Source organism: Podarcis vaucheri, assembly GCF_965113315.1.
Source record: "Podarcis vaucheri genome assembly, chromosome: 1".
NCBI lineage: Eukaryota > Metazoa > Chordata > Lepidosauria > Squamata > Lacertidae > Podarcis > Podarcis vaucheri.
Genome location: NC_138759.1, coordinates 58,083,437 through 58,155,290, shown reverse-complemented (window position 1 = coordinate 58,155,290; position 71,854 = coordinate 58,083,437). Strand labels below are relative to the sequence as shown.

The following is a 71,854-nucleotide window of genomic DNA, read 5'->3' as shown; positions in this document are numbered from 1 at the left end:
CACAGCCAGATGCGGCCAGCCTCTGAACTGAGCTGAATCACAGAGCGAAATCACTGAGCGAAATCACTGAGCGAAATCACTGGGCAGAACCAATTCAGAGCTGACTGTTCTGGCTGGAGCACTGTGTTCCATCCATCGCCCTTCACGCCGGCATCGGAATCATGGCTTCACTTGTGCCTCTACCGCCGTTTGCGTCAGCATCTGAATCATGGGACTCCTACCTCGCTCGGTTCGACTGCTACCTCCAAGCCAACGAGCTGACAGCAGTATCAAAGGATCGGAAGCGGGGCCTATTCCTCAGCCTCTGTGGGCCTGAGGTGTTTGAGACGGCCCGAGCATTGGTTGCGCCTGAAGCAGTCCAGGAAACACCATGGGACACGATCCAAGAGAAGCTCCGCAGCCACTACGCACCAAAGCTGTCCAAGATTGCTGCCCGCCATGCGTTCTACCACCGGAACCAGGCAGAGGGGGAGTCAATCAACAACTACACCACCGCCCTGCGACAGGCTGCAATGCACTGTGAGTTCCGAGACTTAGACGATGCCCTGATGGATCGAATCGTCTGCGGGGTCCGGGACATCCATCTGCAACGGCGTCTCCTAGCCAAGCCAGACCTCACGCTACAGAAAGCCATTGAGGAGGCTGTGGCCTCAGAAGCTGCTGAACGCTCCGCTCAGGAGATCCGCAAGTCCAGCAGCCCGCGTCTTGCTAGGGAGCCAGTTCCGGTGCATCATGAAGAGGCCAGCAGTGATGAGGCATCCTCCAGTGAAGACGATGATGTGCACCAGACAAAGCGGGAGCGCAGGAAGTTCCAACAGAACTCCAAGGGCCAACCGGAATGTGCTGGCTGCGGAGGCAACCATTCCCGTGCCAAGTGTCGATTCAGAGACGCCATCTGTAGGAAGTGTTCCAGAAGGGGCCACATCGCTAAGGTCTGCCGATCGGCTCCGTCTGACACCCCCCCTTCATCGACTCGCAAGTCCAAGTCTTCACTCCAGTCTGCCAAGGAAAGTTGTTTCGCTCTCACCAACTGCCGCTGCCCGTCTGGAACCACGATTGGCCAAACCGACTCGTCGACGCGACGCAAGCTGAACGTCACGGTGCTCATTGAAGGAGCTCCATGTGACATGGAGATCGACACCGGGTCTGCCCTGTCCATCGTGTCATGGAGCACCCTCAAAAGACTGGTACCCAGAGTGTCCAAAAGGCAACTCGACTCTCACCGCGTACACTTGAGAGACTACCAGGGAAACGACATTCCCGTGGTAGGCGTTGGCCGGTTCCGGATCGCCTTCAAGGATTTTTCGGGCCTGCTCCGGTTGGTGGTGGTCGAAGGTCAGCGGCCAAGCCTCCTAGGGCTAGACTGGTTTGATGCCCTCGGCCTGGAAATCACCGGCATCAACTGCATCTCTGACGCAGAGATTGAGGGTCTGGTCAAAGACTTTGCCGAGGTTTTTGACGGCACCTTGGGACAATATACAGGTACGCCCATCTCCTTTAGCCTTGATCCACAAGTCGCCCCCATCAAGCTAAAGCCACGCCGGGTTCTCTTTGCTCTCAAGGCTAAGGTGGACGAACAACTGGACAAACTGATCGCCCAAGGAGTTTTGGAGCCGGTTGACCATGCAAAGTGGGAAACCCCTATCGTCACGCCGGTCAAGCCAGATGGGTCGGTGAGAATCTGCGCTGACTACAAGTGCACGATTAACAAGGCACTTCAGCAGCACGCTTATCCGGTTCCTGTTGTCCACCACCTGCTGCATTCCCTGGGTGAGGGTAAGGTCTTCGCTAAGCTGGACCTTGCCCAAGCCTATCAACAACTGCCTGTCGATGATGCCACTGCTGAGGCCCAGACGATCGTCACCCACCGGGGGGCATTCCGTTGCCGCTGGTTGCAGTTCGGGGTGAGTGTGGCTCCTGGCATCTTCCAAAGCCTTATGGAGCGTCTCCTGCAAGGGCTTCCGGGCGTGGTACCATATTTTGATGACGTCTTGGTGTCTGCAGACTCACACCAGCAGCTGTTCGAGCGCCTCCGTGCCGTGCTGACCAGGTTCCAGGAGGCCGGGCTCAAGGTAAAGAGGGAGAAGTGCCAGATTGCCGTTTCACAGGTAGAGTTCCTGGGCTATCTTATCGATGCCTCCGGCCTTCATCCAACCACATCCAAGATCCGCGCTATCCAGCAGGCCCCCACCCCAAAAGACAAAACGGAGTTGCAGGCATTCCTGGGGCTGCTGAACTTTTATAACATGTTCCTGCCCCACAAAGCCACAGTGGCTGAGCCTCTTCACCGACTCCTTAGCACTAAGACGCCTTGGGCCTGGGGTCATCGGGAGACGGCGGCCTTCAACGCGGTCAAGGCTCTCCTTTCTTCAGACAGTGTGCTGGTACAGTACAGTGAATCCAGGCCGCTGGTCCTTGCCTGCGACGCCTCACCTTTTGGCATCGGTGCTGTCCTTAGTCACCGTTTTCCAGATGGAAGAGAAGCACCGCTCGCCTACTTTTCCAGGACACTATCTCCGACGGAACGGAATTACAGCCAGCTCGACAAGGAGGCATTGGCACTTGTGGCTGGAGTGAAGAGGTTCCACGAATACCTCTATGGCAGGACTTTTAACCTCATCACTGACCACAAGCCACTCCTGGGCCTCCTCGCCGGTGATCGTCCAACTCCACCGGTCCTCTCACCACGCATGCTGCGATGGACTGTTTTCCTGGCTGCCTACCACTACCGGCTCATCCATCGCCCAGGGAAATCGATGGGCCATGCCGACGCCCTCAGCCGTTGCCCTCTTCCAGTATTTGTGGAAGACCCGGCTCCAGCTTCATCGCTCCTTCTGATTGAGGATCTTCCGACAGCGCCTGTATCGGCTGCCACTGTGGCCTCCGCGTCTGCCCAGGATCGCACCATCAGCCGGGTGCTCAACTGGGTGTGGAGGGGGTGGCCACAAGGGCCTTTTGCATCGGAGTTCCAGCCCTTCGCAACCAGACAACATGAACTCTCAGCTTATCGCGGCTGTCTGCTGTGGGGAGACCGCGTCGTGATTCCCCAGGGACTCCGTCAGCGCGTCCTGGAGGCTCTGCACGTTGGCCACCCGGGAATTGTCAAAATGAAGGCGTTGGCTCGGTGTTACGTCTGGTGGCCTAATATGGACGATGCCATCACTGCCTGGGTGTCCGCCTGCCAAGCGTGCCAAGAGTCGAGGCCTGCACCACCGGCAGCTAAGGGACACACCTGGGAGACGCCAAAGACACCCTGGTCGAGGGTGCACATCGATCTGGCTGGCCCCTTTCACGGCCGGACCTTTATGGTAGTGGTGGACGCCTATTCCAAATGGCTGGAGGTCGCCCTGATGCCCTCCACCACTACCGAAGCTGTCATCCGGGTGCTGCGAGGCCTGTTTGCAACGCATGGGTGTCCTGATGTCCTGGTCTCAGACAACGGACCGCAGTTCATGTCAGGCACGTTTGAGCGGTATCTTTTGGGACTGGGCATCCGCCATGCCCTAACGGCACCTTTTCATCCATCCAGCAACGGGCAAGCAGAAAGAATGGTGCGCTCGACAAAAGAGGCACTGGCGCGCCTGGACCGGGGAGACTGGCATGAGCGGGTCGCCGAATACTTGTTCGTGCAACACATCACCCCTCATGCGGCCACAGGGAGGAGCCCTGCTGAACTGCTTATGGGCCGCCGCCTCAGGTCACCGCTCGACCGGCTATACCCAGACTTTGCCGTGGCTGAACCCCCAGGCTGTGCCAACGCACCACGGTCATTTGTCCCAGGAAACCAGGTCTTTGCCCGGAACTATGTGGGGGACATCCCTTGGGTGCCAGCCACAGTAGTGGGAGTCACTGGACCTCGCTCATACCAGGTGGCACTCGAAGACGGACGCTTGTGGCGACGGCACATAGACCAGCTTAGGCGCAGGGTTGGGAACTTGGACACTACCGAGGTGCCCCCAACTGCGCTTGCGGCTCCGGAAGAGACACGTACAGATGGCGAGGCCCCACCTACACCTCCCTCGCAAACTGCCAGCGTGGAGCCGAACCAAGCCGTTTCAGAACAGACTCAGACCACTCCACTTGCGGAGGCTCCACCCACAGCAGCGGATCCAGGGGAGTTGGTTCCAACGCCACCTAGGGTCGCACCACAGCCTCAGCGAGAACTGTGTGGCCCTCCGGACTTGGCTACCAGTCCCCGGCGGTCTGGCAGAGTTTCCAAGCGCCCAACTTATTTAAAGGACTATGTTGTTGGACAGGTATCACTGTTGGTCTAAGTAGGGGAAATGTAACCGATATGCTTTTGTGCCTAATTGAACCATTACGCGTAGTGCTGTATATAAGGAAACCATTACGATTGTAACTAACGCCTTATCTCGGTGGGGAGGGGTGTTATGTAGTGTAGTTTCACCCTGGGCCAACAGGGGGATACTGTATATAGTTTCCACTCAGGTCTGTAGATAGTTTTCACTCAGGTCCGCGTCCGTTATTTTAGGCGGGAACTCTGAGCTGTTATGGTTACAATGTTGACAGCCGACTGACTATAAATACAGGCCGGCTGAGCTGTTCGCTGTCAGTTTATTTCCAGCTTACCAGAATAAAAGAGCTACTTGAAGAAATCGCTGTGCCGGCTGCTATGTCAACCCACAACTTAACACTATTTATCTACTTGCACCCGGGGGTGCTTTCGAACTGCTAGGTTGGCAGGCGCTGGGACCGAGCAGCGGGAGCGCACCCCGCCGCGGGGATTCGAACCGCCGACCTTTCGATCGGCAAGCCCTAGGCGCTGAGGCTTTAACCCACAGCGCCACCCGCGTCCCTTTTTAGGAACAATAGTTTAGTCCTAATACTGTTGATTTTAATTATTATATATCATTTTAAATAATATTTTGCTTGTAAGCCATCCAGAGGATATTTATTGAAGACACCTCTCTCTCTCTCTCTCTCTCTCTCTCTCTCTCTCTCTCTCTCTCTCTCTCTCTCTCATTGTTATTTAAGGTGCCTCAAGAATGGAATAGACAGAGAAACAGCAATTCTATAAGCTGATAATGCCATCTTGTGGCACTTCCCTTGAAAAACACTGTAAATAATTGGTAAAGTTTAACATGAGAATAAATTGTAAAGGTGAGGGGAAAAGCATTACTAATCAATACAAATTTCTCTCTGGTAGAACTTGGATATGGAAGATAAATTAGAGAGGAAGATAAGGGACATTGCACATTTATAATATTATTAATAGGGCTGCACTCCTGCTTGCTTCTCATGCCAATTCCCTACACATTAACCCCCTCGAGCTTCTCCTTCCTATCTCAAGCAACAACTAAGTTCACTTTTTACCTTCCCAGCCCCACTTCTGAAGCCCCTTCCCTGTTGTATTTTGCACCACTGCTTTGCACTCATTTTCACTTTCACGTCCATGCCTCCTCCTCCTTTTGTAAAACTACCATTGCGCACAAACTACCCCCATGGTAAACTTTTGCATCTTCCTCCTCTCCTGCATTGCAACTACTAAGCACCCTTGCCACCTTCCATCCAATTAGGAAGCCACTTTCCCCTCCTATTCTGATTTTATCATCATCATCAATTAAATTTGTATACCACTCTATGCCTGCAGGTCTCAGACACTTCATGACATAAAATCACAATATAAAGAAATAAAAACAAGAACAACCCAATAATCCTTCCATTCTCCCCAACACATTTTAAAAGGGCATCGGATGTCATTCAGCCATAGGCTTGGATCAAGAGGAATGTCTTTGTCTAGGGCCTAAAAGTGTATAATGAAGATGGCAGGTGAACCTCCCTGGGGAGAGCATTCCACAAATAAGGAGCCACTACAGAATAGTCCCGTCCCCATGTTGCTACCCTCTAGACCTCTCATGGAGGAAGCACACAAAGAAGGGCCTTATTTGATGACCTCAGGGTCCGGGTAGCTTCATATGGAGAGAGGTGGTCCTTGAGGTATTGAGGTCCTGAGCCGTTTAAGATTTTATATGTCAAAACCAGCACTTTGAATTGGGACCAGAAACTAATTGGTAGCCAGTGCAGTCAGACCACTATTGATGTAATATGCTCAAACCATTTTGCCCTGGTGAACAACCTGCACTAGCTGAAACTTCTGAAGAGTCTTCAGAGGTAGGTAACGCATTGCTGTAATCTAACCCTGAGGTTAGCAGAGCATAGACAACCGTAATTATTAATCTATCCCTGTTCAGATAAGGGTGCAGCTGGGCCACCAGCCGAAGCTAATGGAAGGCATTCTGTGCCACTGAGACCATCTGAACCTCAAGTGTCAGCAAAGGATCCAGGAGTATCCCCAAGCTATGGACCTACTTCTTCAGAGAAAGTGTAACCCCATCAAGAGCGGGCAACCACCCAGCCATCTGGTCTAGGGAACCAGCCACTCAGTCTTATCTGGATTGAGATTCAGTTTATTTGCTCTCACCCGGTCTATTATCGAGGCAAAACATCGGTTCAGCACTTCCACTGCCTTACCTGCAGATGTAAATGAGAAGTAGAGCTGAGTGTCATCAGCATATTGCTAACAACGTACTCCAAATCTCCAGATAACCTCACTCAGTGGTTCCGTGTAGATGTTGACCAGCACAGAGGCCCTGTGGAACCCCACACTGGGGCTGAAAAACATCCCCCAAGCAACACCTTCTGGAAACAACCATATAAGTAGGACTGGAACCACCACAAAATGGTGCCACCCATCCCTAACTTGGACAGTCACTCCTGAAGGATACCATGGTCCATCAAAAGCCACTGTGAGGTTGAGGAGAATTAGGAGGGACACATTTCCCCTCTCTCCCAACAAAGGTCATTATACAGGGTAACCAAAGCAGTTTCAGTGCCAAAACTGGGCTTAAACTTTTTAACATCTACATGAAGCCGCTGGGAGAGATCATCAGGGGGTTTGGACTGGGTGTCCATCAATATGCAGATGATACCCAGCTCTACCTCTCTTTCAAATCAGAACCAGTGAAGGCGGTGAAGGTCCTATGCGAGTGCCTGGAGGCGGTTGGAGGATGGATGGAAGCTAATGGATTGAGGTTGAATCATGACAAGACAGAAGTACTGTTCTTGGGGGACGGGGTGGGCAGGTGTTGAGGACTCCCTGGTCCTGAATGGGGTAACTGTGCCCCTGAAGGACCAGGTGCGCAGCCTGGGAGTCATTTTGGACTCACAGCTGTCCATGGTGGCGCAGGTCAATTCTGCCTACCAGCTCCAAATGGTATGCAGGCTGAGAACCTACCTGCCCGTGGACAGTCTCGCCAGAGTAGTGCATGCTCTAACAATCTCCCACTTGGACTACTGCAATGCGCTCTACGTGGGGCTACCTTTGAAGGTGATCCAAAAACTACAACTAATCCAGAATGTGGCAGCTAGACTGGTGACTGGGGGCGGTTGCCAAGACCACATAACACTGGCCTTGAAAGACCTACATTGGCTCCCAGTACGTTTCCGAGCACAATTCAAAGTGTTGATGTTGACCTTTAAAACCCTGAACGGCCTCGGCCCAGTATACCTGAAGGAGCGTCTCCACCCCCATCGTTCTGCCCGGACGCTGAGGTCCAGCACCGAGGGCCTTCTGGCAGTTTCCTCACTGTGAGAAGCAAAGCTACAGGGAACCAGGCAGAGGGCCTTCTCGGTAGTAGCACCCACCCTGGGGAATGCCCTCCCACCAGATGTCAAAGAGAAGAACAACTACCAGACTTTTAGAAGACATCTGAAGGCAGCCCTGTTTAGGAAAGTTTTTAATGTGTGACATATTAATGTATTTTTAATCTTTGTTGGAAGCCACCTAGAGTGGCTGGGGAAACCCAGCCAGATGGGTGGGGTACAAATAAATAACAACAACAACAACAACAATTAAACCCCAATTGAAATAGATCTAGAAAATCACTTTCCTCCAAGAGCGCCTGGATCTGGTCTGCAACCACCTGTTCCAATATGCTTGGCAGCAGCTTGGCTGCAGCAGTTGTGGAAGGAAGCATACAAGGTGCCTTCCAACCATCTTAAGGGCTCCACTCAGGATTTATATAGGGTTTATTCCTTAGCCTTTTTTGCTTTTAACTGCTCAATTCATTGGAGCCTGCTTATGCATGCAGGGCAAGTTCCTATCTCACTAAGGGTTTGAGACCCATTGGCTACCCTCACCTGGTTTAGCTGGTCAGTCAAAGCTGTTGCTGGGGTGTGGCTGCTGTCATATGCTGACAGCTTCTAGGAGCCACAGATGAGAGCCGAGTGCAGGGTGGGAACCAAAGGTGGACAAACTACCCCAGAAGGAACACAACATGTTCCCTACCAAAGGTACTCCTCTTCCCTTAACACCTCACACATCCCAAAGAAATAGGTAGCCCATATATTAAGAGAAGAGTTGTATACCCCAGTTGATGAGCCCTAGATAGGTCTTTGGCAGCTTCATTTTGGATCAATACTTTGAAAGGCAGGCCCACATAGAATGCACTGCAGAAGACCAGCTTACAGGTATGAGGGACTGGTGTCAGGTCCAACTCCTCTTAGAAAGGTTGCAACTAGCAGACCAGACACACCAGAACAAGCAAACTTTATTCTCTGACTTGCAAAATGGAATGCAATTTCATTCGGCTTTCTATATATCCAGACTATAATTCTGAGATTTTCACACTGAGCAGCAATTTACAAGCGCACTACTACATACTGAGAGCTCCACACTAAGCAGATGGTTGGCATGATCACCTTTAGAAACACTGATTACCAACTGGTGTGAAGCTGGTGTGGGGTTGCTTGGAATCATTCCTACAAGAAGTGATTGGTGAGTTGTCAGAGCTGGCAGGACAAACCATCTGTTTGGTGCTGAACTCAGCCCAATCTAGCAAAATAAGCTACGTGTACAGGCCTAGAGCTGGAACTCTTTCCCTGTATATCATGACTTGCAGAAGATCTGATCAGGAAGTGGGATCTGTGTTTCCTGTATGAAGATCCTTTTTGGGTTTGGGTCACCTCTTATTAAGTCTAATCCACAGGGACAGGAAAGTGGATTAAAAAAAAATAATATTGCTGGAAAGCAACAGATCTTGTAATAATAATAATAATAATAATAATAATAATAATAATAATAATAATAATTTATTATTTATAACCCGCCCATCTGGCTAAGTTTCCCCAGCCACTCTGGGCGGCTCCTAATCAAGTGTTAAAAACAGTACAGCGTTACATATTAAAAACTTCCCTGAACAGGGCTGCCTTAAGATGAGTGTGTGTAGTTTTCACCCCTGGGAGAGTGTAGCCATTACTGTTTAAAGTGGTATCATAGTGCTTTAACTGTATAGTGTGAATGTGGCCAGAATCTCAGAAGAGATAGCATAATAATAATAATAATAATAATAATAATAATAATAATAATAATTTATTATTTATACCCCGCCCATCTGGCTGGGCCCCCCCAGCCACTTTGGGCAGCTTCCATAGAAACCAAAAATACAATAAAATGTCACACGTTAAAAACTTCCCTGAACAGGGCTGCCTTAAGATGTCTTCTGAATGTCAGGTAGTTGTTTATCGCTTTGACATCTGCTGGAAGGGCGTTCCACAGGGCGGGCGCCACTACCGAGAAGGCCCTCTGCCTGGTTCCCTGTAGCTTTGCTTCTCGCAGTGAGGGAACCGCCAGAAGGCCCTCGGCGCTGGATCTCAGTGTCCGGGTAGAACGATGGGGGTGGAGATGCTCCTTCAGGTATACTGGACCGAGGCCGTTTAGGGCTATTAAGGTCAGCACCAACACTTTGAATCATGCTCGGAAACGTACTGGGAGCCAATGCAGATCTCTCAGAACCAGTGTTATGTGGTCCCGGCGGCCACTCCCAGTCACCAGTCTAGCTGCCGCATTCTGGATTAATTGCAGTTTCCGGGTCACCTTCAAAGGTAGCCCCACGTAGAGCGCGTTGCAGTAGTCCAAACGTGAGATAACTAGAGCATGCACCACTCTGGCGAGACAGTTCGCGGGCAGGTAGGGTCTTCGCCTGCGTACCAGGTGGAGCTGGTAGACAGCTGCCCTGGACATAGAGTTAATCTGCACCTCCATTGACAGCTGTGAGTCCAAAATGACTCCCAGGCTGTGCACCTGGTCCTTTAGGGGCACAGTTACCCCATTCAAGACCAGGGAATCCCCCACACCTACCTGCTCCCTGTCCCCCCAAAACAGTACTTCTGTCTTGTCAGGATTCAACCTCAATCTGTTATCCGCCATCCATCCTCCAACCACCTCCAGGCACTCATACAGGACCTTCACCGCCTTCACTGGTTCTGATTTAAAGGAGAGGTAGAGTTGGGTGTCATCTGCATACTGATAAACACCCAGCCCAAACCCCCTGATGATCTCTCCCAGTGGCTTCATATAGATGTTAAAAAGCATGGGGGAGAGGACGGAACCCTGAGGCACCCCACAAGTGAGAGCCCAGGGGTCTGAACACTCATCCCCCCCACTTTCTGGACACGGCCCAGGAGGAAGGAGCGGAACCACTGTATGACAGTGCCCCCAGCTCCCAGCCCCTCTAGACGGTCCAGAAGGATGTTATGGTACAGTGGCACCTTGGGTTACATACGATTCAGGTTACATACGCTTCAGGTTACAGACTCCACTAACCCAGAAATAGTTAAGAACTTTGCTTCAGGATGAGAACAGAAATTATGCAGCGGTGGCGCAGCGGCAGCAGGAGGCCCCATTAGCTAATGTGGTGCTTCAGGTTAAGAACAGTTTCAGGTTAAGAACGGACCTCCAGAACGAATTAAGTCCTTAACCCAAGGTACCACTGTAGTTCTTCTGGGTTTTCTTGGACTTTGTCAATGCCCTTGTTCCACAATTATGGGGGTCAAGCCACCAAGAATGCCTTTGAGCATATTCAAGATATTTTTACTTGGTGTATGTAGAGATAAGCTGTGCTTAAAGCTTGTCTAAACCACAGAGCCTAGGGCTTGCTGATTACAAGTTCATGCTGGCCATATCACCCGGAAAAAACTGTCTGTGGACAAACGTTGGCTCCCTTGGCCAGTAAAGCAAGATGAGCGGCGCAACCCCAGAGTCGTTCACGACTGGACCTAACGGTCAGGGGTCCCTTTACCTTTAAAGCATGTAAAGGAACATGATAAAATGATACAGCTTTTCATTAAAAACAATTTAAATTAAAAATTAACGACAGCAACAATATTTCATCATCAACATATTGATCAGGCCCAGTGTCACCCCCCAGTATAGATGGGAGCCACTGGTGATGACACCAATATTTCATTTTATATTTTTCTTTAATGGCCCAATGCTGAAAGGTTTTAGAAAACTAGGTTAAAAATAACTACAAACAAATAAACAGAATGTTATGTTACCCTGTAGTACAATTCTTAGTAAATAGAGTAACAATCTCCCACCATCAACACTGCAAGCTGCCTGCTAGGTTGAAATGAATCACTGTAATATGATACCCCTCACCTCCCAACCCAGTCGTACAGTCCCAAATGATACCATGGCTAATAACACTGAAAGCTACCAAAAGGGTCTGGTTAATCAACAAAGTCACAGTCCCTGGAGGCTGCCTATTGGGGTAAAGGGGGCACTACCCCACCAACCTCAGTCTGCCCTCAGCTGCTGTCAGGTGTGGAGAGTCCCCCTCTCCCATTGGTAACTTCACAGATAAGAATTAATGAGCAGCTGATAGATTTATAGTCCTTTTATTACAGATTAATGTTGCAAGCACAAATATACAGCTCTCTGCAAGGAGGGCAGTTGGCTACTCTTAATTCTGTTTCTGACTTCCGCAGCAGTTAAGGTGCCAATGGGGAGTTCCTGCCCCCTTCTGCCCCCTCCCTTCTGGCTCCCTTGTCATTATCTTGTAACTGTGTGACTCCTCCTTAAGTTGTTCAGCTTCTCTCTCTCTGTGCTTCTGGACACGCTGTGGACAAGGGGTCGACTCTTCATCCTCCAGCTCTCCATCAGAGAGAAGCTGGTCTGCCATAGAATGCCTTCCCCAGTCCTCATCTTCAGACCATTCCCTGACAGCTGCCCCCCTCTTGGCTACCTTCTCACTCCAAGGCAGGCACCCCCAAACTCAGCCCTCCAGCTGTTTTGGGACTACAACTCCCATCATCCCTAGCTAACAGGACGATGGGATGTTGGGAACTGTAGTCCCCAAACAGCTAGTGGGCCGAGTTTGGGGATGCCTGCTCCAAGGGATAGTGTTGCCTATCAGCTTCCTCCTACATCTCGTTTTTGCTCTTAGAGAAGGAGATGGATGGAGACAAATCTAGAATTGGCTGACGTCCTCTATCATTGGTTTTGGCTCCACCTGCTGTTGATCTCTGTTTTCTGCCCAACTACTCCCAGTGGGCGCCAACCTCCACTGATCACACTCCCTGTCTGTCTGACCAGTGAAAGTCATGAAACAGGGTCCTCGATGCCATTTCAGTCCTGAAACTTGGCTATGAGCTCCTGGAAAAGGCACTCCTGATAAGAGCAGCTATTGAAGGTATAGGCATGGCAACCTCCTTTCATGCTGTCTCCAGGAGAACAATATGTCTGTAGCCTTTCTGCAAAGATACGGTCCGTTATGAGATATATCGAGTGGACCAGCTGTGCTTCCAGGCCTAGAATGTTGGTTTGGAGTCAGCTCAGTTTGGCAACAGGATTGTTACGACCTGAGAGCTGTTCAAGGGATTTTTATGAATTGGCAGTTTCATCCAGCAGCTTTGTATCACACAGTTGCAACTGGCCCTTTCTGAATTGCGTGGACTCAACTCAAAAGGTCCCCAGTGGTGTCCCTTTAACAGCAGATCTGAAGTACATAGACAAAAGCAGCTTATCCGGAAAGCATGAACCACTACTTCTGGTTTCAAAGATAAGTGCCCATTCCAGAGAGGCACTCTGATGATACAGGGAAGAAAACAAGCAAGTGCCACTTAGAGACACCATTTCTCTTTACAAAACAATGGCTTATGGAGCATTCCTCTGGGTTCGAAGCCTGGCTAGTGAAATGGAGACTCAAACTCGCTCAGCGTCTGAAACTCTCAACCTCACACTTTGAATTCAGAAGAAGAACCACAATCAAGTTATAAAGCAGAACAAAAACCCAGTGTCCTAAAATGTGTGTGTGTGTGTGTGTGTGTGTGTGTGTGTGTGTGTGTGTGTGTATGCCGCACTTTTCTAATTACAGCAAGGCAGAATACACCGTACAAAATTACAGTAAGATTAATAAAAAAAGCTAGTTGGGAAAAAGAAAGGTGTTTCAAAGGCCTGTCAGAATAACCGAGTTTTGAGGAGAAGTCTAAAGATTCTTCTTTTGTCCTGCCACTAAACCTGCTGTTTACTTCTGCATCAGAATGAACACCAATGGGTTTTTTGGTGGATTGTTCCAGTTAAGCAGTAAACATCAGGTTTTCCCAGGGAAAGCGGTGAGATGAAACTAAAACCTCTTGGACCCATAACTAGAAACCACGGGACAAACAGAAGTGTCGATGAGCTCTAAAAGTAGGCAGGGATGATTTCTGACGAGCTTCTAGTGGCAGGGAGTTCCACAGGGCCTGCCACACTAAAGGCTCAGTCCCAAGTAAAGGATGTTTGAATATCAGGGGCATGAGGAACCACCAGAGGATCTCAGGGATTGAGGTGGTGTGAAAGAAATCAGACACTCCTTAAAGCATACATTATTTAGGGCTGTACATTATTTGCTGGCAGGGAAATTGCAGGCATCATTTTGCCATATATTCCTGGAGGAATCGAAGTTCTCCAACAGTTTTTTTTTTTTGGGGGGGGGACTGAATTTGCCCACACCTCTTTTTTGTGTTGGTTGTAGTGCAGTTCTGACTGCATAAGCATACGCACAAGATGACTGGAGGCACAGGAAAATTGGTATTAGTAATACAGCTAGAAAACCTAGCGGCAAAATGTCTTCTAGTAATTATTTGTTATGGAAGATCTATGGATAACGAACCACAAAAGATGGTAGGAAGGGGCAACCATGGAAAGACCATAACTATCAGAACTACCTATTCCTTTGGAATGCAATGTACTTGATATGCCGTGGTAACAAAATCGGTTCATTTAACAAATGTCAATAGCAAGATAATAATAAGAATTATAATAAAAAAACTAGCTGAAATTACCAATTTAAAAAAGCTTGTTGAAATTGCTATATCAAATTAATGTATATTGTGCTGTATTTACCTGCTAAACACCATAAATATATGTTGTGACATTTCATGATGCAGAGATGCTATCCACCACATGATGGTGCTAACAGAACACATAAAGCAAAGACACGCTGTGTATCATCAAGTCTGTGGTAACCGTTGAAGCATTCATGGTTTTTGTGGTTTAACCCCATTGTGATCAAAGTGATAAAAGATAGACTTTCATAATCATGTAAAGCAGACACACAAACTGGGATTGATTGCAGAATATTCCTGTATATACATATACACTGTAAGGGCAGAATTACTGTACTTAAAGGAAATATTTGGAAGGTAGGTTGTTTCCTTACATCTGAAGGAATATGACATAACAAAGCATTTCTGCAAAGTCTCTCTCTTTTCCTTTAAAAAAAAGGGAGGAGGATTGAAGATCATGAATCTGACCACCATATGCATGGAGCCTGATTTCCTCCCACCAAACCTGGTTAGAATCCTGGATAAATTAAAACCATGACTGGTTTCCCAACACCAGAGCTGAGAAATCCTGGGACAGATGATATAATAAAACAAATTGTGTATCTGACCATGCGCAGAGAGCATTTCCCTCAACATGGAAGTGGCCACAATCAGACCCCAAACACCTGGAATTAAGAATTAGTTCCCTTATTGCTTCCTGTAGACTGAACATTGTAATTTTCCCCCCTTGCATAAATCTGGCTTATAAATGCTACTGCCATTGGGTATTTATCAGTCAATCATGTATTTTTTCTCCTATTTCACAGGCTTCCTCTTCTCTGTTTTCAACTTCTGGAACCTGCTTTTAGCTTTGTTCCTGCCTATTCTTCTGTATATCCTCTTTTCTGTACCCTTTACCATATTGGTAGAGATGACCACTCTATTCCCTGTCTGCAAGTCTCTTTCCCCTTGAAGTTCTCTGCCACTGGCAGGGCTGGCACAATACATTTTGGCACCTGAGGTGAACCACAAGATGGCATTTCACACCAGGGGAGAAGGGGTGAGTGAAGATCTACATTGAGAACAAGGTGGGGTGGAAATCAAATCAACCATACTCAATGGAACTCAAAGGCTGTCATGGGGGGGGGGGGAGCAGTGGCGTAGCTAGGTCAGATGGTACCTGGTGCAGAAAATTTCTTTCCCCCCCCCGACATTGAAATTATTAAAGGAAGGAAAAATAAGATACTTACAGTTGCAAGTGTTATTTTCTGGTGTATTTACTCCACCACATTGTGAGCATAAGTACTTAAAACCTTTTTTCCGTGATGGGAATTTCTTATTTTACAAACACACATTTTTGCCCCCTCATAGATGACACCCAGGGCGGTCCGCACCCACAGTGACTCCCTTCCTACACCACTGGGGGAAAGGGGTCCACTCTGAATCATGCCAGTCAGGTACAGACCCCAGGAGATCTCAGAGGGCAGCTTCTACCACTTCCTCCCTAGGGGTGAGAGGAGACCAGCAGTACCTCCTATTTGCCAAGAGGCCACTGTAGTGGCAGCAATGGGGAGGGCTGCTGTGGTGGCAGCAGATCTGGCCTCCAAGGATTCTGCCACACCCATTACTGCCACTGTGGTGGCGGCGGCAGCAGCAGCAGCAGCAGCAGCAGCAACAACAGACAATGCATTTTGTAGAGGATGGAGCTGCTGTTACTGTGGATCCAGCCACCTGAAGTAGTTAACTCACCCTGGCCAGTGGAATGCCCTTTTCACATCTGCCTTATCCTTTCTCTTCTGCTATCACAGTCCAACAGGTCATGCAGGCCTGCTGGCACAATATACTAAACTCCCTTTTCCAGTAAGCAAATTCAGTTCCCCGTTCTCCAATTTGTTCCCCATTGGAAGCTAACACCAAACCTGTTATAGCTGGGGTGGTCTGGAGTAGAGAAACAGTGGGCAGGGATACAGTTAAGAAGCCCATCACCCCATCTCCAAATAGTCTCCATTTGATAATTGTTTATGAAAATCAGCTGTAAGATAAAGGACCGCAGACGGTTAAGTCCAGTCAAACTTGACTATGGGGTGCGGCGCTCGTCTCTGCTTTCAGGCCAAGGGAGCTTGCGTTTGTCCACAGGCAGCTTTCTGGCTCATCTGGCTAGCCTGACTAAACTGCTTCTGGCACAACAGAAGAGCATGATGGAAACCAGAGCACACGGAAACGCCATTTACCTTTCTGCCACAGTGGTACCTGTTTATCTACTTGGTGTGCTTTCAAACTACTAGGTTGGCAGGAGGTGGGGACAGAGCAGCTGGAGCTCATTCCATTATACAGATTTGAACTGCTGACCTTCTGATCGGCAGGCTCAGTGGTTTAAACCACAGTGCCACCCGGTCCCTAAAAAGCAGCTGTAGGGTTTACATGCGCATATGGATAATGAAACACGTGGAGAGAGAGAGAGAGAGAGCGAGAGAGAGAGCGCACAGCCACTGTGGTGGCAGCAGCCACCTCATCGCCAACCCTACCCAATTGCCAGCCCACCTGTACTGAGCCCTTTGATGGATGCTGTAGAGTCTAGAGAGGACTTACTGACTAGTAACCACAGCAGTCAGCAGCTGAAAAAGCAAGCTATTGAAACCTTGGCTGCAGCTCATGCTTCGTAAGGAGAAATCCTAGCCATGAGCCCACGTTCAGATGACAGTGGCTAAGTGTGACACAAAAAGGACCAGAGAGGAGCTAAGCAGCCACAACCTTCTCTGTGGGAATGTATACATTCATGTGGTCCTGGTAAGCCATCTTCTGAACCAGACCTTGGGATCTCAAAGTGGCTTCAATGACACTCAGCAAAAAAGCAACAACAAAATGCAATAAGAATGTAAGTAGCGCCCTTCTGGATGAGCCCAGTACAGCATCCTATTCTCACAGTGTTCTACCCAAAGCCTATGGGAAAGCTGAAAGGAGGACCTGGGTGCAACAGCACCTATGATTCCCAGAAACTGCTGCTCAGAGATATGTTGCCTCTGACAAAGGAGGCAGAACATGACTAGTAGCCACTGATGATGGATGTTGTTGTCCAACTACATAGGGAGGACAACGGGTCTCTCTTCCCTGTGCTACCTCCATTGTCCCATCTGTCCATCTTTTGTACTGTCCTCTGACTCCAGATTCAAATTGGGAGGCAAAGATAACTGCAACCCCATCATTCCAGCAGGCCTCTCTTTTTTCTAGCAAGTCCTTCTCAGACTTAACTATCTGGGAAGCAAATTGTGAGGGTTGGCTAAGTGGTGCAGGAGTCAGCTCCATTTTCAGCTGGACCTGAATTTGGAGGTTTCTGGACCTGGTTTTGAATGGAGGAGTTGATAATCTGAACTCTCCCAGCTCCAAATTTCCCCCCATCGCTAACCAACATGGTGTAATGGCATGGCTTCATACTTTCATACCTGTCCTTGAAACCTATTTAAAACATAGATGTACCATTGTGCATTGCCTTTAATAGTATAAGAATGACAGTGTTTACAAAGGTTTTCTCGAAGTGCTTCACATAAGCCTTAAACTTGAAATAGCTTTTGTAAGGTTGGCCCATAAAATTATCCCCATTTCAGGAGGGGAGAATTCTGAAAAAATACTAGTTAGGCAGGGTCAGGTGGACTATAATTCCCATCATCCTTGACCACTGGCCATCCTAGCTGGAGTCCATCAACATCTGAAGGACAGCAGGTTATCTATCCATGCTCTAATATCACCTACTGAGTGAGATTTTTCAGGGGCAGCAAATTCTTGCCTGACAGAATGTCTGTTTTTAATCATCATTTTAGCTGTGTAATGTATTTTATTCTGTTTGATGTATTTTCTCTCTTGTAATGGCTTCAGCTGGACAAAATAAATAAATAATAAAAAGAGAGAGATATGAAGCAAGGGCACATGCTCTTAACTATTGCCCTAATTCAGGAGTCCAGTTTTTGACCTCCTACAAAGGTCCCAATGCCAGAACCCAGAAGAGAATTGAAAAATAATGGCAAAATTCAATTGTGTCTATGAACTGTGGTTGTCCCATGGGAAGGTGTTGTTTTGCTAAGCTGTACAGCATTGACACATTAAAAAAACAAAACAAAACAAAGCAGGTGTCAGCTGGAGCTGGGCCTCCTCAACTGTGGATGACAGTAAGCAACTTGTGGTTAGTAACCAAACGGTACAGGGAGTTGGGAGGGACAAGGCGAGGGCAGAATAACATGACAAGGAGCTTTAAAAGTGCAGTGGGAAGCATGTCTGTGTTTGTATGAGAGACCCTGGCGTCAACAGAGGAGACATACATACGAACAACGAACGTTAGAAACTGGGAGCGGAAACAAGGTAGGCTTCACTACATTATTCCAGTGTGTTATGGGCACTCTAAGGCTGGACTAAATTATGTTATTTTCCCAGAGCTTCTGTTGATTTTGTTTCTCCTCACCAGATCCACACAGTAGCATCTCCTCTACAGTACAGAGCTCATTTTATGGAGAAAACTGACAGAACATGGCAGCCTTTCCCAACCTGGTGCCTTCCAAATGTTTTGGACTACAGGTACCATCAGGCTCAGGCAGTATGGCCAATAATCAGGGATGATGGGATTTGTAGTCCAACAGCATCTGAGGGGCATCACATCAGGAGAGATGGAAGAAGGAAGGGTTCATGATGAGTGTGTCAGATGAGTGTGTCATTCCACAGCAGAAGTAACAGAAAAACAACAGCTTTCTATGACCAGTTTGAATTATTGCAATTGAAATGAACAGAATACAAATCTGATTGTGCCTTTCTAAGCAAATGCCAGGGATGAAAACAAACAAACAAACAAACAAACAAACAAACAAACCACCCTAGCCATTTTGCATATTAAGAGGGAAATAGCTTGATAATTATTTTCATTCCCCTGCACCCCAAGTTAAAAAACCCCTATCCAATCTATCCAAATACAGAAAGGTAATTGTGGCAACTGCATGTCAAGGTAAACACCAAGGGCACTGGGAAGTCCTCTTGCTGCAGCTCCTATTCCTGCAGAAGGAGTTTGCACAGGAGATCTTCCCTGTGGCTTGTGCCCTTGGGTAGGATTACCTCACAGAGCTTAATTAGAGCCAACAGAGCACAGATAAATGCAGATGTAGTGAGAGGAAATCCCTCACGGTGAGACCTTTTGAATAATCTCCAGAGCAAGTAGATGGAAGTTACATTACCTGAGGCTTTGAGACTAGAGAAAGTATTTGACGATGAGGCCAGAGGGATTAGGAAATCTTCTCCTGGCATTTTAGTTTTGAACTTTTCTTAGGCAGGAGATGAAATCAATCTCATGTAACACCTGAGCTGCATAACCGTAGCAAGCATTAGGCCTAGGTGTGTGATATGGGATGAGTCCTTGTGGAAGGTTGAGACAAGGTGAGATGACGTGATGAACTGCTTTGATTTAATGTCATCCACTGCAATCTGATTCTTTACAATGACCCCCCCCCGGTCCTATGCCCGTTTCTTAAGTGTAAGGAATAACTTTGTATTAGCAGGATTATTAACAGCTGCAAGGCAATTCTAAACAATCTTATTAATTCATTAAATCCCATGTAATTCAGTGGGACTGACCTTTGAGTAAACATGTTTAGGACTGAGCTCTAAGTCCACACTTGGATACACTTAACAGCACAGTCCTATGAGGTACATTCCTGCCACGGGTTTACTGCCTTATCTGTTATTTGTGAGACCTAAATCCTAGGGATCTTCCAGTACTGATGGAGGATGGATGAATATTTGTTCCAATGATATTGTGAAAGGGAAGAGGTTATATGGCACTTTATTTTGCAATATAGATGTGTCACTGATTTTAAGCTGAAACTATACAGATGATGGGCCAGATGCAAGTAACATCTGAATCAGGGGAGACAGTGAAAACTTTGGATAGGTGTCTGGGTGCTGGTTGGTGGTGGACGAGGGCCAATAAACTGTGCTTGAATCCTGGGAAGATGGAGGATCTTTGGGTGGGTTCCTCCCATGTTCAGGAGATTGACAAGTTACCTGTTCTTGATGGGGATGCATTCCCTCTGAAGGAACAAGTGCCCAGTTTGGGGGCACTCCTGGATACATCATTGTCACTAGAGGCCCCAGGATCCTCTGTGGCTAAGAATGTCTATTAATGATTTTACTGTCTGGTTTTATGTTTGTATAGTGTGGACCATTGTGATATATTTTTACGATGTAGTGGTATATAAATATTTTCATAAATAAACGAATAGTAGCCCTAGTGGGAGCCAGTGTAATGATTCCTGCTGGCACAATGGGGCTTTCCTGCATGCCCCCCAAAAAACCTTGGCTTGGGGGGGGTGTCAGGAGAACCCCCATAGCAGTGTGGAGGGGAAGGACAGAGAGATCATTCCATCAGGCAAGCAGAAACAGTTGTGCTGATGGAGCGATCTCCTTAGCGTTATGTTGAATTCCATCCACCATTTCTTGTTATGTTCAAGCAACACGGTTAGAAGCAGACTATAAGATAGCTTCATTGTGAATCCATGGTGCTGGGGGTGGGCAGCAGAAAGGGCAGGTCTCCTGCACCTTTGATAGTTCTCTAGAAGCAGGGGTTTCAGCAGGTGTGGGTTGCATGACAAGCAACACCTGTTGTGGTTCCTGCTTCTGCACAGCTGTTGAATGTGTAAGAGCCCTGTCCTCTCTTTTTTGCAGCTGCCCCCCTGTGTGGATCACACAGCACATCTGGTTAAGTGGATCAGGGAACCTGTAGCCCTTCTCCACAATGTTGTTGAACTTCAACTCCCATTAACCTCAACTAGTAGGCCAATGGTTAGGACCCCCCATTCCTTGAAAGCAATGAGACTAAGAAGTCCTAAGTGTCATGTAAACTAGCTTGAATAATTTGCAGAATGCAGCTAGAGTTGGATTATTATTAAAGTGGTACCTCGGGTTACATACGCTTCAGGTTACATACGCTTCAGGTTACAGACTCCACTAACCCAGAAATATTACCTCAGGTTAAGAACTTTGCTTCAGGATGAGAACAGAACTCGTGTTCTGGCGGCAGCGGGAGGCCCCATTAAGCTAAAGTGGTGCTTCAGGTTAAGAACAGTTTCAGGTTAAGAACAGACCTCCAGAACTAATTAAGTTCTTAACCCGAGGTACCACTGTATTATTATTACATTTATATGCCACCTTCATCTTCCAAGGATCTCAAAGTGGTGTACCTGGTTCTCCTTCTCTTCATTTCATCCTCACAACAACCCTGTGAGGGAGGTTACACTGAGAGATGGTGACTGGCCCAAGGTCACCTAGTGAGCTTCATGACTGAGTAGAAATTCTGGATTAAGTAGTATGAGGATTGTGACCCAAGGGTGCAGTCAACATATACACAAGCACTGGGGAAAGCTTCTCTGAACTCTGTTGCTCTATGCATGCTTATCCCACTGAACTCAGTGAGGCTTGATATGAGTAAGCATTATGTACAGGATTGGACTGTACAGTCTTAATAGCAGTGAGATTATTCAGAGAAAAAAGAGGCTTAAGTTTCTACATTGTGACTAACACATTCATTATGCTTAGAATGTTTTGTCTTGGAAAGACGTGGACACTCCAGTGCCTAATATATTGTGCTTGTTTGTCTTCTGTAACAAAAGGCATAGACTTCAGGGTTTTATTACTTGTTTTTTTCTAAGACATTGTGCTTAAGATCACCAGCCGATTTGCACGTATGCATTTAATAGCAATGTTTTATGCAGAAACCAGCAGGTAAATGTTAGGCCTCTGCTAAGGTGCTGAGACTAGTACAATATCTCAGGGACAGGGGTTAGGATAACGCCCACTGGTTCTGCCCTCCAACTATTATTATATGTTGATAGCTCCTTGTGCGCACAGGCCTGCAGGAACAAATCTGTGGAGAGAGGCAAAATATGCCCACATTGAGCACACAGAGTAGTCCATGCACGTAGTCTGTGTTTGGCTAATAAATGTAATTCTGGTTGCCACACCGCATGCTGATTTCAGGCCAACAGAGTCGATGTCACCTGCTAATAGCTATGAATCAAAAAGTAATTTTAAAGGGGCCAGTTCCAAAGCTGGCAACTCTACACACCTCTAGGACAGCACTCTGTGGGACACAACATAATCTGAGTTCTACGGGTCTATATATTAGACTATTCAGCCCTACAGTGCAAAGAACCTGCCCCTGTTCCTTTAATAGTTGTGCAGAAATGTGAATTGCAGCAGATTCCTCTTCCCTCATATGTATATGACAAACTTGTACTTGCCAAATTTTTCTCTTTCTGCACAGCTGTCTCCTTTGCATTCTGTCACTCTGGTTTTCTTTTTGTTTTTAACGAAGAAGCTGGTCTTCTAACGTACATCCTGCTAAATTGGGATATTCTCTGGCGTATCCGTATGCAGACTACATACCTTGATGAAGTAGTCTGGCAGCTATAAAAGTTCAAGTTAGTCTCTAAGGTGCCACAACATTTTCCCTTCAATCTGGCAACTCTCTGTAGACACAGGATCGGCAGCACATAGTCCTCAGAGCTGCTGGTGGCTTTCTTTTCATTGAATATAGACAGAATGCACAACGCTAATCAAAGGTTGTAACTTCTCTACATGGAAAACAGATGTACTGTCTGAAGCAACCTTTTCCCAAATCCAATAGGTTTAAAGTAAAGCATGTTGCTCATAAGAGCATTACTAGTGTAGGGTTGTAAGTATAAATTCCATGCATTTTTAAGTTGAGCATGTGGGCAGGGGACCGAATCTAGGGAAATCCTTTCCTTTCTTTCAAATAATGATGGAAACTTTTAATATTTGTGATCTGTTTACTGGATGCACCCTGGGTGCAGGCTACTGATGTATGTGAGAATCTCTGAAGTAGGACCAAATTCTGAAGCATTCAGGCTGCAGCCCTGGGCAGAGTTGCATGAGGATGCACACGTTAAATACAGCAGGACTTAACTCCTGAGAAAATGTGCATAGGAGTGTGCTGAGTGGCTTCAATCCTATGCACAGGCTCATAATAACAAGCCTCATTTAACACATTGGACTGAATATACATATTCAAGACTTGGCTACCAGTCTATGTACATGGTCACAACTGAATTGGCATGCCATTAATAACTGTGAGGGTATGCAATTGCTTTTAAATGTTGTTGGATGCTCCAAATGTTTTTAAGTTTTAAGTTGTTTTTATTTGTTTTTTAGATTGAATTGTTGTGTACAAACATTTTTCTGTTTGCTTCCCTGGGCTTCTTTATAAGTAAATTAAATATTTCATTGTCATTTTGTTAGCAATCAAATAATGTGCATTGGCCTTTTTAGGAATATGGGATATATTAGCGTTTCCCCCGCTCATTTGTTTTTCATCATAGCATTCACTTTGGTGCACTGGAATTCCTAACCCTCTTCTTTTTCTCTTTCTCTTTCCCTCATCATAGGAAGTCAACATCCGCCAGCATGGAGATGCTGCCACCAGCAAGCATGAACTTGTGCTTTGTGTCGGAGCAGCTCCAGCCGCCCTCTATGAAGTTTTCTGAATGGAAATTCAAGCTGTTCAAAGTGAGATCACTTAGCAAACCGCTTCCTGAAGACGGTCACCTGGCTCACAGTGATAAAGGAAAAGAGGCAGCCTCTCTGGACAATGTCACCGAGGAGCAGGCTGATGTGATTACTTCAGTGTCACAAGAACCTTCTGAAACAGTCACAGAAGTCAACAGCACTGAGCAGGCAAGAGATAAAAATGCCTTTCCTGTGAACCAAAGGGAGATTGAAACTCACCAAACCAAACTGCAGCACCTCTGTCGCATCTGTGGAGGCTCATTTAAGACTGACCCTTACAAGCGAAGCCACCCAGTTCATGGGCCAGTGGATGATGAGATGCAAGCCCTTCTAAGAAAGAAGGAGAAAAGGGCCACATCCTGGCCAGATCTTCTTGCTAAGGTTTTCAAGATAGACGTGAGAGGTGACATTGACACAATCCATCCTACTAATTTTTGCCACAACTGCTGGAATGTTGTTCAAAGGAAATTCAGCAATTCTCCATATGAAGAGTATTTCCCAAGGAATGGCACCATGGAATGGCATCCCCATTCCCCAAGCTGCGAGGTGTGTGGCACTGCCTTCCGTGGGGTCAAAAGAAAGAAGCAAGCCCTGAATCCACATATGAGCAAAAAGCTCAGGATTGCAGCTGGACGTGCTAGAAAAATAAGGCGTGTAAGGAATACGAAACGAGTGAACCACAAGGCTTTAATGAAAAAGATTGCCAACTGCAACAAGATACACCTCAGTAACAAGATCCTTGCTGTAGATTATCCTGTGGACTTTGTAAAATCGATCTCTTGCCAGATCTGTGAGCATATCTTGGCTGATCCAGTAGAAACGACATGTCGGCACTTATTCTGCAGAGTCTGCATCCTTAAATGCCTCAAAGTGATGGGAAGTTATTGCCCAGCCTGTCGCTATCCTTGCTTTCCGACAGATCTGGTGAGCCCTGTTAAATCCTTCTTGAGTATCCTCAACAGTTTGGCTGTGAGATGTCCAGTGAAAGGGTGTCATGAGGAGGTCCTCCTGGGAAAATACTGCCACCATCTTTCCATCCACAAAGAGGTAGAAGACAAAGAGGGCTATGTGTATGTAAACAAAGGTGGGCGGCCAAGACAACACTTACTTTCATTGACCCGGAGAGCACAAAAGCACCGCCTAAGAGAACTCAAGCTTCAAGTGAAAGCTTTTGCTGAGAAAGAAGAAGGGGGAGATGTAAAGTCTGTGTGTCTAACTTTGTTCCTACTGGCTCTGAGAGCGAGAAATGAACATAGACAAGCTGATGAGTTGGAAGCTATGATGCAAGGAAAGGGAGCAGGCCTTCACCCAGCTGTTTGCTTGGCAATTCGGGTCAACACCTTTCTCAGTTGTAGCCAATACCATAAAATGTACAGAACTGTAAAAGCAATAACAGGAAGGCAGATATTTCAGCCATTGCATGCCCTCCGAACTGCTGAAAAGTCTCTCCTCCCAGGTTACCATCCATTTGAGTGGAAGCCACCCTTGAAAAATGTCTCCAGTAACACAGAAGTAGGCATTATTGATGGGCTGTCAGGCATACAGCGTTTGGTTGATGACTACCCAGTGGACACAATTGCCAAGAGATTTCGATATGATGCAGCTTTGGTTTCTGCCCTGATGGATATGGAAGAAGACATCATGGAAGGGCTGAAAACTAAGGACTTGGATGACTATTTGAAAGGCCCTTTCACCGTGGTGATTAAAGAGTCCTGTGATGGAATGGGAGATGTCAGTGAAAAGCATGGCTGTGGCCCACCGGTCCCCGAGAAAGCAGTTCGGTTCTCTTTCACACTCATGAGCATCACAGTAGCTCATGACAAGGGAAGCTCCAATATCTTTGAAGAAAGCAAGCCCAATTCAGAACTGTGTTGCAAACCTTTGTGTCTCATGCTGGCTGACGAATCAGATCATGAGACACTCACAGCCATACTGAGCCCTCTTGTGGCAGAAAGAGAGGCCATGAAAAATAGTGTATTGATACTTGATATGGCTGGGATCCCCAGAATGTTCAAATTTGTCTTTCGGGGCACTGGATATGATGAAAAGCTTGTCCGTGAAGTAGAGGGCCTTGAAGCCTCTGGCTCGACTTACATTTGCACACTTTGTGATACAACACGCCAGGAAGCATCTCAGAACTTGATCCTCCATTCCATAACGAGAAGTCATACCGAAAACCTAGAGCGCTATGAGGTGTGGAGGTCAAATCCTTTCCACGAGACTGTTGAAGAACTACGTGACAGAGTGAAGGGTGTTTCTGCCAAGCCTTTTATTGAGACGGTTCCTTCGATAGATGCATTGCACTGTGACATTGGCAATGCAGCTGAGTTTTACAAAATATTCCAGTTTGAGATTGGCGAAGTATACAAAAACCCTGACACATCCAAAGAAGAGAGAAAGAGGTGGCAATCAACTCTTGATAAGCTCCTTCGAAAGAAAATGAACTTAAAGCCCATGACAAGGATGAATGGGAATTTTGCAAGAAAGCTCATGACCAAAGAGACTGTGGAAGCAGTATGTGAATTAATAAAGTGTGACGAGAGACAGGAAGCCCTTAGAGAACTCATGGACCTTTACCTTAAGATGAAGCCAGTATGGCGGTCCTCATGTCCCACCAAGGAATGCCCAGAACTTGTTTGCCAGTACAGCTTCCATTCTCAACGTTTCGCAGAGTTGCTGTCCACAAAATTCAGTTACAGATATGAGGGAAGGATCACAAATTACTTTCATAAAACGCTTGCTCATGTTCCTGAAATTATTGAAAGAGATGGCTCCATTGGTGCTTGGGCAAGTGAGGGCAATGAATCTGGGAACAAGCTATTCAGGCGCTTTCGAAAAATGAATGCCAGGCAATCAAAATGCTATGAAATGGAGGATGTCTTGAAGCACCATTGGCTGTACACCTCAAAACATTTGCAGAAGTTCATGAATGCTCATAATATGTTGAAAAGCCAGGGGTTCACGTTAAATCCAGAGCAGAGTATGGGAGATTTCATGACACTGGAAGACTCATTAGAAATTACTGATTCCATGGAATTCTAAGAGGAGGGTAAAATTGCATTGGTCCTGGAGCTGAACTGCCTTTAGTGCAGGCAGACTTGGAAATAGCATTGCTGTTTACAATGAGTGGTAGAGTGTCCTGCCTTTGATGGCATTTTATGGTGGGCTGTCCTGGGTAACATATTCCAGAATATGATAAGGCGTGTTAGTAGACTGGTGTGAATTACTGACCAGTTTGTAAGAGGAAAGTTGAAAGGTTTTAGGAATCTTATTCTGATTTCTTTCTATCATGTAGTAACTTTTGCCAAAGTTTTGGAAGTTTAGAAAAGTTTGTGGAGACATCAAATGAAGATTATAATGCAGAAGAGAATAGAATGCTTGTTTTCATAGCTATATTTTATCCTGCCTGGGAACCCATTTTATAGCTATATTTTATGCACCATGGGAATCCATCTTAAGGGTAGAATACACATTCATTTAATAGATAAAATATACATATTTCATTTAAAAGTTTGAGTTTTCTTTATTAGTGGCCAGTGGCCTCTAGTTTCTAATAGCAACATGAAGGGATTTGGCCCTTATTATCCATTAAATGTTGCTAATATTTAGATCTGAGGCTATGCCAACATAGGATAAAGTAAAAACTTATTGGCTTCAATCCCGAGAAAATCAGTACTGTTTATGTCCTTGTAAGAACACCACCAGTAATTGAAAACTTGAAATCATCACATTTCAAGTTTCCTTGACTCTACAAGCAAAGACCAATGAACTGGAGCAGGATGGAAAAACTTGAATTGTGATGGTGTCACAGCATGCACACAGACTCATGTGAGATCATGGGAAGAGGGCAAGAAGGAGACAATGGGTTGCAGGTTGTTGGTAGGCACACCCATCTTTCTGTTCTTAACACCACTCACTAAATAAACGACCATCTTCTATAGGTTTGCAAGAAGTCCCAGTGAATTTATTGTTAATGATTTCAGCATGCTTCAATGTAAGTTTTTGTTTTAAATACCTTATTGGATTGCGATTAGTTTAATTTACACATCTGCAATGCTGCTTATCTATTAGCATCAGTACAGTATTTATGAAATTGTTTGCACACTGGGATAATGCCTATCCAGGCTGTTCAGATAACTACAGCATATGCTTTTTATGACAGTCTCTTTTATATTTTGCCAGCAAGTTTTGTGACAAGTAATTTTATTGATACAATAGCAGTGATTTTATCTTTTACTGTTATCTGAACTAATCTTATGTTTCTTTTAAAAACGTTTGCTTAAGCGTTATGATTTTTTTTTAAAAAAAACCCTGAAATGTTTTCCTTTGTATTTTTACTTACCATATTTTAGCTTTTTTAACAGATTGCAAATTGTTTTTGGTAATAAGCAAATGTTATTCTTATATATGTAATTTCTCTTGCAGTATGTATTTGTTTGAAAATATGCATCTTTCTATGCTTTGGGTACAGTTTTGGAGCTGAGAGCTATATTGCAAAATTGGAGAGGTGCAAACTTCAAAAACAACAACAACTGCATTTGGGTCCAACAGTAGTCTGGAAAGTGAGGTTCGAGAGTTTTGCAAAGAACACAATTCCCCAAGCATCCCATTGCTGAGACTCTTGCAATGGACCAAGAGTCTGCTTTTAGGACTATCTGTAGATGGCTCTTAATAAATTAGATTGATTATAAATAAACTCAACTGATGCTTAAAGGGATCTTACTGCCCACTGTGAAAATTTTATTTACAGACAAGTCCAGAAGGCTCACTAAAATTCGCACCTTTCCTTTGGCACAACTCTGAAGTTCTGAACTATTCATGCTGCTGCTTGCTTGTTTGCTTCCTACTTTATCTGGAAACTGACATTGCAGGGTTTGTAATCTGCTACTGAATGCCAAATCTGCTTCAACAATATATTTCTGTCATTTTTTGCAGTGCGTTGGCAGTACCTGGTACATGTAAACTTCAGCAGGAGGGGGCTTTGGGGCTTTTTGTTTTGTTTTGCCAGTGTTGTGTGTGGCAAAAAGCTACCCCATATTGTCTCACACCTTCTCTCTCCTACACATACACACATAGGGGCAGGCACACAGCTGATCCATGCAGCTCCAAATAGCAGAGGGACTATTACCTTCTTTGTGCTCATCAGATGACCAGGGACTTGAAGGGGGCAAATTAGGGTGCTGGGCTCTGCCCACCTCATACTTAATATTTTCTCTACTGATTCTAAAAAGTCTGAGTTAGGATTTCTTCTTTTGAAGAAGGTTGTACATGACTCAACTCAATCTATATATGCCTTAGAGATATTCAAGTATTCTGAACTTAGCTCCTGTTGCTCTGTCCCAGCTTCTGCCAGTCTAGTAGTTCAAAAGCATATCAGTGCAAGTAGATAAATATGTACTGCTGCGGTGGGAACGTACATGGCATTTCAGTGCGCTCTAGCACTCATCACAGTCCTCTGTGCATCAGTAGCAATTTAGTCATGCTAGCCACATGACCTGGAAAACTGTCTGTAAACAAACACCAGCTCCCTTGGCCTGAAGTGAGATGAGCTGTGTACACCATAGTCACCTTTGGCTGGACTTAACCATCTAGGGGTCCTTTACTCTTTAAAAACACACACACACACACACAAAATCTATCCTTATTTTACCCTGCTTTTTTGTATGATTCCTTAGTCATGTGGGTTGTTGCAAATAGTCTCATTTGAGGTATAAATCTGGAAGTTACACTATTAAATCCCCCAGACACTTTGGGGAGGGGGTTGACATCTGATTTCCTTGGTGCACGCAAGCTATCGTGGAAATTTGAGGCTGGTTTTGTTTTGTTGTCTTTCTCCTGTACAAACTTTGTCTCTGTTGCTGCATTATTTAAATAAAGGTGTCTGTTTGGTTGAGAGGCTTTGAACTCATTTAGACAAAAGGAAGTCTCCAGCAACTGATTCCTTTAGTGAAGTGTAGAGAGAAAAACAATAGGACAAACTGCACAGCCTTGCATCTGAATGAGAGTGATTTTTGTTATTTGCCAAGAGATGCACAGTGTTGGCCCACGGCTAGGCAAATGGTTTATTGTGAAGCTTTTGGGGGCTTTGAAGCAGCTTTAAATAAGTGGAAGCACTTACATTCTTTCTCTTCTTCAAAATTACATTTCCTTTCTACTTTAAATTGATATAAATACCTCAGATGCTCATTCTGTTGGTTGGGAAGCAGTCTCCCCCCCCCTTTAAATCGTTCTTGCTAAATTGTATTGAAACTCAGCTCTTGGCAATTATTTTCTGTAGTTTTATTGTCGAAAGACTTGTGCAAGGTGTTTTAACAGGCAGTCTGAACCCCAGCCAAGAAACTTGGAGTTCAGCTAACAATTAATTCATTGTGTTAATTTAGCTGTCTGGATCCTACCAATGCCACTTTGATTTAACTGGGGTTTGGTTCAGGAGGCTAGTGGCTGGGACCTTACATGCTGGGCAGTTTACCAACAGACATTGCTTTCTCTTGTTTCACCATATTCTATGCTTATCTTATTGCTTCAGACGAAAAAGATTTGTGCTTGATTTTGAGGTAGCCAGTTACAAATGCTCTAAACTCAGGACTCGGCCATGTGTCCTAAACTGTGACATTAACGATCATTCCAAAATTAAAGCAAATATGGATGCCCAATTTATTTGATTGTCATTTTCTAAGGATTTAGAGAGAATCTGCAATTCTGTAGTCAAACAATGGCTGTAAAATCCAAAAAGCTAGAAACAGGGAACCACTTTCTGTTACTTCAGTAAAATGCTTTCAAAGGTTATATCAAGCAATATTATTTCTTGTTCTGATCATTTTATGTTATTGTTAAAATTGTTCTTAAAAATAAACTCTTTGAGAAATATTTAACGTTTCCCTTTCTTATGGTTTACTGCGAAATTGTATTTGAGATGCTCTGCCCTGGTTCTCGAAGGCAGAATGCTGTTGAATACCAGCTGCTGGGGACCACACAAGGGGAGAGTGCTCTTGGGCCCAGGTCCTGCTGGCAGGCTTTCCGCAGGCATTGGGGGAGGGGGAGCAATATAATAACAGGTTGCTGAACTAAATGTGCCATTGGCCTGATCCAGCAGACGACTCTTATGTTCTTATTGGGAGAGGGGGCAAAAAGGAGAGTTAGGGTTTCAGCCAATACTGGACAAGCAGAGTTTGGACTTCCACTTCCTCTCCTCCTTCCCAAAATCTGCTCAGTGTGTCTGTCTGTCTGTCTCTGAACCCCTTGGAACTTTTGTTGGGGTACATAGGGGGCTGAGAGGAGATATGGGGGAAGTTCTGTTGCACAAGCATGAGTTGGCTGTGTGAGCAGAACAGGAAACCCATCACCCCCAGTTCTCCCATAGTCCTCCTGACACTGTAGTCAGCAGGGTGCGAGAGATAAGGAATACAGTCAAACCTTGGTTCCCAAACGGCTCCATTTTCGCATGCTACGGCTCCCAAACACTGAAAACCCGGAAGTAAATGCTCCGGTTTTTGAACGTTTTTCAGAAGCTGAACACCCTATGTGGCTTCCACTTGAGTGCAGGAAGCTCTTGCAACCAATCGGAAGCCATGCCTTGGTTGTCGAACGCTTAAACTGAACAGATTTCCGGAACAGATTACGTCTGACTACAGTAACAGAATGGAAAGGAAGCGAAGGAAGAGGTGCTGCCCAATTACATAATTCTCCGAGAAGGTCCATTGAACTCAGTGGACAAAGTTAGGCCTGCTGATTACAACTGTTGGGTCTATTCTGATAATGACTTAGTTGGATATCACTCAGTATTTTCAGTAGTGGGGAGGAAAATTGAATTTTAATTTGTTGATCTGAAATTGGTCTGGTTTGGCTTGGAGTGTTTTGGAGGCCACCAGCTTTGTGACAGCTTCGAATTAGAACCTTTCTTAGGAAAACTGAAGCTTTGTCTTCAATATTCTAAGATTATTATTTTTTTAAAAAAGGTTGTGACTCCTTTTCCTTTCTTCTATGCTGTGTGCCTTTAAAATTGTAGTATTGTTGTGCATCAAAAAGAATAGTGCCATTTTGTTCTCTCAACAATCCTGTGAGGTACATGAAATGGAGAAATAACAAGTGAGCTTCATACCTGAGTGGGGAGATAAGCAAAGGCATCCCTGCTAAATTCTAACACTCTATCAGCTCTAGCAAACTAACTCTTTTGCCATTCCTGTAGAAAGCTGCATGCACTCTATTATTTAGTCATTCATTCATTAACTAACTATTTATCCAGCCCTTCCTCCAAAAAGAGCCCAGGGCCAAGTGCTAAAACCATTCAATTTTTTAAAAATTAAAAATGTATTTGAAATATCTGAAAACATTAAAAACACATAAAAAAGAAACTACTTGCAAGTTCCATGTAAACTCCTACATGGAAATGAGTTCCCTGAGGGAGTTTTGGATCAGCTCAGGCAGCCTTGAGTAATCAGCAGTGCTTTTGATATCAAGCCATGCACATGTATCAGTGACTACAATCCTAAACACATTAAGCAGCAAGTAAGCCCCCACTGAGGGGGGACGCGAGTGGCGCTGTGGGTAAAACCTCAGTGCCTAGGACTTGCTGATCACATGGTCGGCGGTTCGAATCCCCGCGGCGGGGTGAGCTCCCATCGTTCGGTCCCAGCTCCTGCCCACCTAGCAGTTCGAAAGCACCCTTAAGTGCAAGTAGATAAATAGATACTGCTTTATAGAGGGAAGGTAAACGGCATTTCCGTGTACTGCGCTGGTGCTGGCTCGCCAGAGCAGCTTCGTCACGCTGGCCACGTGACCCGGAAGTGTCTCCGGACAGCGCTGGCCCCCGGCCTCTTAAGTGAGATGGGCGCACAACCCTAGAGTCGGACACGACTGGCCCGTACGGGCAGGGGTACCTTTACCTTTACCCTTTAAGCCCCCACTGAAGGGGCGCAGGTGGCACTGTGGCTTAAACCACAGAACCTAGGACTTGTCGATCAGAAGGTCGGCGGTTCGAATCCCCGCGATGGGGTGAGCTCCTGTTGCTCGGTCCCTGCTCCTGCCAACCTAGCAGTTTGAAAGCACGTCAAAGTGCAAGTAGAGAAATAGGTACCACTCAGGCGGGAAGGTAAATGGCATTTCCGTGTGCTGCTCTGGTTCATCAGAAGTGGCTTGGTCATGCTGGCCACATGACCCAGAAGCTGTACGCCAGCTCCCTCAGCCAATAAAGCGAGATGAGCGCTGCAACCCCAGAGTTGGTCACGACTGGTCCCTTTACATTTACCTAAGCCCCCACTGAATGCGATGGGATTTCAGAATAAACATGTATAGGATCTAAAGCATTCCTTTTTGGATGCCTTAATAGCATGTTCAGTCCTATCCATGTTCGTGTCGGTTATCAAACCTGTTAAATCCTAAGCATGATGGTACTGGTTCTCAAGCACATTATTCTTTTTTTAATTTAATGCATTTATTGTTTTTGCAAAAACCATAGGATATTCTTGCCCCCCAAAAATTATACAAATTCAATAAAAATGAAGTGCCAACTTCCAAAATACATGTCACCACAAGACATTGAATAATCTTCACATTTCTAATTTACAAAGATTGTAAGTAATCACAGCATTTCCTCATACAAAATTAAAGCAATTTTGCATTCTTGGAAATAAAGCATTATATGCACAAATTTGTATGTATGGTTCCACTTAATTACAAATAAATCTAATGTGTGGCATCTTTCACTCAAACATATTATTCTGTGCTGAAAAAAAATAAAAGGAAGATTTCTGCACCATTATGTCTTGTTTAATGCCATGTAAATTCACTGCTGATTGAATCAGGTTTACTGATTGTTTTATATGAAAGCTGACTAGATAACTTTTTTGGACTTTCTGGTTACGCTTTAAAACTCTTCTGCATAGTAATATATATGCATACAGAACAAGACCTTATGCAAATCACCTCTAGCTCTGGGCAGTGCTTTTTTGGGTAAGAAAGCAAGGGGCTGGTATTCATATATTGATAAAAATGTCATGGGTGCCAGCACAAAATGGCTGCCAAGAATCCAGCTGAAAACCAGAAAGAGCCACCACCAGTCAATGAGACAATCCTATGCTAGATTGCAGATGGACCAATGGTCTGACTCAGTGGAGATATTCTTATTTTATGCTGTACCTGGACCCAGGTCATCCGTACCTTTGCTCAGCTACTTGTGAGAAAAAGTCAAGATATGGTGATTCTAAATGTCACCACAGGCTTTTGTCCCCTGAATAAACTGGAGTTCTTCTCATGAGTTCGTCTGTCCTCTCGTTTTCTCCACGTGGTTTGGTTTTGAGTGTGTGTAGTTTTCACCCCTGGGAGAGTGTAGCCATTACTGTTTAAAGTGGTATCATAGTGCTTTAACTGTATAGTGTGAATGTGGCCAGAATCTCAGAAGAGATAGCATAATAATAATAATAATAATAATAATAATAATAATAATTTATTATTTATACCCCGCCCATCTGGCTGGGCCCCCCCAGCCACTTTGGGCGGCTTCCATAGAAACCAAAAATACAATAAAATGTCACACGTTAAAAACTTCCCTGAACAGGGCTGCCTTAAGATGTCTTCTGAATGTCAGGTAGTTGTTTATCGCTTTGACATCTGCTGGAAGGGCGTTCCACAGGGCGGGCGCCACTACCGAGAAGGCCCTCTGCCTGGTTCCCTGTAGCTTTGCTTCTCGCAATGAGGGAACCGCCAGAAGGCCCTCGGCGCTGGACCTCAGTGTCCGGGTAGAACGATGGGGGTGGAGATGCTCCTTCAGGTATACTGGACCAAGGCCGTTTAGGGCTTTAAAGGTCAGCACCAACACTTTGAATTGTGCTCGGAAACGTACTGGGAGCCAATGTAGGTCTTTCAAGACCGGTGTTATATGGTCTTGGCGGCCGCCACCAGTCTAGCTGCCGCATTCTGGATTAGTTGTAGTTTCCGAGTCACCTTCAAAGGTAGCCCCACGTAGAGTGCATTGCAGTAGTCCAAGCGGGAGATAACCAGAGCATGCACCACTCTGGCGAGACAGTCCGCAGGCAGATAGGGTCTCAGCCTACGTACCAGATGGAGCTGGTAAACAGCTGCCCTGGACACAGATTTGACCTGTGCCTCCATGGACAGCTGTGAGTCCAAAATGACTCCCAGGCTGCGCACCTGGTCCTTCAGGGGCACAGTTACCCCATTCAGGACCAGGGAATCCTCCACACCTGCCCGCCTCCTGTCCCCCAAAAACAGTCCTTCTGTCTTGTCAGGATTCAACCTCAATCTGTTAGCCGCCATCCATCCTCCAACCGCCTCCAGACACTCACACAGGACCTTCACCGCCTTCACTGGTTCTGATTTAAAAGAGAGGTAGAGCTGGGTATCATCCGCATACTGATAATACGCATTAATACGCATTATTGGTCATACCACACCTTATATTAATACAATCATTGCTTTGCTGAATTTAAGCAAAACCATTTTGATCCGGTAAAATGCATTTCTAATGATGCTATAAAATGGAGCAGCATTTGTCTTTACTTTTAATTTTATTTAAAAAGCTTAGAACATAAAAAATACAGAAGCTATAATTACAACAATGGTATAGAGCTGATGTCAGGGGCTGAGCAGAGGTGGTCACAGCTCAGAGGCAGATGAGGGGGAAAGGTGGGAAATAATGGGAGGGGTGAGCAGGAAGAGCCAGAGCAGCAGCTGGCTGACACGTTGTCACTAGAAAGCATTCCAGACCCACCATCTCCCGGAACCCGGAGAGCCTTAAAAGTAGGAGAGCAAAGAGCTCAAATACAAAGGGCATTTAGCGGCATCCGTAGAGGAGATGATGATGATGAATGAGGAAGTGGGAGAGAAGGGGGATGGAGATTTACTTGGGACAATGCCACTATCCAAGAGGCTGGGTTCTATCGCCTCTCTTTGTAAAGTTTGACATAAAAAAAGGATTGTAAGAAACTTTCCCTCATATTGATACTTTCCTGGGCAACCAGCTGGGAGCACCCTGACAGCTAAAAACAATCACAACCTTCACCCTTGGTAAAAGCCAAGAAAAACACTTAGCCCACCATCTCTAAAACATTTTGTCCACAGAATAAGAAGCCAAGAAGCCAAGCCAAGAAGAATATTCGTCTCAAATATGGAACTATACAGGGAATTGTGGATTCTTTTATAAGTCTCAAGTACTGTGATCATCATATTAAACTGAAATAAATCCAAATAATTACAAACAAAACAAAACAAATTGAAACCAAAGCATCACTATGAAATCTTAAAACTATTTTGATTTGTTACTGGTCACTGAATTGGGATCTCAGAGTTTTTCATACCAAAATGCCATTCATTACTGTTAGACTATTGAAATAGCTTCCGGATAAAGGACTTTTTTGCAGGAGTGAATATTGTCATGGGTTTTTTCCTGTGCAATGCTTTCATGGGTGGCTTTTCCACTGGAGGAGTCTCCTTGGGAGTCTGCAGTCCCCTAGCCAAACTGGTATGCTCAGGGCAGAAGTACTTGGTGTTTACCTGTGAAAGGTGAATAAGCATGTCTTCAGATAAGTCCATGCACTGAGCGTGGACCCAGTGACCATCTCCATTTGAACAGAAGATCATTGCTGGCTTGTGGAGCTCTGTTGAGTACAAGGGCACCCAGGTGTTGATATCAATATCACAGCCTGAAGAGCAGGTGATCCAATAGCCTGTTTCTGACTCATCTTCTTCATCATCTTCATTATAGGTGTCAATGTCAAAGCTGAAAGTAAACTCCTCTGAATCTTCAAAAGGTGTAGACTCTCCTGCATCTTCTGTAGAACTCTGACTGCACACTTGTGCCATCTGTTCTGGGTCCTGATCACTTTCTTCTTTGCATCTCAACAAGTAAAAGTAGTTAGCATCTGAAATTAGCTGCCTGTTGTCTCCAGGTATACCAAACAGTATGGCTCCATTTCCCATATCACTCCCAAACCATATCTTGCAGTGTTTGATATCTGGGGTCCATTCTGGTGCCTCTCTTTCCACTATCTCTATCTTGTTATCTTCTAGGTTGATTGTATTACAAACCATTCTCTTCTGGTTATCAGAGTGGTAGCCCCCAACAATGACAAATTCCTGGTCTCCAGTCTGGGTCATGATGGCACTTGATACTGAGATCCCACCAGACAAAACACTACAGTTCACAGCTGGGCTTCCTAAGGGAAGGTCAACTTTTATTCTATAGAGATTTGGGGGTCTCGTATTACTTTCAATGGAATGGCCTCCTATGATATAGATGGTGTCATTTCTAGAAAGGGAGAGATGAAAGGAGAATCCCCCCATAAGCTCTTGGAAGGCATGTGAGGTGCAACATCCAAATTCAGGATCAACCAGAAATATGTATGGCATACAGTCAACCACACTGTTCCAGTTTTCAGTTGTCCTCTCTCCGAGGGCCTTGTATGACCTTCCCCCAACTATAACAATTATACTTTTACCTTGACTATGAACCACATTAATGGTATGGCCATATCTGGCTTCCGGGACCTCCCCAGCTAATTCTTTCTCAGTACACCTAAATGTGAATTTCTTGCTATTCTTGCTGATTAGGCTCATGATGTACAGCTTATCAGAGAGTTCATTGTTGGGTGTTTTCCCCCCATGGATGAAGTATGGACACTTCTCAGACTGGGCCATACTGCCTTTGGGAGTGCAGATGGCAGGGTACCGCAGAGGGGGAAGGTAGCAAGAATCCTTAGAGAAGTATGCTGGCTTCAGTTTGAGCTCTTCCTTTTTGAAATCAAGAAGGAAAACTCCAGTCGGACAGGACCTCTTTGGCCAGCCTTTCTGTCCAAACAAGAAAACACGGCCATCAAAGTTCAGCAGTGAAAATCCTGGCTGGATCAGTGAAGAATTGTTAATGGTCGATATCATCTGAAGAGGCATCTTCTCAGGCAAACAAGTCATGGTATTGTCAATATCTGGAAAAAAGAGAATGAGAAGGTGAGCTGCAGGGTGATTAAATAAGTTACTGCTTGGCTGTGTGACCTTGAACATATCAGGTCACTGCTCTTCACCCTGTGTCACTGCCTGTCAATGGAAGTAATTCTCTGAGATAAATGCTGTGAGAACCACAACATGAAAAAGAACGGTAGAAAAGGCAATCAAAAGGCTAAATAAGATGTGACATTTGTTTTATATCTTCTCCTGGAGGGAGCAAGGCCATATAGCTCAGCACTCATCTAGAGTGGTAAACTTTCAGAGGTCTGGCTGCAAGTGCACGTAAGCCCGTAAGGATGTCATTTCAAGCCAGCCCTTGCTCAGTGTTAACAACAGAGCAACAAGGAAGAAGAGGTTGGAAACAGGGACCACTTTCAGGATTAATTCATCAAGTGGTATCAGTCCTTCTGGAAAGCCTTTTGAGAAATGAAGAGTTTAGGTGGGCTACAAAGAATCAATATCAAGTTAAAGGCCTTGGCTAACTTAGGGCACAGTCCACCAGGAAATATTATTGCACCAGCTCTGTTGAAAGATGCTAAGGAATTCTCATGCTAGCCACACCTCTTTTTCATTTCAACACAATGTTCCCCTGAGGTTTTGGCTCCAAAGGAAGATGGCATGTGATCTAGGCAGCAGCAAGAGCAGCAAATGGATATCGCAGGCTAGAAACCCCAAGCCTTCCCTCTCTGTTATCTAGCTGTCCAACACTACTATCTTAACTAGAGCTAAGGAAGGAAATTAGACTTTAAATGCAGTCTGGGGGAACTCTGACCTGCGGGCCAGATGCACCTCATGAGAGGTCCCTATTCGGGCTTCCAACTGGCTCCAATGAGATGCTGTTTTCAAGTCTAACAGTCTTGCAGGGGACATATTTGGGAGGAAAGTATAGCTGAGTGGGAACTAGTTGCTTCTCCTCATGTGCATCAGCAGTTAGGCTTGACAAAGGCCTCCCATTGGCTTTGCTAAATGTTCAGACCAGCTGCATTACACAGAAACAAAAACAGCACATTGCTAGCATACTTCAACAGCATTTTTCAGTTTAGAGATGCATGACCATAATAGAGGTGCCATAGTTTACAGTGGTACCTCGGGTTAAGTGCTTAATTCATTCTGGAGGTCCGTTCTTAACCTGAAACTGTTCTTAACCTGAAGCACCACTTTAGCTAATGGGGCCTCCTGCTGCTGCCGTGCCGCCGGAGCCTGATTTCTGTTCTCGTCCTGAAGCAAAGTTCTTAACCTGAGGTACTATTTCTGGGTTAGCGGAGTCTGTAACCTGAAGCGTATGTAACCTGAAGCGTATGTAACCCGAGGTACCACTGTATTATGAGATACATCCTTGACAGGATGCTATCATTTGTCTGTTATCATTTATCTCTTGGGATGCTGACAAGAAGAAATTGTGATGTGGCAAATGACATAGATTTGCCAGTCTCTTTATTATTTGCTTAAAGGCTTCCCAAGTTCGCACTGGCCAAATACTTTAGTTTTTATTTCAAAAACTTGAGCCTAGGGCATCTATCTCCCATCTATCTGGAAGAAATTTTGTTTCTGCATTTGCTTTGTGTGTTATCAAATCTTCAAATTTATATGAAAGGTTGCAAATATGCTGGGAAAATGTGCAAGGAGGGGGTGCATTTCTTCTTGTCTCACAGACCCTATGAAAATCAGAAATGTAGGTTACAATTGTATGCACAATTACCTGGGAGTAAGCGGCATTACAGGGCCAGTGAAATTTGTTTTCACGTAATGATTCACAACTGGAAGGTTAATGCTTTTACACTGGGGGATTGGATTTGTTTGACTTTGCAGAATAAAACGGCATTGCCCTCTAGCATACACTACAAGTGTCACTCTTGGTGGATAGTCAATATAAACAATGTGGGATCTCAGACAGAAGTCCTTCACTGTCTTTTTTCTGGAGATCTCCTCATTGGGAAAGTAAATAATTTAACGTGGAACATGGTATGTGCATAACAAGCCATCATACTAGAAGTACAGAGGACACATCCACACTGCTCATTTAAAGCACACGACTTTCCACAAAGAATCCTGCAAACTGTAATTTGTTAAGGGTGCTAAGAATTATAGTTCTGTAGTTCCCAGGATTCCTTGGGGAAAGCCGGGTGCTTTAAATGTGCCTTCTTTGGCTCCCAGTACATTTCCAAGCACAATTCAAAGTGTTGGTGCTGACCTTTAAAGCCCTAAACGGCCTTGGCCCAGTATACCTGAAGGAATCTCTCCACCCCCATTGTTCAGCCTGAGGTCCTCCTCTGAGGGTCTTCTGCTAGTTCCCTCACTGTGAGAAGTGAGGTTACAGGGAACCCGCCCTGTAAATGCCCTCCCATCAGATGTCAAGGAAATAAACAACAATCTGACTTTTAAAAGACATTTGAAGGCAACCCTGTTTAGGGACGTTTTTAATGTTTGATGTTTTATCATGTTTTTAATATTCTGTTGGGAGCCACCCAGAGTAACTGGGGTATAATAAATAAATAAATAAATAAACAAGCAAGCAAGCAATAAAATTGTTGTTGTTGTTGTTACTGGAGTACATTTTTAGAGTCCGTTCACATGTTAAAAGTCCCATGAGGAAGTCACATTAAATTGCACTACATGGAAGCAATCAACAATTCCTGGAGTTGTTTCACAATCAACTCTGGGAATTATAGCTCTGTGAGGGGAAGGTGTGTGTGTCTCTTAATAACTCTCAGCACCCTTAATGAACTATAGTGCCCAGGATTCTTTGGGTATAGACATGACTATTAAAGTGGTATAAGAGTGGTTTAAATGTAAGGTGAGGATGTGACCTGAGTGGTAAGCTGCTGATGTGCAGCTGATCACTACAAACATCCAGAAACAAATAATTACATTGGTGTGGTGCTATGTGTTCACAACAATGCAGTTAATTTTATTTATTTATCATGTATTCAGCACCGTCTATCAAGGGAGAGCTCCATATTTCTTTGCACCTGTGTGTGTACATATGTGTGTGTATGTTCATGCTAAGTATTGACAAGAACAAGAAAACATCTGGAGGGATGCAATAAGCCAAGCCTGGTGGCTTCCAGATGTTTTGCACTACAACTCTCATCAGCTGCAGGCAGCATGGCCAATGGTCAGAGGAAAAGGGAGCTGTAGCAGCAAACATCTAAAGAGCACCAGGTTGAGGGAGGCTGCATTACACATATAATGCTTGATAATTTTTATATTAAAAAAGAATCTCATAAATGACAATAGATTAAGGCTTCAATCCTATACCGAGTTACTTGGGTGTAAGCTTTTCAGCAGTCATATAAGAATGCACTCTTTATCTTTAGGAACACATCTTATTATTTATTTATTTAAATTAGTGACTATCCACTCTTTATCCAGACAGATACAGGGTGGGGAACCTGTGGCTCACATTAACATTAATGTGTTCAGTTCCCATCATCTCTGACCATTGGCCATGCTGGCTGGGGTAACTCCCTTGAAGTCCAACAATATATGGAAGGCCACAGGTAACTTGTTAATCACCCCTCAACATCAATTCCCAGTTTTCGTTCTTATAAGCCTCCTCCACAAATGTGTGTATATACATGTGTCCCATGTATACTGGGTATTTGATAAGACTCAATAGATAAAGAGCAGAAACACATCAGTCCTGAGTCTCTATTGGTCTGCCAGTGTCGTCATTTGACACTCAAGATTCTTTGCTATGAACCAGCAAAGACGGGATACTTGCAGCACCTAATAAGTTGAGCGAGAGCCTGCAATGTGCATGTGAAAAAACGGAAAACTGCACGAGTAATGAAAAATGTGAAACCTTTACGGAGTGAGGTAGGTGCTGTACAAAATTACTCCTTGCTTATCAAGAACAGGGAAGTAGGACAGATAAGTGATTTACAATGAGGAGCCCTCCCACTCTCCTGCAAACAAACAATCACCTGCAAACAATGACCTTTCAAAGTACTTAATTTGAAGCATGTACTAAAAGTTGTGTGTTTTTTCCTTCAGCTTTAGGACCCTAGTTCTGTGGATATCTGCTCAGAAGCAAGTCCAGCTGAGTTCATTGGGAGTTACTCCCAGGTACATCTGTTTAAGACAATAGTCTGATTTATCTTAACTTTTAAAAAGTTTTGAAGCTCCTGATGGAACTAAAACACACCCAAAGGCTATAAAAATAAGGAGAAACAACTAGTATATTGGTGGCCAGTGCTAGTGATACTGAAGTCACTGGACTTTAATTACCCAATGATTTTCATAGGTCTACTATGAATATGACTAACATAACAGAAGGGTCTCTTAACTCTGTTTTAGCAGATTATTTGTGTCCTGCAGTGGTTCTACAGAGCTGGATGTATGTAGATGCCACATGCCACAGAATTTTCCTGCACTGAATCACTACATAGCTGGCATGCTTATGTGTATTATCTTCTGCTATGTGCAACCATGAATAAACAACATAGTCCTACTAATAATACATATAATCAGAGTTACCTTTAAAAAGCCCCCCCCCCCATTTATTCAGTATTTGTTTTGTAAAGCTTGAAAGATCCACTGTAGGCAATTCAGTATCCAAACACTTTACAACCTGGTTTCTGTGCTACTCTAGTCTGCCTTGCCTATCCTAGTGCAGAAATGTGAAGATATGATTTCTCAAGAAAGAAAAATTAAAGAAAGACAAATAAGTAAACCCCTTCGCATTGGGGTATATATGATAGCATTGGGACCTACCTGGGCGATGGAGACTTTTGCTTCCTACTGATACGTTTGTATCAAAATAGGGGTTCAAATGTCAACACTTTTGGATGCTTCTTTGACTGCTTTGTGTCACAGAAAAGAAGCAGGCAGGGGAAACTGTTGGCTTAGCTTACAGATGTGCTTCTGTGTTCATTGATGTGACTAACTGACTGTGACCATTTCCCCCACTTCAGATGATACAAAAGGAAACCCAACACTAGCTTGCAGTTTTAACCCTTTCAGGCTCTACCAGCCCTGAATAATAACAGGAACTTTTTTTTTAGGCTACAGTGTGTGTGCATATATAGAAATGTAGCTTGTGGATCGAGGGCCCCGGCCCCGCTAAGTGAAATAAATACACATGGACACGTGGTATAAGGTTAATGGGCAAGAAAAGGCCACAACTTTATTGATTACAGCAGTGAAAAGGTATTGGCTTAGGCATTGGATGACTATAGGTGGTGGGTTTATTCAACAGTAGGTGGAGCCTGTTGATGCTCATCCAACTATAGGCTCACCCCCTGATGTCACCGAGGGTCGTGCCATGGCCTCCCGCCAAGCAGGCATCGGACGGAATACACGACCGCCAGATTCCTTTAACGGAATAACCCACGGTAGATAGCATAGGCGATGGCCACACCTAGCCCTTGACACATCACAACAGATGAATCCAATGCCTAACCTACCCACCAATACCACACAAGTTGTGACGATTGCTACGAGGTAGGCGAAAAAACCAAAAAGCCGAATGCCAAATGGAAAAATTCCTACCAGGCCCCCCAGACAACCGGGGCGACCAACCTAAGGTCCATAGCAAGGCCAAAAACCTAGACCCTGAGCTAAATGGGAGTGGAGGGTGGGTGACTCGCTGTGGGTCGATGAGGACTGAGGGGGAGGAGAAGCCGGCGCCGCAGCATTAAGCTGCTGAACACGCCCTTCGGAGGCACCTGGTTGGCTGCCCCCGGTGTTCGTGGGCGCCGGCCGGCCAGGTAAGGAGGGGCAGGGGCTAAGGCCCCTGCCAGGGCGGAGTCCGGGCTCCCGCCCACAACCACTCCCCTCTCTTGCAGGGAGGAGAGTCTTTTCCTTTAACATCAATGTGGAGGCCCAATGATTTGAAAAATTGTAGTGTCTTAGAGAAGGATTCCTATAATTCCTATTTTATGCTATATAAGTGTATATGTAATTTGCATGTTGCCTTGCCTCAATCATAGAATCATAGAATCATAGAGTTGGAAGAGACCACAAGGGCCATCGAGTCCAACCCCCTGCCAAGCAGGAAACACCATCAGAGCACTTCTGACATATGGTTGTCAAGCCTCTGCTTAAAGACCTCCAAAGTAGGAGACTCCACCACACTCCTTGGCAGCAAATTCCACTGTCGAACAGCTCTTACTGTCAGGAAGTTCTTCTTAATATTTAGGTGGAATCTTCTTTCTTGTAGTTTGGATCCATTGCTCCGTGTCCGCTTCTCTGGAGCAGCAGAAAACAACCTTTCTCCCTCCTCTATGTGACATCCTTTTATATATTTGAACATGGCTATCATATCACCCCTTAACCTCCTCTTCTCCAGGCTAAACATGCCCAGCTCCCTTAGCCGTTCCTCATAAGGCATCGTTTCCAAACCTTTGACAATTTTGGTTGCCCTCCTCTGGACACGTTCCAGTTTGTCAGTGTCCTTCTTGAATTGTGGTGCCCAGAACTGGACACAGTACTCCAGGTGAGGTCTGACCAGAGCAGAATACAGTGGCACTATTACTTCCCTTGATCTTGATCTAGATGCTATACTCCTATTGATGCAGCCCAGAATTGCATTGGCTTTTTTAGCTGCCGCGTCACACTGTTGGCTCATGTCAAGTTTGTGGTCAACCAAGACTCCTAGATCCTTTTCACATGTACTGCTCTCAAGCCAGGTGTCCCCCATCTTGTATTTGTGCCTCTCATATTTTTTTTTGCCCAAGTGCAATACTTTACATTTCTCCCTGTTAAAATTCATCTTGTTTGTTTTGGCCCAGTTCTCTAATCTGTCAAGGTCGTTTTGAAGTGTGATCCTGTCCTCTGGGGTGTTAGCCACCCCTCCCAGTTTGGTGTCATCTGCAAATTTGATCAGGATGCCCTTGAGTCCATCATCCAAGTCGTTGATAAAGATGTTGAATAAGACCGGGCCCAAGACAGAACCCTGTGGCACCCCACTAGTCACTCTTCTCCAGGATGAAGAGGAGCCATTGATCTCATATAACAGGTGATCTCATATAACAGGTGGCAGGTGAGGGAAATAAAAAGGGATAGAAATAAGAAGGGATAGAAATTCTGACATCTCCGTTAATTATTTTCTAAGGTAGTTAAGAAATGTTTGACCAGCCACCAAATTCTACCCATATCACGAAAGGCGAAATATAATATTTTGCCTACTGTCTTTCCACAGTACTGTTTTATATATCCTCCGGACACGAGGGACTAGCTACATTATACTGCTAAAACAGAACTGATGCAGCTATGCAAAATATGGTTGTGTCCCATTTGACTACAGGCCACTGACAAGGACTACCATCTTTTATAAAGAAGATTGCAGCTCAACACCATGAATCATCTTATCCAAGGGCTGTTTCACATATTGCACACAGGAAATTTGGTACCTTCATTAGAAAGTTGAAGCTGACCACAATACAGTAGTGCTGTTTATACATACAACAGACACATTAGCAAACATGTGTCTGCTGCATCCACACTTTTCCACCTTTGATGTACACTTAAAACATCTTAACTTTCACACCTAAAAAATAAAAATAAAAAAGTAATGTGTGAATTGTCCCTGAACTAGCTGTCCATTGCTGATAAGGAGGAACTGCCTGTACTCAAAAGACAGAATCCTCCTGTTTTGAAGCAAATGGTCTCTTCAGCGCTAGGAGAGCAGCAACAAATATCCCTACATCAAATGCAAGAAGATTGCAATGTAGCATCCTATTTTGTTGTTTGTCAAAGATGCCACACTGACAGGGGGAAAGTTCACCTAGGTGTAAGCCTAATCATCTTCTTTCTCTTGGTAATTTGTCAAGCTGAAAAGCAACTTAAGAAGCCATTTGGAATTCAAAACGGCGGAATTAAATTGGATACTGTAGCTGCGCAATCAAGAGCGATCTGTGCGGCTGATTGCAAGGTGGGTTTTAGTACCACAAACATGTACTACTACAATGCCCACAAAACACCTGCACTGCTGCACCTGGCCACCTGTGCCCGCTTTCCCCCGCCTTTAATGGGCTTTTATTTTGAAATAACATTAGACATAAAGATACAATATCACTAATCAAGTGGGGAAAGGAAACTCCCTGATTACAGTCCAAAGAACATAATGGGGAAGCTGGTGGGGCAATGAGAGTGAAAAAGTCTAGGGCTGTAGTCTCAGACATGTCTACTCAGAAGTCCCAATGAATAACTGACAGAGTAGAACTTAGGAGGAAACAGGAGAGCCAGTGTGGTGTAGTGGTTAAGAGCGATAGACTCGTAATCTGGGGAACTGGGTTCACATCCCCGTTCCTCCACATGCAGCTGCTGGGTGACCTTGGGCCAGTCACTCTTCTCTGAAGTCTCTCAGCCCCACTCACCCCACAGAGTGTTTGTTGTGGGGGAGGAAGGGAAAGTAGAATGTTAGCCGCTTTGAGACTCCTTCGGGTAGTGATAAAGCGGGATATCAAATCCAAACTCCTCCTCCTCCTCCTCCTCCTCCTCCTCCTCTTCTTCTTCTTCTTCTTCTTCTTCTTCTTCTTCTTCTTCTTCTTCTCCTCTCGCCCTCAGGATTGTGGGTGTCCACTGCCGCACACTGACATGTGATGTCACACACGCACATGCCTGCACATAGTGCATGTGACGTCACACAGCCAGCAGTCAGAGAGAACCCTTTTCCAGGCTGAGGGACCCGGAGGCAGAGAGAATCTGCCTCCGTGCCTAAGCCCCACTTCGGAAAAGGATTCCTTGTTGGCTGGCTGTGGAGGACAGAGCTGAACTGCTTCTCTCTGTATGGGCCTTTTCCATTGACTTTGTGGGTGCCCACCCCCCACAATTATATTATTGTGGGTGCCCAAGCACCCACAGCCCCCTGGAGTTGGCTCCTATTGGAGGAAAACAATGCAATGCATAGGATTGCAGGTGAATGTCACCCCTCCAACTTTTTTGGTAATGTGTGAAAAGTCCCTGCTTCTTGATGTGGTGTTGATGAATTCCATCTATTTCAATGAAACATCAAATGAACCTGACTTTCTCTGGATTGAACAACTAGTTGGAATCCCTGCTTACTCTTTATTATGGAAAGGGACTGTGCTGGTTGGACCACCATGCTTACAAGCCTATGTGGAACTACTTTGTGCAAACAATGGCTTACGTATGGGAGTAATGTATGCATGGAGCAGCAATCCTCTGCCACATCAGTGTGTAAGCTGGTCCTTTGCCTAAAAAACACATAGATAACAATGGCATGTGTGCTTTTGCTGCAGTGTGGTGCTGCTGCTTTAGCCTGTAAATCCAAGTGCTTATTTTGCTCTTTGCAGGGGAAAAACAACATGGGATATAAGAATCACAGTGTAATGTTCAAGTTCACCGTGCCTAATGGGAAGCCTGTTGGCAGGGCCACACTACATTTTTCATTGTTTAATGGAATTAATAACTGTGTAATTGAAAGCATGCTAATCCTCAGCTGACCTGCCTCCATGATTCAGCGGTGGCATTCCTCATTTGACTTAAACAGTGGGGAGGAAGATTCCCATTTGGGGAAGCATAAATTGATTCTGCACAATCTGCTGATGATCAGCAAAGCTTAATGAATGATAGCCTCAAGTAACCTCATTACAAGGAACTTGGATGGATGAGCAAGAAAAATGCATATTTTTCAAAGGAATAGAAAGTGGTTTCTGCTTCAATGAATCATTTTCGGAAACTTTCTTTAGATCATCCAGTATGAGAAGCAGTCCAATCTTTGGCATTCTCTACACCTAAGAGAATCTTCAGGATAGGTTTTGTTATTAATGGTTGCTGGATTTTTTTTAAAATTTGATTAATGTGACTCTATGCAGAAACCAGTGGTGCAATCCAGAGAAAGTCAAGTTCATTTGACGTTTCATTGAAATTGACGAAGTTGAAATATACAAAAAACAAAAACAAAAACAAAAACCTGAACCCCTAGGGCAAGATCCAGAACTTCGTGGCTGTGATCTTAAATGCACTCACCATAGAGTAAGTTCCCTTGGGAACAATGGTGCTTACATGTACATGTGCACAGGCCTGGTGGATGTAGACGAGCCACAGAAATGCTCCTGATCTTTATCTCTGCAGTCCATGAAGTTAAGCAGAAAAAGAGGATTTGTTTGGGGTTTTGGTTTTGGCCCAAAGTTTTGCTGTTTTGGCCCACTGTTGCCAGAAAAGCAGGGTACAAGTCTATTCTCCCTCTCCAACTGTTTATTCTAAGCTCCGTTGAATGGGCTCTGTACCCAGACCCATCTTGAATTGCTGGTTCCTATTATTGGTCCAGAAGGCTCTGCCAGGTACCATTTTATTTTATTTTTTATTTTCAGGGTAGGCAACACAACAGGCCAGGGATAGGCAATGAGGTGTCCTGCATTCCTTCTCAGTCAGTTGGTGGCCTGGCTTAAATTGGCAGAGACCACGCAGTGGTTGTGATGCCCCAAGATACAAGCTTTCCCTCTAAACACAGGTCACCCATCATAAAAATGGGCATTTTTTGCTAACGAGAATCATAAATGTTGGCATCCAAGAAACAGTTCAAGATATCATTTTTCAACAGCACAGTGCTCTTTCACATTCTCTAATGGGAGGTGATGTAGAAGGGCAAGACGTGGCAATTATTGCTTTGATTATTTATTATTGCCTGGATGCACATATGTTGTTTCCTTTTAAAAATGAGACTCTTTCATAAAGGTCTTATAGTGTACTCCAGCCTACCATGCAACGAATGGTGCTTAGAGTAATGACTGCAATAACGGAACAGTAATGAAAAATAAAACAACGTTTCTTCCTCTTGAAAAACCACTAGAATTTGCATAAACCACTCCGATGGTCTGGTAAATGATTATCTGCACAGTCAGTCCCTAGAGAGATTTATATTAGCTATGTTTTTGCGAAAGCTAAAAAAGGAAAGATTTTAGTGTCTTTTAAAAAGAAAAGTTCAAAACAAAACAATGCTCTGCTTTTGCTATCAATATCACCACAGAGTAACAATGGCATTGAAGAAAATAGACCATTTTCTATTCTGGGGCTGCAAGCAAAGCTCTTCTTCCGTCTATTTTCAAAGCAAATTCAGCCACTGTGCTTCAGTAGATAGGTGACTAAATTAAGATTAGCGCAGCTTTCCTCAACTGTATGTCCTCCAGATGTTCTTCCATCAGCCGCAGACAGTGTGGGCATGCTGCATGTGGAATGGGGCTGATGGGAGCTGGAATCCAAAACATTTGGAGACCACCAGGTTGAGGAAGGATAGATGAGGGGCACTCAGTGATCAGGCACACAGGATGTCCGAGGGCCAATCTGCTAGCCCAATATACCTCAAACTAATCCAAATGGGAGAAGCTTTAGAAAAAAGGTAGGGTATGCATCTAATAAACATATAAATGAATATTTCAGGAGGATAGCCATTTCCTATGTGTTTAATGGATTCCAATGGAATCAAGTTACAAGAAAGGAGATTCCGACTATCCACCAGGAATAACTTTCTGATGTTAAGAGCTGTTTGACAGTGGAGAAGACTCCCTTAGAAGCTGGTGGACTTTCCTTCCTTGGAGGTTCTTAAGCAGGGGTTTGGACTTGGTGACCATAGGAGTCTCTCCCAACACTACAATTCTATGATTCAATGAATCCATTGATCCTTTATTGTTTCCACAGTTTAGGGAGTTCAGCATTATCTATCTCCACTGAGATCAGGAGCAGGAAGATCGACCCAAGTTTTTACTGGGTGAGATCTTACACTGGAACGTGGGAAGTTGCCTTATTTCAAGTCAGACCACTGGTCCATCTCATTCAGTCTACAGTGATTTTCAGCTGCTCTCTAGCATATCAAACACGGGGCATTCCTAGCCCTACCTGGAGATGCTGGAGTTTCAAACTGTGACTATCCTTGTACAAAGCAGATGTTTGGCCACTGTGCTATAGTCCTTCCTCCAAATACAATAAACTTGACTGGCTAGATAATTATTCATATCCATTATGATAGACTCTATTTTTAATAGCTTACAATAATGTCCATGTACGTCCATAAATTGTGGCAATTGTTGGTCAAACAAAGTTTCGTGCTTTGCCCATCCAGGTACTAATGCCTCTTCTTGTGTTACCCAATTATCAAGCTATAGGAGTAGAATTCCATATTATACAACTCATCGTGGAGGATTGTTTCTTATAGTGCAAAGTGTGATCTCAGACCAACACTGCACTGACAAAAAGCAGCACATTGTCTGTGGGGAGGCAGCTAGAAGATTGTTGCACTAATCAGAGGATATTAGCCAATGAGTGAATAGAAGGATGCAAACAACACACAAAGATGCAGAAATATCTCAGCAGGTTTGTAATCATCCAGCTGATTAAGGTACAATAACCAAAGTGATTGTGCTGGAGTAGTCACCCACGGAAGTATGCGGCATTGCAAATAACTGTCTTGTGGGCTGCTCTGAAACATAACAAACTGATTTTTGAATATACTGGTGGCATTAAGGAGCACTCACACTCCAAGGCACATTTGATATGTCTTTGTTTATTGATCAGCAGTGGTGATCTTTTCATCATAAAAGTACCAGAGTTCAAGCATGCCTGGAAACCAAGATTTTTGGAAATACAGTGGTACCTCGGTTTAAGAACTTAATTCATTCTGGAGGTCTGTTCTTAATCTGAAACTGTTCTTAACCTGAAGCACCACTTTAGCTAATGGGGCCTCCTGCTGCCGCCATGGCTCAGGAGCACGATTTCTGTTCTCAACCTGAAGCAAAGTTCTTAACCCGAGGTACTATTTCTGGGCTGGTGGAGTCTGTAATCTGAAGTGTCTGTAACCTGAAGCATATGTAACCCAAGGTACCACTGTACTCTATTACCCTAGAAATTCATATCTTGAAGATTTGTAGATACAATACCATTAAGTGGTTGGAAGACAAAGCTGTGGTGGCCTTTGACCCCAAAGCTAGACTACTGGTCGCAGGAGTGGTGAATAATGCTGTCCCATCACTGGCCATAAACTGACTCTACTGTTGACTTTGTGTTGAATTTTAGATTGCAGGGACTTGTCTTCTTGTGCAGCTCTGTACACGTCTACTCAAAAGTAATCCCCACTAAGTTCAGTGAGGAAAGTGTGAATTAGGTTTGTTGTTGTTTAGTCGTGTCCGACTCTTCATGACCCCATGGACCAGAGCACGCCAGGCACTCCTGTCTTCCACTGTCTCCCGCAGTTTGGTCAGACTGAATTAGGTAGATTTGCCTTTAAATGCAAAGTGAATTGAATTTTCCCCATCTCTCCTTGACAGACACACACTCTACATTGTAGGTTCGCACTTAAAACATATTAGGTGTATATCTGAAGAACAGGCATCTGTCTTAAGTCTCCTGAACCCTGCTAGATTGTGTGAATGTGTGAAGAGCCTCTCAGTGTCAAACAGGTCACCCACCTCTGATCTAATGCAATATCATAAATCAGAATACCTTCACTTGTGAGCCAAGTTCTGGTCTGGATTTGAGCACTGTAGTCAAGCCTATCTCACTGGCAAGTGCTAAATAGATAGGTACTTTACATCATTCTTTGGAAATGACCATGTCAGGTTCATATTGCCCAACTGCATTCTATTAAGAGTAATGACCTCATCTTATTGCAGAAGCAATGTGTTTTCCAATTACACCACGTGGCATGCTCCACTGAGTGGTGCTTAGCATCTCTCTTGTCCTTGTCCTTCAGGCAGAATGAAGTGTCCATCAGCCACAGGCACCAGAGCTAAGAAAGCTAGTGGGAAGGGAGGGAGGGAGGGAAGGAAGGGAACGGGTGGAGAGAGAGAGAGACAGACAGAGAGAGAGAGAGAGAGAGAGAGAGAGAGAGAGCGCACATCAACACTACCAGCTCTGCACCCATGGTGACATTTCCAGTGTCAGAAACAGGAAAAGGTAATAATTTAGACTAGAATGACAAGTAAATATCTGGACCTGTATAATGCCTGACCAAATCCCTTTCCAAATACATCAGATAATGCAGGTTGCAGCCCAGCTGATTTGCTTTTCTACAGTGATGTCCAAATACAAGTGTATGCATATATGTATAAATATCGTATTGGCCCGACTATAAGCTGCACCCGCAAATAAACTGCACCTTTAAAATTCAAGGCTTATTTGCGGGTGCAGTCAGCCTCCTGGCACTACCACACTGAATGGGGGACCAGGGGTGGCCAGATGCTCGGCACCCCACTCCTCAAGCCAGTGCCGGCGCTTGGCTCCGAATGTAAGCTGCACTTTAATTTTTCACAGTTGGAATTTGGAAAAAAAAAAAGTGTGGCATATTCTGGTCAATACGGTATATTTGCTGCCAAGTGAAAAGAAATGGCTGCAACAGCTAGGGGGAGGACTATAGCTCATTGGTGAACACATATTTTCTTGTAGAAGGTCTCAGGTTCAATTCCAACATCTCAAGGCAGGGCCAGGAAAGATTCCTGCCTGGAATCCCTGGAGGGCCATGGCTAGTCAGTGGAGACAATAATACGCCAGATGGACCAGTAGTTTGACTCGGTATTAGGCAGCTTCCTATGTCCCTAGGAAACGTTGTTCCTAAACAAATTACTCACTTTGTGCATATGATTTCTGCATCTGAAATACCCAAAGGCTTCGGTTCACATTATGAGCTAATGGCCTGCAAAAATTCCACTTTGGGTGCAGAGATTTTCAGAGCAAAAAAGATGGCTTTTTAGCGTATCGCATTACCGTTGCCTTCATTTTGCCTACACAAACTAGCCGTTTGGAGTTTAATGAAATATAGGTTTAAAAAGGGAAATGGGTGAGATTGTGGGTTTATTGGTAAGCAGGGGAAGAAGAGCTTTTCATTTCCACAAGCACGACAAATTTAACATGATTATCTTCTCGCTACGCATGTCTTTCCCAGGTGTGCTATGTATGCTTAGTGTGTTGAACCACTCATTTGAACAAAGTGTGTGTACATTTTAGATATCATTCGATACATATTGATGCACCCAAAATCATGCTGGCTGGGCTAATGGGAGTTGGAATTCAACAACACCTGAAGGGTACCACTTTTTGTTGTTGTCTACCTCAAATAAAGTGGTGCTGTGTTGGCAAACCTATATGTTAACTCGTGGCTGGCTCATGTCCTCATCTCCCTCTCTATCTAGCACCAGGACTCTGAATCCTGAGTGTGAATGAATCATTCCTTATTGGATGTCCTTTCTCCATCCTTTCTGTGGCCTATATCCATCTACTCTCTCCATCAAAGGCCCCTCTAGTCCAGCATCTTGTTCTCACAGTGGCCAACCAGATACTTAGGAGAACCCCCAAGGAGAACATGAGTATAATTCCCAGCAACTGGCATTCAGAAGCATACTGCCTCTGATACTGGATGCAATACACAAGGCTTATATCCCAGAGGCTATTGAAGACACACAAGCCCCTTAGCATGTCCGAAACAGCCCATGAGTTTCCACTCCCTTCCCTTATAGACTTGTTTGGTGACCAGAAGTCTGCCTCCCAGTTCTGACATGGGTTGCTTGCGGTCAACTAGGCTATTCCTCAATACCAATTCCAGCAAAGTCAACCTGTGTGTGCAAGAACTCCTGCTTGCACAACAGACCTCCCTCTCCTCCTCCTGTTCTTCACACCAAATCTGCTCCAGGGGGCTGGAGGGAAGCCCAGAATAGGTTTGGAGGGGAAGGAGAGTGGGGCACATTTCTGCTGCTCCAGGTGTATGTCATGGAGTGAATGCGAGTCATTGCCTACAACCCTATCGTTCTAGTCTGTGTAAAAGTTGGAAAAAACCCCAATGACACTGCTTTAGTGTGTTTATGTGCAACTGATCACTGACCCTATGGCCCTTGGTTGGGGTTATCTCCTCTATGCCAGGAGAAAGAAATCGGGTGGTACAGAGAAAATTACTCCAACCCCATGTTGAGCAGCTGCCCCAAAACGCATTGGGATGGACTATGCAAAAATGGCACAACTAACACGAATAATTAGGAATCAGGAAGATAAAAATTTCAATAAGGAATGGGGGGGGGAATGTATAATTTACCTAAAAAATCATTGCGAACAATTAGAATTATTAGTAGGATCGGAATGACGCTTGTAGTTAAAAGTTGGACTGTGGTTTGATCAGAGATTTAATTAGAATTGGATTAACAGAGAAGATGCAGGAGAAAAAGTTAACATAAGGATCCACAAAAGGGGAGGAGGGAAGTCCAAGGGAACTTACAGAAATTGTTTTATTTGTTTGCTTGATGATTGCTTGTAAATCTGAAAATTTAAATAAATATGTGTGTGTGTGTGTGCGTGCGTGCGTGCGTGCGTTGGGATGGAGTAGCCACTGCTTATTTGTCACAATTTCCACCTTGCACCCATAACATGTATGTAGGCAGATACTATGCTTTAGGGTGGTTTAGGGGTATCACTGGGACTACCATAACTTGAGTGGTTGCTGCCTAACTGTCAGGCAGCTTGTCTGCTTGTCTTTTGTTTCCGTGGAGGAAGCCTGTATTCTTTGATTTGAAGTGATAGGAGGGTAACTCTGTGCCACCATATCTAAGAAACCAAAGTTTTTGTATGCCAGTTCAGCACTCTGATGCTGTTGTTTTGCACAGGCTGTTTTAGTTAAAAACAAAACAGGAAGCTGGAAACTGACTGACTAGTCTTGTGCTTCCAGGTGGCATTCAGCTGGCATCTGCTGTGCTGTTTAGGTCAGCGTCATTTAATTCCCCAGTGAACGCTGAGCGGTGTTTTTAGTTCACAGTCCATTTGGCAATATCTATTTGCTTCCTATTATTCGTTAATCATGCTGGGGACTGGGAGGTGGCAGAGAGCAGCGAATCAAACCTTAAACTTCTCAGTATAAGTGGCCATGAAGGCACTGTACAAATGTGAGTTTAATGGCACAGAGTACAGCTGAAAATAACGCAAGGCATGGCAATAAATTTACTTTAATTTAAAAAATGGGCCAATAGGATGGCGCTATCCTCCAGAGAAATTTGTAGAAGGCCTCGTATGAGTGGATTTGCCAATAAAAGCAACTAGGCAGTTCAATAAAACTAATTAAATTAATCTGTCATCCCCAGGGAATTTAAGCAGGGCATGAAATAAGGAAACAGCTTCAGTTCACACACACACACACACACACACACTTCATTGGATCATTGGAAAGGATCTGTCAGGAGAAAGCGAAGGTTTGCATTTTCTATTGATCATAAATTTAGTAACCATCTTGATGCAATCTCCTTTCCTCATTATATAAAAATCGAGTAAAAGTTTGAGATGTGAAATGAAAATCAGTGTTACAGTACCAGACCAGCTTCAGGATTTGGAAGGCCTCTGGGCAAAAGACTATAAATGGGCATTCATAACCAGCAGAACAGGAAGGGCCAGCAAACTGCAGTTGCACCCAAGAGTGCAATTGCTTTTGACTTATGTAAGAAAACCACATACCAAACTTTTTTTAAATTTCAAGCCAGCATCTCTCAACCCAGCATCAACATTCTCCTTTCTACTGCTGGTTAAGACTAATGTGAAAGGAAATTTAGATTGCTTATTATGCCTATTTATGAAAGTTTTGTTTAGGTTCTATGGAAGAGGAACAGGACAGGTGACTGTGTTAATACTGGAACCACTGGGTAGATTTTCTGCCTTTTGCATACTGAAGTTAGGAGGAAGCTGGGCTCATACCATAGCAGAAAATAATTGTGATGATTGCAGTTGCAATATAATTTTTATGAACTCAAAATGTTCACCCAGATCTTATATGGAAGCAGGAACATACATGGAAGAACCATATTGTATATGGAATAAAGTCCCACTGGATTCAATGGGTCTTGTTCCAAGAGAGTGCATATTGGATTGCAGCCTTAGTAAAAGTAACTGAGAGAAGAGAAGACTCCCTGGAAAAGAACCTGATGTTGGGAAAGATGGAGGGCACAAGGACAAGGGGACGACAGAGGACGAGATGGTTGGATAGTGTTATCAAAGCTACCAGCATGAGTTTGACCAAACTGCGGGAGGCAGTGGAAGACAGGAGTGCCTGGCGTGCTCTGGTCCATGGGGTCACGAAGAGTCGGACACGACTAAACGACTAAACAACAACAACAAAAGTAACTGATGCTCATCTAGTCTTTCCCCATACACAGTTCTCACACCTACCATACACAGAAATGCTTCCAATGATTAACCCACATTGCAGAAATGATAATATGCTACAGAGAGACAGAGGAACCCTGCTCATCTGTGAATCTGAATGTATGGAGACGAACAGTGCGCACATGGTCACTGCCTCTATCCTGATCTCTGTGTGTTCATCAGAACAGAGATTCTGCATGTACAAATGTATGCACATAGGTTCTATATGGGTAAGCAGGAGACTTGCAAAATGCATGATCCTTGCTTGAGTAACAAGATCCCAGAAAGAGAGTGACTATGGCCATGTGAATAGGATTAATGCACAAACAAGATATTCTATGTTAGAAGTGCTGGTGTAATTTATTGTGTGGCTTACTGATGTCTACAATAAAATTAGTGATCAGGTCTTGGGGAGAAGAAGGATGAGTTCTGACATGAGTCATCAGTGTTATGCAGCAGCAAAAAAAGCTAATGCTATTCTAGGCTGCACGAAATTAAAAGACGCCTGCATCTTGGGAGAAAAGCAATGACAAACTTAGACAGCATCTTAAAAAGCAGAGATATCACCTTGCCAACAAAGGTCTGTATAGTTAAAGCTATGGTTTTCCCAGTAGTGATGTACGGAAGTGAGATCTGGACCATAAAGAAGGCTGATCGCCGAAGAATTGATGCTTTTGAATTATGGCGCTAGAGGAGACTCTTGAGAGTCCCATGGACTGCAAGAAGATCAAACCTATCCATTCTTAAGGAATTCAGCCCTGAGTGCTCACTGGAAGGACAGATCCTGAAGCTGAGACTCCAATACTTTGGCCACCTCATGAGAAGAGAAGACTCCCTGGAAAAGACCCTGATGCTGGGAAAGATGGAGGGCACAAGGAGAAGAGGACGACAGAAGACGAGATGGTTGGACAGTGTTCTTAAAGCTACCAGCATGAGTTTGACCAAACTGCGGGAGGCGGTGGAAGACAGAAGTGCCTGGTGTGCTCTGGTCCATGGGGTCACGAAGAGTCGGACACGACTAAACGACTAAACAACAACATTCTAGGCTGCATCACCAGAAGTATAGTGTCCAGATCAAGAGAAATAATAGTCCTATTCTATTCTGCCTTTTTCAAACCACACCTGGAATACTGTGTCCAGTTCTGGAAATCACAATTTAAGAAGGATGTTGGCAAGCTGGAACATATGCAGAGGAGGGCAACCAAGATGACCAAGTCTGGATATATGAGGAACGGTTGAGGGATCTGGGTATGTTTAGCCTGGAAAAGAGGAGACTGAGAGGAGATATCATAACCATCTTCAAATATCTAAAGGACTAGCAAGCTTGTTTTCTCCTGCTCCAAAGGGTAGGACCCAAACCAATGGATTCAAGTCACAATTCCGACTAAACATCAGGAAGAATTTTATGACGCAATGGAATGGACTCTTCTTCGTTGGATGTTTTTAATCAGAGGCTGGATGACCATCTGTCATGGATGCTTTAGTCAAGATTCCTGCATAGCAGGCGGTTGGCCTAGATGACGTCCATAGTCCCTTTCAATTCTACAGTTCTGTGATTCTATGATTAGTAGAACCAGATGCAGTGGAGCATTATATCTTTATCAAATAAGTGTTTTGTGCCATTTTTGTCACCTAATCCTTTGTGTATGTTATTTATCTGGAAAATGTAAGATTTTGCCCCTCCCGTGCAGAAATAGCAATTGTCAGATGAGCAGAAGCTCGTGATGCAACTGAGGGGGTGCATGTATCCAAATATAGAAGGTAAGCAACAAATACTTTTGCTGAACCATGGAAGAATCATATTTTTCTCTTATACGGCCAGATGAGCAAGGAGTGGCACAAACAGGAAACATTGCGTTGGATCCAGACTTAGTCATGCTTAGGGTAGCTGCATTGAAATCATTGGCTCTTATGTTAACCACTCCTACTTAGGTCAGATTTATTTCAATGGGTCTAAGCCTGACCAGCTCATTACCTTGCTGTTTTCTAGCTTGAGAATATAGGTGAACAACAAAAAAAGGCTTTTAATGTATTGGATTTATTCTAAGATAAAATACAAGGGCAAATTCGGAGATATTTAATACCCTTTCTTACACCCTAAGGAAAGAGTGTTTTGAACTGAGAACAACTGTGACAACTGTGACAGTGTAATACTCTGTCTTGTGGCATTGTAAACACACACTTATTGACAGAAGGAAATAGTACACCCCAACCCCCTGGTAATTGGGGTAGAATGCCTTCCAAATATTGGGCTCAGATAGCAATCTATGGTTAGTTCAGATATGAGATGCAACCCTGTACATAGTTACGCTACTTAAATTTCATGGACATCAGTGGGTTTCAACAGTCTGTGTGCAGGATTAGAGCCTTACATTTTAATGTAGAGAAGGGAATATTGTCAAATGATTCTTCTCAATCACATCCTAGATTTTTAATTTTACAAAACTCCGAGTGAGTATACAAGAATCAGAATACAGGCTGTCTTCTTTTATGTGGTTTGCATTATTTAATGGGCAAATGTAATAAGGGAGTAAGGAGCTCAGTCTGTGGCAACATTTGCAATATCCGAGGCTCTAAAATGAATCCACTTCAAATGTGCAAACCTAAAGTTCTATTACGCAGGTCTATCCTCCCTGCAAAACACTGGCAGACTGGAGGCACCCAAAATATTCTGGAGCTCGGGGACTTTATGGGCTAGTTCATTATGTTATATGCCTCCTTGGATAAAGTGTGTTCTCCCTAATAGAGAGCACGTGTTGCGGTGGGGTCTAGCAGGCCACCCCACTGTTGCTGGGTGGATCTGTTTGGATGGCCACAGGCAGTCATTGGGCAGTTGAGTTTCTGGGGAGATTTTCATGTTGCCAATTTGAGGGTGGGACACAAAGGTTTTAAATACAGGTCACACAGCTTTGGACTTTCTCTTTTGCTGCGTGCACTGGATCACCCGCCCACCCTCCCTGAAATGAGGGTTATTTCGTTTGACCTTGCTATACCTGTTATGGGGTCACCTGTTTTGGGGGCAGGGGCCTGGTAGGAATTTTGTCCATTTGGCTGATTGGCTGGCGCCATTTGGTTTTTGCCTACTGTGTAGCAAATCGTCACAACTTGTAAGGTTTGCAGTTAGGCATTGGTTAAAAAATTGGTTGGTGGAGGGTAAGTGCCTACCCTTCCAATGCTGGTGCTGCAAGGGAATTCCATTAAAGGAATCCAGGGGCTTGCCATGCCTTCGTCCAAATCCCTGGCATCGGGTTTGGGCCGCGTAAGCCCCTGGGAGCATTCGGGGAGAGGTGAGGGTCTGTTGCCCAGCTTCATTGATAATAATAATAATAATTTATTATTTATACCCCGCCCATCTGGCTGGGTTTCCCCAGCCACTCTGGGCGGCTTCCAACTGAATATTAAAAACAACACAGCATCAGACATTAAAAACTTCCCTAAAGAGGGCTGCCTTCAGCTGCCTTTTAAAAGTAAAGTACTTGTTTATTGCCTTGACATCTGCTGGGAGGGCGTTCCACAGGGCAGGCGCCACTACCGAGAAGGCCCTCTGCCTGGTTCCCTGTAACCTTACTTCTTGCAATGAGGGAACCACCAGAAGGCCCTCAGTGCTGGATCTCAGTGTCAGGGCTGAACGATGGGGGTGGAGACGCTCCTTCAGGTATACAGGACCGAGGCCGTTTAGGGCTTTAAAGATCCCCAATATTGTTTTACTTGACTGGCTTCTGCTGGAATCTGGAAGTCAGTTCTGTCCCTGGAGCATGGACAGATAGTCATAACCAGTGCCTAAGCAACCACTCATGTTTGTGTATTTAAATAAAGTTGTGGCCAAAATTCTGCCAAAAACGTTAAACAAAAATTTCTGTGTGAAGTGTGAGTTAATTTGGGGTGGCAGGGACCTCCACACGCAAAAGGAGATTTGTTTATACTATCTTTTAAAATGGATATTTTAATCAATCTTTTCACAGCGCTAACTACTCTGCCATACACAGATTTGAAGATGAAGGCTTAGAGAAATCTCACACAAGCAGGAATTCTGACATTGCCTTGTGCTGGGTTGTTGATGAATGACCCACATTCACTTTTGAAATCAGGGATGGAACAGGTGAAGATGGAAGACCAGAAAGGAATTTCAGCAAAAAAGATGGACGGGTAAAGGGGCAGACTGGGTATGTCAGATTGGATGTGTTTTTGGAAGAAAGGCATCTTCCTGGCTGAAACACAGTTCTGAGTGACACTTGATTATGAGGCATGGTACATACATTCCTCCGAGACACAAATCTACTTTGTACAATCCCTTCCATCCTGTTATCACTTTGTTAGCTGCCTTGAGATACTGGCAGCAGAAATTCAGAGCTGTAAAACTGAATGCATGGGGGGGGGGAGTGTTTTCCAGCTGAATGATCTCACATCACTGAAACCTTTCTCCTTGGCTACTTTTCTTTTCTTTTCTTGATCTTGTGTCCTCTGTTTGGGGCCTGCTTTGTCCCATGTTCTAAAGGCTAGTACTGTGCATTTGGTGCTTGGCAAGTTGAGTGCTACAGCTGCGAATAATGAGTCAATTATCACCTAGCCAGGGGGAAGGTAGGACAATTCCCTTTGCTGGCTGCACCGAGGTGATTTTCTCCCCCTCGCCATTTCATTCAGTATGAAGGACAAAAATACACAAATTGGCATTCAAAATACAGATAGAATACTTTAGCCAAAAAAGAAAAAGAAAAAAAGTGCTCCAGAAGTATTTTTAAAAATGCTATGTTCAATTATTGAGGGTGTGTTATAAAATTATTTAGGATATATTTTGCATATATTTTGTTGAAGTCAACCTAGGAGGCTATTTTACCATTATCTCCAGTGTGGAAGCCATTTTGAGCAGGTGGCGGTGATTAGGACAGCGGCCCAGGAATCACACACTGGTCCAAAGGAATTCTATGCTATTATTATTTATTATATGTTTATTTATAGACCATCTTTCTTCTTGACAGGGACTTAGGGTGGCTTGCAGATAAACATAGAGTCCTGCTGAATCAACAAAAGGGCCCATCTAGTTCATCATTCTGTTCCCACAATGGCCAACTAAATACCCATGAGAAACCCACAAGCACAATCTGAATGCAACTGTGATCTCCCAATCTCCAATTTCCAGAAACTAGTATTCAGAGGCCTCTGACAGTGGAGGTCATATAAACCATAAGAATTGTGGTTAAACTCTGAAAATTCAATGCCTGAAGGAAAATTGTTGACATTCTCTTGATTTTGATATTTCTTCCATTTCACCCTATCAGTTTTGTCTAGCTTTTTATACATGCTAAGTATAATAGGAATAGTTATCTAAAGAGTGAAAGGCAGCTCTTTAATATTTTAAAGGCTTATTTCATTTTATTTTTCAGTAAAAACCTTCGTATTCTGGCAAGCTTAAAGCTACAGTGCTGAATGAGAATTGACAAACATGGTCCCCCTCCCTGAGAAACCATTAAGCAGACAAAGGAAATATTACTTTAATAATAAGGGTTTAAATGAGATACATTGTGCTACACACCTTATTTTGCTTGGTAGAGATCTTTTTCTCTCTAATATGATGTGATTTCTTTTTGTGTGTTGTAGACGAGATAATGAAAAGTCAAGTACCCCAAAATGGATTCCTTTGGAAGGGAGGGGGAGAGCATTTTCTATGCTTGAGTTATCAAACAGAAATAAACAGAATGTTTCTCCTATGAGATACCAAGAACTATCAGTGTGTTTCCCATCACAGTCTCTGGATGAAAAACAGGAAGCAAGACAAACATTAGATTATAAGGGGAGAACCATGAAGCTGTGCTATGTATGTACAGAAAAGGAGGGATTCATGGCTTTAGACTATGGCATCAGCTTGAGGGTGATGTTCCCTTCAGGGGAATGTCAGAGGGTGGTGGGAATCAGCGTCCTATAGGCAGAAGTGGACAGAGAAACATATTCAAATGTTTACCTTAAGGTTCTCCTGGACTAGGGGAAGTAGACAATGTCACCATGGAATGTGGAGGAAGACTGAAGAGGAGAAATGAATTGTGTTTGGACATGTGTAAAGGCCAAAGGGCTTTCCCTCAGACAAAATGCATAGCTGCTAGGGTGGCCAGTTATGCATTTCCAAAAAAGGGACACAGATTTGAATATGCTAATGCATATGTATACATCCATATTTAGAAATAATTACTATAGTCTAAAAAGAATTGAAATAGAAATGCAATGCATCTCAGCATACAATCATAAAATCATAGAATTGTAGAGTTGGAAGGGACCCCAAGGGTCATCCAGTCTAACCCCTTGCAATGCAGGAATCTCAGCTAAAGCATCCAAGAAGGATGGCTACCCAACCTCCAGCTTAAAAACCTCCAAGGAAGCAGAGCCCACAACCTCCCGAGAGAGAATGTTGCATTGGGAGGAACAATGCTGGCCTGCTCAGTCTGCTGCCCTGATGCTAACTGTGGATGTGCAGCTTCAAAGGTCTTCTATCTTATGCTTCTTCATCTTCAAATCAGGCTTGGGGAGCTCTTCAAATAGAGGAATGTGTTTTGACAACCCTTCGGATAGAAGGCTCTCCTCTATACCGTTGCTGTGATGGACAGAATGGCATGTGGTGACATTGTCTGAGTGGCACCCAACACTTAGAAAATGAGCTTTGTCTGTCCCTCAGAGCTGCCCTTCATTTTCAGTATGTTAGGCTAGTAACAGTTGTACCAATCTCACATCCAGCACGGAACGAGACAACCTGTGAACCAGGGTTCAAATCCCCATTTGGCTATGGCGACCACTGGGTGACCTTGGCTTAGCCTCTCAGCCTAACCTACCTCACAGTTCTGTTGAGGGACTTAAAAGAGGAGGTGGAGAATCCTGCACACCACCTTGAGCTCCTTGAAATACAAATACAAATGCAATACACGAATGAACAAAGTTATCCACAGCTCTGTGTGATGTAACAATGCTAGATTCTACATCCTGCCTTTTATGTGCTGAAGCACAAATCTGTACAGTGAGTTTACTCTGCCTGTTTTCTACTCTAAAACAACCTTTCTCTGCTTGGCACCCTCAAGGTGTTTTGGACTATAACTCCCAGGCAGCATGGTTGTAGTCCAGAATTTCTGGAGGGCACCATGTTGAGGAAGGCTGCTCTAAAGGGCAATGGGGGCCCTTGACTTTTGGAGGTGGTGTGGATCATGGAGTATGGCTCAGATGGCAGATCTCCATGTTTTGGGCAAGATGACTAAGCATGTGGTTGAAGGGAATCAATATTCTATTTCCACATCTTTCAAACTTGATCAAGCCTGGGTTCATAATGGGAGCTGCATCACTAAACCTGGTGAATGACTGTTCTCTAGTGGTTGACAAGAGATCTGTGCATTCAGAACTTCCCCTCCACACACAAGCAAGCATCTGAAAGAGGGAGAGGCACCATGATGACAGCCTCACCCTGATGGGCCTGCTAGACACATTACTATCAGCTGTGCATTTGGCAGGAGTGTTTTCCCACTCACCCTGTGCAAGTGCATCTGTGCCTATGGAGGGCCACATTAACACACTGAACATGTGGTCAGTGGGTGACATGGCTTGTGGGGCAGGACAACAAGGACATAAGAACTGTCCCTGGAAAGAGGGTCAACTGAACAGCATGAGATGGGCTCTTTTATAAACAGACCAGGGCCACCCTGTGTCCTACTTTGCCACTTTGCTGAAAAAAGAACAAGGCTTGAAACTAGCAATGGACTCTCCTTGGTTCTCTCTCAAGCTTTCCTCCCCACACTCTGCAACAAACTCCTCAAGACTTCTTATGGTTTTGTGAGGAGAGTCAGGAAGAAAACAAAACCAAATTGGTGAAGCTATCTTCTCCGCTTCAATTCTGAATTAACTAATTGTAGTTCGGTGGGGGTGGGATAGGGGTTTCCTAAAAACTCTCAACTGCCCTAGAAAACTGCAGCTCCCAGAATTCTTTGGGGAAAGCCATGCCTGTTTAAAGTGGCCAGATAGCACTTTGAATGTGATCTATGTATAAATGGTGTGTGATGCAAAAGTTAGATGCAAGACGAAAGAAAGAGTAGAGTTAAGGGTGGTCCTGTTTCAAAACTTCACTCTCCTACATCACCAATATGGCTTTTTATTTCTTGGTGGAAAAATGGGCAGGCCTACACCAAGCATCATGCAGTTTATCTGGAGTGTCATGAAACAGCAGCAAATTATTAAAGTAGTTGTTTAATTTATTATTATTGTGTTTTTACTACCAGGAAGGGAGAGAGGCACTTCTGGGATTTTCAGCCAAAATAACTTGATCAAGCATCTCTGCTTGAAATTTTGTAGCAGGCAATGTAATTTGCTGTCCCAATAGCAACATGTCAACTTGTCATAGGATACCCCAACACTGTTCCACAGCAGGTGATGCCTGCTTCAGATATATGAAAATAGTATGCAGATGGCATAAATATATGGCACTGTTTAACAACCCCACCCTGTTATGACCTATTTCCATCAAGCCTCACAAAGCTGAGCTAAAGAAAATAGACTTATGTGATTTGAAATCTGTTTAACGGGGCTTAATCCAGAGGAGATCCAGCTATTAGCTTCCTCACCCAAATATGCCTCTGGGGCCGAATGCACTTTTTAAAAGGAAATTACTCTTTACAATACCTTGAATGCTACTGGTGACAACAGAAGGTTTGTGCTGTTTTTCTCATTAAAAATATGGCCCACTCGCTGGAATAAACTGCCTTTTGGACTTATTTTAGCAACATAGGATTTAGATTTCTGCCTCATAAAGCACCACAAGGCTTCCATTATCCCTTAGCTAATAGAACATCCTAATATTTGTCTTTGTTACTACAGTACAAAAAGTTTCAGGCATGACCGCACATTTTTGTCACATTAGTAGCTGGTGAGACAACGGCAGCAATAATTGGATGCGCTGGAGAAATGGCTGAAGTTATAGCAGGAAGAATGTGCTATGCATTGATCCCTACAGCCTTATTCCTTTCCCTGAAGGGAAAGGGTATAAAAAAAGAGTCCAACAAGGACGTTAGTCCTTCTCTAAACATTTCTTGGGCTCTTATCTTCACTAAAACCTTTGCTACTCTCACTGGGGGTCTCTCCAGACATCCTTTTTATTGTCCATTCATGATGATTTCAGATCATGATGGTATCAGGCTGGTTATACGTGCTCCCGCTTTCAGTACTGTTTGCACCTCCAAATTTTCTGGAGTGTATGTCCTGTAGCTTCCTGAGGAAATCCATAACTTTTTATATGACAAATGCTCTGGTTTACTTTTTGCCCTGTAGTGGTAAGATTGTCCCTCCAGATGGCAATAATGCAACAGCACTGGAGGAAGCATAGCAGAGCAACGAATAAAGCAGACTGTTGTGTGGACAGTCCAGTATAAATCCAGCACTAATACACCATTATTGCATCAGTGACATGCTGAAGAACGCACTGGCCCCCAAACACCAGTTGGGAGGGGTTCTCACCCTCTTCAGGTGCTCAAAGATTCCCACCTTTCTTCAAGGACTTCTTCCACTCTTCCTGGGGGTCTCTTGAGTCTGGATTTCCTCCATAGCCACAAAACACATTCATGGTGCCAATTCACTGCCTTGCTTCATATTTCCCCTCAAAACTAGAATTTTATTATTTATACCCTGCCCATCTGTCTGGGTTCCCCCAGCCATTCTGGGTGGCTTACAGAATATATAAAACATGATAAAACATCAAACATTAAAAACTTCCTGATACAGGCTTGGTCTCCTCAGCAAAGGAAATTTGCTCAGATTCGTTGACTGTTACTCTCGTTCCACCTTTGCCTTTCTTTCTCCCTTACTGTCAACATTTGGAATGCAAGCTGTTCAGTGTATCCTTCTGCTCTGTCTTTCTTATGAAACACTGCAGAACTCCATGCACAATGATTTTTATTTTATGTTTATTTTTAAAAATTTTATACAGTACTGTCGTTCAACCAAAGATCACAGGGCAGCTTACAACATAAACATATAAAATGAGAACACAATGAATGAGAAAACAATAATATATAATAAAGCAAAAACAAACCAATAACCCCCCCCCAACAAATTTAAAAGGGCATGGAATGTTAATCACCTCAAGGCCTGGTTACAGAAAAATGTTTGTGTCTGCCGCGTAAAGATATGTAATGAAGACGCCAGGTGAGCCTCCCTGGAGACAGCAGTCCATAAACGGAGCCACCATAGAAAAGGCCCGTTCTCATGTTACTGCCCAAAGAAGGTGGCATGCCCAAAAAAAGGCCCAAAGATGATGACTCTGGTCACTAGCCATATTGGCTGGAGTTAATGGAAGTAATAGTCCAAAACATCTGGAAAGCACCATGTTCTCTACCTCTTCTATACATCATAAGAAAGGCAACACACATTGCCAGACTCAAATTCTGCCCCAGCGGCAATGCCTCGCTGTTTTGTGAACTTCACTTTTTACTCTTACATTGCTGCAGGCTTTCCAGAACCAAAGCATACATCAGCTAGTTAATTTTATCATTTGCTAATCAATTTCACCTCCTACACACTGGGGGCTGGTTAATTTCTCATGTGTATGTCTGTCTGTCTCCTCTGGAAGAGCATTACCACTTGTGCATGAACACATTATTAAGCAAAATTGTTCACACCCACCTTCCCCTGAGACATTGCAGATGGTTTAAAAATTTTGCTGGTTCAGAAGCAATGCTAATTTGTCTGAATTTAGCATTTCCCTGCAAAAATAAAACAGACTCGAAACTCAACTTTTGAAATTTCAGTAATAGCACAGATGTCAATTGTTTTAGAACTTAGATGATTTGCTTTCATCACTGAAGAAGAAAGTCTTTCTGCTTTTCCTCTTAGATAGATGTCTGAAGTTGTTTTACATTATGAAATTAACGTTGTTTGTAATAGGTTTTCTGAAACCTTGTGTTTGCATTTCTGTAGTTCCCCTTACTTTAATTACTTTGTAATATTGTCTGAAGGTCTTTGCTTTGAGCTACAGGAGAACAATTAAGCACACTGTAGCTTATTTCCTTATGATTTTTACTGGGCATTTATCCAGGTAACCAATTACTTCACATTAGAAGATTTTTTGGCACAGCTGAAGACTCTAACCAAGGAATACGTAAAGGTATGTTTGTCTTCAGTTGTGACAGTTCACTGTCTCTTTGAGGCAGCATATGCAATTCTCTCTCCCCTCCCCCCCTGCAAATTTTCAAGGAGACTTTAGCTTGATTTTTATAGATAGCCATTACTACTCAGAGACACAGTCCCACAGTAGTTGGTATTCATATGAGTAACTGTGTGAGAACGACTTCTTCTTGCACAGCAAGACTCCTACCTCCCCCATGTGCCCCTTAAATTTGTTTGGGGGTTTCCCTTCAACCATCCTGCTGGGCAAATGGAAGTCTTTCTCCATGGGCAGTTAATTAGTTTAATACAGCACAGTATTGCTGTTGCTTCCTATGAACCACAGAGTTGGAAGAAACCACAAAGTCCAACTCTTTGCAGATGCCAGAAACTCATTATTACAGCTTCCCTGAGAGGTTATCCAGCTTCTGCTAAAAGAATGGAGAGCCCTACCTGCTTTTAAGGCAGTCTCCTCTACTGTTGAGTAGCTTGTGAGGGTTTCTCCTAACCCTCTTGAGCAGATTGGGGCAGGACATCAAGGCAATGGGGGGTGGGAAGTCCTTTTGCACTGGCAAAGATTCATTGCACTATTTTCTGCTGCAACAACTTAGTTGAATCTGGCCCCTAATGTTAAGTCTAAATCCTTTTTTTTTTGGAATAAGAACTTGTTGGCTTTGGGTTCTGCACTTTGAAACAAAAAGGTTTGCTCCAACATCTCAATGAAATCCCTTCAATATGGAGTTTCTGTCATATGCTAAAGAGACTCCTCTTTATTCTGGCCACTGGCACCTCAGATGTGTATATTTTTGGACTTGTCCTGTTTCTTGTGACTGCAATTGTCTTAAACTGCTTTTAATTACCTAGGGCAGGTAATAAATTGAATTAATAACAATGGTGATAATACTGGCTATTGCATCAGCTCTTAATCAGCTTCTCAACAGAAGAAACATACCCGATTCATCCAACTGTTCTTCATGGGCCTTGCTATCCATGTGCCTCATCTTTGTTTCTGCGCTCTGGTTGTGCTACATTCCTCTCAAATTGTAGGGTCTGAAACTGGACACAGTTGTCTAGGTGCGATCTGACCAAAACATGCCAGAGCAGTACTACTACCATGTCCTAAATAAGATAGGTTTCAATAATGCAAAGCAATATGCAAATGTCTGCTAATCCCAGTGTTTCTACCTGCTCCATCTTCTCGCTCTGCATCAGACCTCCTCCAAATATTCCTTTGCCTTGTCAAATTACAACAAAGGCAGCTAGCTAATTCTATTTTTGACAAAGGTTAAGGAGTGGCCTTCTCTTGCATTGGACCAGCTCAGTATTGGCTAACCCAGGTTTCCCAGCCTGGGTCTGATGGGACTTATAGTCCAAACTATCTGGAAGGCACCAGGTTGGGGAAGGCTGATCTACAATGAACAGCAGAAGCATTCTAGGGTTTCAGACAGAAGTTTTTTTGCCAGCCCTGTCCAGAAATGCTGGGAATTAAATGCTGGCAAAGCAGTTGTTTTACTACTGGGTTATGTTTCCCATTCTATTTGGTTAATCAGAGTATTTTTTTAATATATAAAAAAATAGTTCATCATTAATTCTGTCATCTTGTCTGAACTTTGTGTAAAACTTCCTTGGAAGAATAAATGCTCATCTTTAATTGTATTTCTAAGCTTAAAAATAAGCAGAGTTCCCTTAAGAGGGTGGTGGAGAAGCAAAACCTTCTCCCACATATGCTCACAGAGAGCATGAGATGAGAAAAAATCATCTCAAAGACTAGTCTTTTGAGTAACCTGCACAGCTGCATCTGTCAACAATTTCAGTTTGAGGGGCCCCTTGTAACTTTCATGGCATGAGTGCAGCTGCTTCTACAGCTGCCAGGACAAGATCATGTAAAGGCTGCAGTCCATGCAGTTTGTTATGATGCCTTGTTTATGTACCATGCAAGTAATGCATGCCCCACCCCAAGTCTCCTGACACACTCAAGACGTGGATTACAAATAGCTAGATTGGGAGCAGCTAAAGGTACATGTACAGTGAGCTTTATTTGGCAGTAATTCAACAAATTGACATTACACCTTTGACCTGCAATTAGCCACAATGTGGACAAGCTCTTCCCTGCTTTAGTTAGGTACTTTTGGGATTGTCTCATTTGATGCTCATGTAGCTATCTCTCGCTGAAGCCCAATTCCTTCTTGATGGTTGCTACTTTCAAGTGGCATTCAGTTACATCCTAGGAAATTCAGGATGTTCAATTCAGGTTTAATTTGGAGATCCTGCACAACAAACCTGCTTCCCCACCCCCCAAAATCAGACTTTTCTCAATACAGATCGTGATGGGGAAATGCACCGAGAAGTGTAGGATAATATTCACTTGAAGCAATGTTGTCTAACTTCTCCACAAACAGATCAGGGTGAGTGCTCAATAGTTCATCTGGAAGCAACCTCACTCTCCATCCTGCTGTTGTTAGGCAACAAAGAAGTTAGACTTTAGTTGTAAGCATGCCATTATACATCTCCTTTCCTTGAAGGTCTAGATTTAGATGGAGATGAGGCATAACGATGCTATGTTTACAAAGAGCACTGACTTCTTGAACTCTCTACATTTTATGCTCAAGCTGCATAATTTTTCTGCAATTTTAAATGTCTCTCAGTTGTAACACATCGATGACAAGGTTTTGACATGGGAAAGACCACTGCTTCAAGACCACAAACTTGGCATCTCTGTAACAAGTACATGGCAATTAACAATTGGTTGAATGCACATTTTTTAATGAATAAGAGACAAACAAAATATTATCACAGGAGTATAGAAATGTGCATCCATCGTGTTTCCAATTAAACAGTCGCATACCATGGAAACCATAAACTGGAGCATCCATCAGAGGTTTGGAGCACAGTATCATCAGCATCTTGAGGCAGTACACAAGCTGAACTGATGTAGCAGTGGGGTAGATGAGGGCCAATAAACTGAAACTGATTCTGAGATCAGCTGTGGGTGAATGGTTCCCGGGTCCAGAAATTGGGCATCTTGCCTGTTCTCTGTGGGGTTGCACTCCCTCAGGTATGCAGTTCAGGTATGCAGTTTAGGAGTGTCCTTAAAACCATCTTTGTTCATGGAGGTGGGCTTCCATGGTGGCAAGGTTTATATCCCCAGTGTCGATTGGTGTGTCAACTGCATCCTTTCCTGGGTGGGGATAGCTTGGCCACTGGGACTCAAGCACTGGTAGCTTCATGTTTAGAGCTCTGTAATGTGCTCTGCATGGGGCTTCCCTTACAACTGGTTCAGAGGCTGCAGCTAGCACAGAATGCCACAGCATGGGTGGCGAGTGATGCCCCTTACTGGGCACATATCATGCCAGCGCTAAGGGATCTGAACTGCCCACCTGCTAGCTACTGAACTAGTTATAATGTCTTGTTACTTGCACATAAAGCCCTAAACAACTCTGGACCAGGTTACTTTAAAGACAGACCACTACCCTTTCATTGCCCAGTAAGGGCATGAAGATCTACCCAGGAGATCCTGTGAATCCTACCACAGCTTGATAATTATTGGCTTGTGGTGGCACAGAGGTGAGCTTTTCCACTGATGTTTCAGGACATCCCTGCTGAGATACGAGAGGCGCCATCTGTACTGGCATTCCACCAGCTGTCGAAGAGGCATACAGGCATTGCCTTGATCTCTTGACCAGCGTCACCTGTATTAATCGTTGTGTTTTAATGGGATTGTTTTATTGCATACTTTTATAATGATTTTTAATGTTTCAGTCGAGCTGTGTTATTGTCTATTTTAATTATGGTGTATTTTATTAATGTGCAATTGGTTTTTATATTTCGCAAACCACTTAGAAGCCCCTTTTTGGCATTTAGAGATATATAAATCAAATGCTCATCAACATCACCCCGATTTCAAAAGAATTCCATATTAGCTGGTCTCAGTGTGACTTATGAAAATGCTCTTGACTCAATTCACGTGCATTCCTGCAGTAATTGGCGATATCTATTCATGGCAGGCCAGCTCTTAAGTAAATATGGGCATTAACTGGTCTATTGGTCAGGACTGAAATGTAGCATTGCTGTGTTGTCAGTTGATATGGCAGCTTCCCATCCTGCCTTAGCAGTAGCCGGGATGTCAGGAAGCATTAATGTTTATCACAGACATTTAGAAACACCAACTTGAGCAGGATGCGCGTTAAAAGAAGGGAAATCGCTGCAATTATTACCTCTTTCCATTATCCATTGCTTGATAGATGGGACTTGGAACCTTGGAGGGATACATTTTCAATTACTCCTTTATTGGTGATTATAAAAATGATAATGATCACTGTGCTCAGTATAAGGCTTTTATGAGATGCTCCATTTGATTTGCTGTAGGGGGTGCTCTTCCCTGTTCCCTTGCCCCCCTCCAAGAGGTTCTAATCATTATACAGAGTCCTCAGCGCTGAAAAAAAGAGTCCTTTTGACCTCTGAAAAATCTATAGCAAACATAATAGCAATAGGCAGCAGTACAGTATATCTTGCTGCAAAGCCCAGCTGCTTTGCGTACTGAACAGGTGCCGCCTAATTATTGCTCTTAAGAGTCTTCTGAGTAAAGCAAGATTTTCTAGGGCACAGGAATTAAGTGGTTTGTCCCAGGCTGTAGGAGAGCTGCAGATAAATATTTGAAAGGGTACCACATATGATTTAGTTGCCCCTGGACTTGAGAAGAAGTTGATGTATAGATCAGAGATGCTGACAAAATAAGTCTTTCAGAAATCTAGGCTGTCAAACTCACTGACACTGGGCCAGAGAGGAGTCAGATAGTTTAATCGCTCAGTTATGAGGCCCAGAGGACTAGAAACTTGCTCTTTCTACCAAAATAAAAACAGAAATTGCCTGAATGAGTTGGATGCCATGAGCGACTCCGTACTCTTACTGAGTTCCTTGGTGCTGCTGGCATTGTGAGGGGAGAAGCACTTTATTTTGGGCCTGGATATGTATTTTTATTATTGGTTTTTAAATTTAATATTATGAGTTTTATGGGAGCTTTCGTATTGTATTCTATTTTTATCATTATTGGAAT

General features: G+C 44.2%; 2 protein-coding genes across 2 annotated transcripts; one reads left to right on the top strand and one right to left on the bottom strand.

Annotated features, from left to right (window-relative positions):
- Window positions 1–23,562: 23,562 nt before the first annotated feature.
- On the top strand, window positions 23,563–26,706 carry RAG1 (recombination activating 1; the record flags this gene model as incomplete). Its single annotated transcript, XM_082192048.1, has 1 exon — window positions 23,563–26,706. The coding sequence occupies one exon, from the start codon at window positions 23,563–23,565 to the stop codon at window positions 26,704–26,706; it is 3,144 nt and encodes a 1,047-aa protein (XP_082048174.1).
- A 9,294-nt stretch (window positions 26,707–36,000) lies between these two features.
- RAG2 (recombination activating 2) lies at window positions 36,001–42,411 on the bottom strand (the record flags this gene model as incomplete). Its single annotated transcript, XM_082222105.1, has 2 exons — window positions 42,334–42,411; window positions 36,001–37,598 (listed from the first exon to the last, which is right to left on the bottom strand). Exon 2 carries the CDS (start codon window positions 37,582–37,584, stop codon window positions 36,001–36,003), a length of 1,584 nt encoding a protein of 527 aa, XP_082078231.1. The 5' UTR covers window positions 37,585–37,598; window positions 42,334–42,411.
- Between the last annotated feature and the right edge of the window lie 29,443 nt (window positions 42,412–71,854).